The sequence below is a fragment of the Platalea leucorodia genome (assembly GCF_965183815.1).
Source record: "Platalea leucorodia genome assembly, contig: HAP1_HAP1_SCAFFOLD_24, whole genome shotgun sequence".
Lineage (NCBI taxonomy): Eukaryota > Metazoa > Chordata > Aves > Pelecaniformes > Threskiornithidae > Platalea > Platalea leucorodia.
In genome coordinates, this window is record NW_028121458.1 from 2,511,373 (window position 1) to 2,582,071 (window position 70,699).

Genomic DNA, 70,699 nt, shown 5'->3' on the forward strand with positions numbered 1-70,699 from the left:
CACGACAAAGACGTTTTGCTTGTTTCCACCACGACGGGGAGGTTCTAAAGCCGTGGGGCATGCGCCACAGGGACGTTCTGATGGGTTCCACCACCACGGGGAGGTTCGAAGGCGTGGGGCCACTAGCACGGGGACCTTCTGATGGGTTCCACCACAACGCAGAGGTTATAAGCCACGGGGCCACCACATGGGGACGTTCTGATGGGTTCCACCACCACGGGGAGGTTCGAAGGAATGGGACCACCACCACGGTGACATTCTGATGGGTTCCACCACCGCAGGGTCATTCTAAGGCATGGGGACACCGCCACGGGGACGTTCTGATGGCTTCCAGCACCACAGGGAGGTTCCAAGGCATGGGGCTACGATCGTGGAAATGTTCTGATGGGTTCCACCTCCACGGGGAGGTTCGAAAGCAGGGGTCAACCAGCATGGCGAGGTTCTGTAGTTTCCACCACCACGGGGAAGTTCTCAGGGCGCAGGGGAACCGCGACGGTGATACCCTGAGGGGTTCCACCACCACAGGGAGTTTCGAAAGCAGGGGTCCACCAGCATGGCGATGTTCTGATGGTTTCCACCACCACGGGGAAGTTCTCAGGGCGCAGGGGAACCGCGACGGTGATGTTCTGAGGGGTTCCACCACCACGGGGACGTTCTGATGGCTTCCACCGCCACACGCACCTTCCTAGGCATGGGGCTAGGATCGTGAAAATGTTCTGATGGGTTCCACCGCCACGGGGATGTTCGAAGGCATGCGGCCACCACCATGGGGACGTTCTCATAGGTTCCACCTTCTCGGGCAGTTTCTAAGGTGCAGGGGAACTGCGACAGTGACCTTCTGATGGGTTCCACCACCATAGGGAGGTTCTAAGGCAACGGGACACCACCACGGTGACGTTCTCATGGGTTCCACCGCAACAGGGAGGATCGAAGGCATGGGACCACCACCATGGACACGTTCTGATGGGTTCCACCACCACGCGGAGGTTGTAAGGCATGGGACCACCACCACGATGACGTTCTGATGAGTTCCACCGCAACCGGGAGGTTCTAAGTCACGCGGCCACCACCATGGTCACGTTCTGATGGGTTCCAACGCCACGGGGAAGTTCTAAGGCATGGGGCCGCCACCCTGGGGACGTTCTGAGGGGTTCCACGTTTTTCTGCAGGTTTTAAGGTGCAGGGGATCCACAACAGTGATGTTCTGATGGGTTCCAGCACCATAGGGAGGTTCTAAGGCAACGGGCCACCACGACGGAGACGTTCTGATGGGTTTCACTACCACCAGGAGGTTGTAAGACGCAGGGGAACCACCACGGGGACGTTCTGATGGGTTCCACCACCAAGGGGAGGTTCTAAGGCGTGGGGCCACTGCCACGGAGACGTTCCAATGTATTTCTCTGCCACGGGGAGGTTCGAAGGGAAGGGGCCACCACGACAAAGACATTTTGCTTGTTTCCACTACGACGGGGATGTTCTAAAGACGGGGGGCATGCGCCACGGGGACGTTCTGATGGGTTCCACCACCACGGGGAGGTTCGAAGGCGTGGGGCAACTAGCACGGGGACCTTCTGATGGGTTCTACCACAACGCAGAGGTTATAAGCCACGGGGCCACCACATGGGGACGTTCTGCTTGGTTCCACCACCACGGGGAGGTTCGAAGGAATGCGACCACCACCACGGTGACATTCTGATTGGTTCCACCACCGCAGGGTCATTCTAAGGCATGGGGATAACGCCACGGGGACGTTCTGATGGCTTCCACCTCCACGGGGAGGTTCCAAGGCATGGAGCTACGATCGTGGAAATGTTCTGATGGGTTCCACCTCCACGGGGAGGTTCGAAAGCAGGGGTCCACCAGCATGGCGATGTTCTGATGGGTTCCACCACCACGGGGACATTCTGATGGCTTCCAACGCCACACGCACCTTCCTAGGCATGGGGCTATGATCGTGAAAATGTTCTGATGGGTTCCACCGCCACGGGGATGTTCGAAGGCATGCGGCCACCACCATGGGGACGTTCTCATAGGTTCCACCTTCTTGGGCAGTTTCTAAGGCGCAGGGGAACCGCGACAGTGACGTTCTGATGGGTTCCACCAGCATAGGGAGGTTCTAAGGCAACGGGACACCACCACGGTGACGTTCTCATGGGTTCCACGGCAACAGGGAGGATCGAAGGCATGGGACCACCACCATGGTCACGTTCTGATGGGTTACACCAACATGCGGAGGTTGTAAGGCATGGGACCAACACGACGGTGACTTTCTGAGGGGTTCCACCGCAACCGGGAGGTTTTAAGTCACGCGGCCACCACCATGGTCACGTTCTGATGGGTTCCACCGCCACGGGGAAGTTCTAAGGCGTGGGGCCGCCACCCTGGGGACGTTCGGATGGGTTCCACGTTCTTCGGCAGGTTCTAAGGTGCAGGAGATCTGCGACAGTGATGTTCTGATGGGTTCCACCACCATAGGGAGGTTCAAAGGCAACGGGCCACCACCACAGGGACGTTCTGATGGGTTCCACCACCACGGGGAGATTCTAAAGGTGCAAGGGAACCACCACGGGGACGTTCTGATGGGTTCCACCACCAAGGGGAGGTTCGAAGGCTTGGGGCCACTGCCACGGAGACGTTCAGATGTATTTCTCTGCCACGGGGAGGTTCGAAGGGAAGGGGCCACCACGACAAAGATGTTTTGCTTGTTTCCACCACGACGGGGATGTTCTAAAGACGGGGGGCATGCACCACGGGGACGTTCTGATGGGTTCCACCACCACGGGGAGGTTAGACAGTGTGGGGCCACTAGCACGGGGACCTTCAGATGGGTTCCACCACAACGGAGAGGTTATAAGCCACGGGGCCACCACATGGGGACGTTCTGCTTGGTTCCACCACCACGGGGAGGTTCAAAGGAATGGGACCACCACCACGGTGACATTCTGATGGGTTCCACCACCGCAGGGTCATTCTGAGGCATGGGGACACCGCCACGGGGACGTTCTGATGGCTTCCACCTCCACGGGGAAGTTCCAAGGCATGGGGCTACGATCGTGGAAATGTTCTGATGGGTTCCACCTCCACGGGGAGGTTCGAAAGCAGGGGTCCACCAGCATGGCGATGTTCTGATGGTTTCCACCACCAGGGGGAAGTTCTCAGGGCGCAGGGGAACCGCGACGGTGATGTTCTGATGGGTTCCACCACCACGGGGACGTTCTGATGGCTTCCAGCGCCACACGCACCTTCCTAGGCATGGGGCTCTGATCGAGAAAATGTTCTGATGGGTTCCACCGCCACAGGCATTTTCGAAGGCGTGGGGCCACCACCATGGGGATGTTCTCATAGGTTCCACCTTCTCGGGCAGTTTCTAAGGCGCAGGGGAACCGCGACAGTGACCTTCTGATGGGTTCCACCACCATAGGGAGGTTCTAAGGCAACGGGACATCACCACGGTGACGTTCTCATGGGTTCCACCGCCACAGGGAGGATCGAAGGCATGGGACCACCACCATGGTCACGTTCTGAGGGGTTCCACCACCACGCGGAGGTTGTAAGGCATGGGACCACCACCACGGTGACGTTCTGAGGGGTTCCACCGTAACCGGGAGGTTTTAAGTCACGCGGCCACCACCATGGTCACGTTCTGATGGGTTCCACCACCACGGGGAAGTTCTAAGGCATGGGGCCGCCACCCTGGGGACGTTCTGAGGGGTTCCACGTTCTTCGGCAGGTTCTAAGGTGCAGGGGATCCGCGACAGTCATGTTCTGATGGGTTCCAGCACCATAGGGAGGTTCTAAGGCAACGGGCCACCACCACAGGGACGTTCTGATGGGTTCCACCGCCACACGCACCTTCCTAGGAATGGGGCTATGATCGTGAAAATGTTCTGATGTGTTCCACCGCCACAGGGAGGTTCGAAGGCGTGGGGCCACCACCATGGGGACGTTCTCATAGGTTCCACCTTCTCGGGCAGTTGCTAAGGCGCAGGGGAACCGCGACAGTGACCTTCTGATCTGTTCCAAACCACAGGGAGGTTCTAAGGCAACGGGACACTACCACGGTGACGTTCTCATGGGTTCCACCGCAACAGGGAGGATCGAAGGCATGGGACCACTACCATGGTCACGTTCTGATGGGTTCCACCACCACGCGAAGGTTCGAAGGCATGGGACCACCACCACGACGACGTTCTGATGGGTTCCACCGCCACACGCAGCTTCCTAGGCATGGGGCTATGATCGTGAAAATGTTCTGATGGGTTCCACCGCCACGGGGATGTTCGAAGGCGTGGGGCCACCACCATGGGGACGTTCTCATAGGTTCCACCTTCTCGGGCAGTTTCTAAGGCACAGGGGAACCGCGACAGTGACCTTCTGATGTGTTCCAAACCACAGGGAGGTTCTAAAGGCACGGGACACCACCACGGTGACGTTCTCATGGGTTCCACCGCCACAAGGAGGTTCGAAGGCATGGGACCACGACCATGGTCACGTTCTGATTGGTTCCATCGCCACGGGGAAGTTCTAATACATGGGACCGCCACCCTGTGGACGTTCTGATAGGTTCCATCTTCTCCAGGCAGAATCTAAGGTGCAGGGGAACCGCTACAGTGACGTTCCATGGGTTCCACAACCATAGGGCAATTGGGTAATCACCACGGTCACGTTCTGATGGGTTCCACCACCACGCGGAGGTTGTAAGGCATGGGACCACCACCGCGATGACGTTCTGATGGGTTCCAGCACCATAGGGAGGTTCTAAGGCAACGGGCCACGACCACAGGGACGTTCTGATGGGTTCCACCACCACGGGGAGATTCTAAAGGCGCAGGGGAACCACCATGGTGATATTCTGATGGGTTCTACCACCACGGGGAAGTTCTAAGGCATGGGAGCACCACGACGGGGACGTTCTGATGGGTTTCACTACCACCAGGAGGTTGTAAGACGCAGGGGAACCACCACGGGGACGTTCTGATGGGTTCCACAACCACGGGGAGGTTCTAAGGCATGGGGACACCGCCACGGAGACGTTCTGATGTATTTCTCTGCCACAGGGAGGTTCGAAGGGAAGGGGCCACCACGACAAAGAGGTTTTGCTTGTTTCCACCACGACGGGGATGTTCTAAAGACGGGGGGCATGCGCCACGGGGACGTTCTGATGGCTTCCACCTCCACGGGGAGGTTCCAAGGCATGGGGCTACTATTGTGGAAATGTTCTGATGGGTTCCACCTCCACGGGGAGGTTCGAAAGCAGGGGTCCACCAGCATGGCGAGGTTCTGATGGTTTCCACCACCACGGGGAAGTTCTCAGGGCGCAGGGGAACCGCTACGGTGATGTTCTGATGGGTTCCACCACCACGGGGACGTTCTGATGGCTTCCAACGCCACACGCACCTTCCTAGGCATGAGGCTATGATCGAGAAAATGTTCTGATGGGTTCCACCGCCACAGGCATTTTCGAAGGCGTGGGGCCACCACCATGGGGATGTTCTCATAGGTTCCACCTTCTCGGGCAGTTTCTAAGGCGCAGGGGAACCGCGACAGTGACCTTCTGATGGGTTCCACCACCATAGGGAGGTTGTAAGGCAACGGGACATCACCACGGTGACGTTCTCATGGGTTCCACCGCCACAGGGAGGATCGAAGGCATGGGACCACCACCATGGTCACGTTCTGATGGGTTCCACCACCACGCGGAGGTTGTAAGGCATGGGACCACCACCACGGTGACGTTCTGAGGGGTTCCACCGTAACCGGGAGGTTTTAAGTCACGCGGCCACCACCATGGTCAAGTTCTGATGGGTTCCACCGCCACGGGGAAGTTCTAAGGCATGGGGCCGCCACCCTGGGGACGTTCTGAGGGGTTCCACATTCTTCGGCAGGTTCTAAGGTGCAGGGGATCCGCGACAGTCATGTTCTGATGGGTTCCAGCACCATAGGGAGGTTCTAAGGCAACGGGCCACCACCACAGGGACGTTCTGATGGGTTCCACCGCCACACGCAGCTTCCTAGGCATGGGGCTCTGATCGAGAAAATGTTCTGATGGGTTCCACCGCCACGGGGAGGTTCTAAGGCGTGGGGCCACCGCCACGGAGACGTTCCGATGTATTTCTCTGCCACAGGGAGGTTCGAAGGGAAGGGCCCACCACGACAAAGACGTTTTGCTTGTTTCCACCACGACGGGGATGTTCTAAAGACGGGGGGCATGCACCACGGGGACGTTCTGATGGGTTCCACCACCACGGGGAGGTTAGACAGTGTGGGGCCACTAGCACGGGGACCTTCAGATGGGTTCTACTACAACGGAGAGGTTATAAGCCACGGGGCCACCACATGGGAAAGTTCTGATGGGCTCCACCACCACGGGGAGATTCTAAAGGCGCAGGGGAACCACCACGGTGATGTTCTGATGGGTTCCACCTCACGGGGAGGTTCCAAGGCATGGGGCTACGATCGTGGAAATGTTCTGATGGGTTCCACCTCCACGGGGAGGTTCGAAAGCAGGGGTCCACCAGCATGGCGATGTTCTGACGGTTTCCACCACAACGGGGAGGTTCTCAGGGCGCAGGGGAACCGCGTCGGTGATGCCCTGAGGGGTTCCACCACCACGGGGACGTTCTGATGGCTACCACCGCCACACGCACCTTCCTAGGCATGGGGCTACGATCGTGGAAATGTTCTGATGGGTTCCAACTCCACGGGGAGGTTCGAAAGCAGGGGTCCACAGGCATGGCGATGTTCTGATGGTTTCCACCACCACGGGGAAGTTCTCAGGGCACAGGGGAACCGCGACGGTGATGTTCTGATGGGTTCCACCAGCACGGTGACGTTCTGATGGCTACCACCGCCACACGCACCTTCCTAGGCATGGGGCTAGGATCGTGAAAATGTTCTGATGGGTTCCACCACCACGGGCATGTTTGAAGGCGTGGGGCCACCACCATGGGGACGTTCTCATAGGTTCCACCTTCTCGGGCAGTTTTTAAGGCGCAGGGGAACCGCGACAGTGACGTTCTGATGTGTTCCACCACCACAGGGAAGTTCTAAGGCGTGGGGCCGCCACCCTGGGGATGTTCTGATGGGTTCCATCTTCTCCAGGCAGATTCTAAGGAGCAGGAGAACTGCTACAGTGACGTTCCATGGGTTCCACAACCATAGGGAGGTTCTAAGGCATTGGGCCATCACCACGGTCACGTTTTGATGGGTTCCACCACCACGGGGAGTTTGTAAGGCATGGGACCACCACCACGGTGACGGTCTGAGGGGTTCCACCGCAACCGGGAGGTTTTAAGTCATGCGGCCACCACCATGGTCACGTTCTGATGGGTTCCACCGCCACGGGGAAGTTCTAAGGCGTGGGGCCGCCACCCTGGAGACGTTCGGATGGGTTCCACGTTCTTCGGCAGGTTCTAAGGTGCAGGGGATCCGCGACAGTGATGTTCTGATGGGTTCCACCACCATAGGGAGGTTCTAAGGCAACGGGACACCACCACGGTGACGTTCTCATGGGTTCCACCGCCACAGGGAGGATCGAAGGCATGGGACCACCACAACAGTCACGTTCTGATGGGTTCCACCACCACGCAGAGGTTGTAAGGCATGGGATCACCACGACGGTGACGTTCTGATGAGTTCCACCGCAAGCGGGAGGTTTTAAGTCATGCGGCCACCACCATGGTCACGTTCTGATGGGTTCCACCGCCACGGGGAAGTTCTAAGGCATGGGGCCGCCACCCTGGGGACGTTCGGATGGGTTCCACATTCTTCGGCAGGTTCTAAGGTGCAGGGGATCCGCGACAGTGATGTTCTGATGGGTTCCAGCACCATAGGGAGGTTCTAAGGCAACGGGCCACGACCACAGGGACGTTCTGATGGGTTCCACCACCACGGGGAGATTCTAAAGGCGCAGGGGAACCACCACGGTGATGTTCTGATGGGTTCTACCACCAAGGGGAGGTTCTAAGGCACGGGGCCACCACGATGGGGACGTTCTGATGGGTTTCACTACCACCAGGAGGTTGTAAGACGCAGGGGAACGACCACGGGGACGTTCTGATGGCTTCCACCACCAAGGGGAGGTTCGAAGGCGTGGGGCCACTGCCACGGAGACGTTCCGATGTATTTCTCTGCCACAGGGAGGTTCGAAGGGAAGGGGCCACCACGACAAAGACATTTTGCTTGTTTCCACCACGACGGGGATGTTCTAAAGCCGTGGGGCATGCGCCATGGGGACATTCTGATGGGTTCCACCAACACGGAGAGGTTCGAAGGCGTGGGGCCACTAGCACGGGGACCTTCTGATGGGTTCCACCACAACGCAGAGGTTATAAGCCACGGGGCCATCACATGGGGACGTTCTGCTTGGTTCCAGCACCACGGGGAGGTTCGAAGGAATGCGACCACCACCACGGTGACATTCTGATGGGTTCCACCACCGCAGGGTCATTCTAAGGCATGGGGACACCGCCACGGGGACGTTCTGATGGGTTCCACCTCCAAGGGGAGGTTCCAAGGCATGGGGCTACGATCGTGGAAATGTTCTGATGGGTTCCACCTCTACGGGGAGGTTCGAAAGCAGGGGTTTACCAGCATGGCGAGGTTCTGATGGTTTCCACCACCACGGGGAAGTTCTCAGGGCGCAGGGGAACCGTGACGGTGATGCCCTGATGGGTTCCACCACCACAGGGAGTTTCGAAAGCAGGGGTCCACCAGCATGGCGAGGCTCTGATGGTTTCCACCACCACGGGGAAGTTCTCAGGGCGCAGGGGAACCGCTACGGTGATGTTCTGATGGATTCCAGCACCACGGGGACGTTCTGATGGCTTCCACCGCCACACGCAGCTTCCTAGGCATGGGGCTAGGATCGTGAAAATGTTCTGATGGGTTCCACCACCACGGGCATGTTCGAAGGCATGGGGCCACCACCATGGGGACGTTCTCATAGGTTCCACCTTCTCGGGCAGTTTCTAAGGTGCAGGGGAACCGCGACAGTGACCTTCTGATGGGTTCCACCACCATAGGGAGGTTCTAAGGCAACGGGACATCACCACGGTGACGTTCTCATGGGTTCCACCGCCACAGGGAGGATCGAAGGCATGGGACCACCACCATGGTCACGTTCTGATGGGTTCCACCACCACGCGGAGGTTGTAAGGCATGGGACCACCACGACGGTGACGTTCTGATGGGTTCCACCAACCCCGGGAGGTTTTAAGTCACGCGGCCACCACCATGGTCACGTTCTGATGGGTTCCACTGCCACGGGGAAGTTCTAAGGCGTGGGGCCGCCACCCTGGGGACGTTCGGATGGGTTCCACGTTCTTCGGCAGGTTCTAAGGTGCAGGGGATCCGCGACAGTCATGTTCTGATGGGTTCCAGCACCATAGGGAGGTTCTAAGGCAACGGGCCACCACCACAGGGACGTTCTGATGGGTTCCACCGCCACACGCACCTTCCTAGGCATGGGGCTATGATCGTGAAAATGTTCTGATGGGTTCCACCGCCACGGGGAGGTTCGAAGGCGTGGGGCCACCACCATGGGGACGTTCTCATAGGTTCCACATTCTCGGGCAGTTTCTAAGGCGCAGGGGAAGCGCGACAGTGACCTTCTGATTTGTTCCAAACCACAGGGAAGTTCTAAGGCAACGGGACACTACCACGGTGATGTTCTCATGGGTTCCACCGCAACAGGGAGGATCGAAGGCATGGGACCACTACCATGGTCACGTTCTGATGGGATCCACCACCACACGGAGGTTCGAAGGCATGGGACCACCACCACGATGACGTTCTAATGGGTTCCACCGCCACGGGGAGGTTCGAAGGAATGGGACCACCACCACGGTGACATTCTGATTGGTTCCACCACCGCAGGGTCATTCTAAGGCATGGGGACACCGCCACGGGGACGTTCTGATGGCTTCCACCTCGACGGGGAGGTTCCAAGGCATGGGGCTACGATTGTGGAAATGTTCTGATGGGTTCCACCTCCACGGGAAGGTTCGAAAGCAGGGGTCCACCAGCATGGCGATGTTCTGATGGTTTCCACCACCACGGGGAAGTTCTCAGGGCGCAGGGGAACCGCGACGGTGATCTTCTGAGGGGTTCCACCACCACGGGGACGTTCTGATGGCTTCCACCGCCACACGCACCTTCCTAGGCATGGGGCTCTGATCGTGAAAATGTTCTGATGGGTTCCACCGCCACGGGGAGGTTCGAAGGCGTGGGGCCACCACCATGGGGACGTTCTCATAGGTTCCTTCTTCTCGGGCAGTTTCTAAGGCGCAGGGGAACCGCGACAGTGACCTTCTGATGTGTTCCAAACCACAGGGAAGTTCTAAGGCAACGGGACACTACCACGGTGACGTTCTCATGGGTTCCACCGCAACAGGGAGGATCGAAGGCATGGGACCACTACCATGGTCACGTTCTGATGGGTTCCACCACCACGCGGAGGTTCGAAGGCATGGGACCACCACCACGGGGACGTTCTGATGGGTTCCACCGCCACACGCAGCTTCCTAGGCATGGGGCTAGGATCGTGAAAATGTTCTGAGGGGTTCCACCGCCACGGGCATGTTCGAAGGCGTGGGGCCACCACCATGGGGACGTTCTCATAGGTTCCACCTTCTCGGGCAGTTTCTAAGGCACAGGGGAACCGCGACAGTGACCTTCTGATGTGTTCCAAACCACAGGGAGGTTCTAAAGGCACGGGACACCACCACGGTGACGTTCTCATGGGTTCCACCGCCACAAGGAGGTTCGAAGGCATGGGACCACGACCATGGTCACGTTCTGATTGGTTCCATCGCCACGGGGAAGTTCTAATACATGGGACCGCCACCCTGTGGACGTTCTGATAGGTTCCATCTTCTCCAGGCAGAATCTAAGGTGCAGGGGAACCGCTACAGTGACGTTCCATGGGTTCCACAACCATAGGGATGTTCTAAAGCATTGGGCAATCACCACGGTCACGTTCTGATGGGTTCCACCACCACGCGGAGGTTGTAAGGCATGGGACCACCACCACGATGACGTTCTGATGGGTTCCAGCACCATAGGGAGGTTCTAAGGCAACGGGCCACGACCACAGGGACGTTCTGATGGGTTCCACCACCATGGGGAAATTCTAAAGGCGCAGGGGAACCACCACGGTGATGTTCTGATGGGTTCTACCACCACGGGGAGGTTCTAAGGCATGGGAGCACCACGACGGGGACGTTCTGATGGGTTCCACAACCACGGGGAGGTTCTAAGGCGTGGGGACACCGCCACGGAGACGTTCCGATGTATTTCTCTGCCACAGGGAGGTTCGAAGGGAAGGGGCCACCACGACAAAGACGTTTTGCTTGTTTCCACCACGACGGGGATGTTCTAAAGACGTGGGGCATGCGCCATGGGGACGTTCTGATGGGTTCCACCACCACGGGGAAGTTCTCAGGGCTCAGGGGAACCGCGACGGTGATTTTCTGATGGGTTCCACCACCACGGGGACGTTCTGATGGCTTCCACCGCCACACGCACCTTCCTAGGCATGGGGCTCTGATCGTGAAAATGTTCTGATGGGTTCCACCGCCACGGGCATGTTTGAAGGCGTGGGGCCACCACCATGGGGACGTTCTCATAGGTTCCACCTTCTCGGGCAGTTTCTAAGGCGCAGGGGAACCGCGACAGTGACCTTCTGATGGGTTCCAGCACCATAGGGAGGTTCTAAGGCAACGGGACATCACCACGGTGACGTTCTCATGGGTTCCACCGCAACAAGGAGGATCGAAGGCATGGGACCACCACCATGGTAACGTTCTGATGGGTTCCACCACCACGCGGAGGTTGTAAGGCATGGGACCACCACGACGGTGACTTTCTGAGGGGTTCCACCGCAACCGGGAGGTTCTAAGTCACACGGACACCACCATGGTCACGCTCTCATGGGTTCCACCACCACGGGGAAGTTCTAAGGCGTGGGGCCGCCACCCTGGGGACGTTCGGATGGGTTCCACGTTCTTCGGCAGGTTCTAAGGTGCAGGGGATCCGCGACAGTCATGTTCTGATGGGTTCCAGCACCATAGGGAGGTTCTAAGGCAACGGGCCACCACCACAGGGACGTTCTGATGGGTTCCACCACAACGGCTACGTTATAAGCCACGGGGCCACCACATGGGGACGTTCTGATGGGTTCCACCACCACGGGGAGGTTCGAAGGAATGGGACCACCACCACGGTGACATTCTGATGGGTTCCACCACCGCAGGGTCATTCTAAGGCATGGGGACACCGCCACGGGGACGTTCTGATGGCTTCCACCACCACGGGGAGGTTCCAAGGCATGGGGCTACGATCGTGGAAATGTTCTGATGGGTTCCACCTCCACGGGGAGCTTCGAAAGCAGGGGTCCACCAGCATGGCGAGGTTCTGATGGTTTCCACCACCACGGGGAAGTTCTCAGGGCGCAGGGGAACCGCTACGGTGATGTTCTGAGGGGTTCCACCACCACGGGGACGTTCTGATGGCTTCCACCGCCACACGCACCTTCCTAGGCATGGGGCTCTGATCGTGACAATGTTCTGATGCGTTCCACCGCCACGGGCATGTTCGAAGGCATGGGGCCACCACCATGGGGACGTTCTCATAGGTTCCACCTTCTCGGGCAGTTTCTAAGGCGCAGGGGAACCGCGACAGTGACCTTCTGATGGGTTCCACCAGCATAGGGAGGTTCTAAGGCAACGGGACACCACCACGGTGACGTTCTCATGGGTTCCACCGCAACAGGGAGGATCGAAGGCATGGGACCACCACCATGGTCACGTTCTGATGGGTTCCACCACCGCAGGGTCATTCTAAGGCATGGGGACACTGCCACGGGGACGTTCTGATGGCTTCCATCTCCACGGGGAGGTTCCAAGGCATGGGGCTACGATCGTGGAAATGTTCTGATGGGTTCCACCTCCACGGGGAGGTTCGAAAGCAGGGGTCCACCAGCATGGTGATGTTCTGATGGTTTCCACCACCACGGGGAAGTTCTCAGGGCGCAGGGGAACCACGACGGTGATGTTCTGATGGGTTCCACCACCACAGGGAGTTTCGATGGAGGGGTGCACCAGCATGGCGATGTTCTGGTGGTTTCCACCACCACGGGGAAGTTCTCAGGGCGCAGGGGAACCGCGACGGTGATGTTCTGATGGGTTCTACCACCACGGGGACGTTCTGATGGCTTCCACCGCCACACGCACCTTCCTAGGCATGGGGCTCTGATCGTGAAAATGTTCTGATGGGTTCCACCGCCACGGGGAGGTTCGAAGGCATGCGGCCACCACCATGGGGACGTTCTCATAGGTTCCACCTTCTCGGGCAGTTTCTAAGGCGCAGGGGAACCGCGACAGTGACCTTCTGATGTGTTCCACCACCATAGGGAGGTTCTAAGGCAACGGGACACCACCAGGGTGACCTTCTCATGGGTTCCACCGCCACAGGGAGGATCGAAGGCATGGGACCACCACCATGGTCACGTTCTGATGGGTTGCACCACCACAAGGAGGTTGTAAGGCACGGGGCCACCACGACGGTGACGTTCTGATGGGTTCCACCGCAACCGGGAGGTTCTAAGTCACGCGGCCACCACCATGGTCACGTTCTGATGGGTTCCACCGCCACGAGGAAGTTCTAAGGCGTGGGGCCGCCACCCTGGGGACGTTCGGATGGGTTCCACGTTCTTCGGCAGGTTCTAAGGTGCAGGGGATCCGCGACAGTGATGTTCTGATTGGTTCCAGCACCATAGGGAGGTTCAAAGGCAACGAGCCACCACCACAGTGACGTTCTCAGGGGTTCCACCACCACGGGGAGATTCTAAAGGCGCAGGGGAAGCACCACGGAGATGTTCTGATGGGTTCCACCACCACGGGGAGGTTCTAAGGCACGGGGCCACCACGACGGCGACGTTCTGATGGGTTTCACTACCACCAGGAGGTTGTAAGACGCAGGGGAACCACCACGGGGACGTTCTGATGGGTTCCACCACCACGGGGAGGTTCTAAGGCGTCGGGCCACCGCCACGGAGACGTTCCGATGTATTTCTCTGCCACAGGGAGGTTCGAAGGGAAGGGGCCACCACGACAAAGACGTTTTGCTTGTTTCCACCACGACGGGGATGTTCTAAAGACGTGGGGCATGCGCCACGGGGACGTTCTGATGGGTTCCACTACAACGGAGAGGTTATAACCCATGGGGCCACCACATGGGGACGTTCTGCTTGGTTCCACCACCACGGGGAGGTTCTAAGGCGTGGGGCCGCCACCCTGGGGACGTTCGGATGGGTTCCACATTCTTCGGCAGGTTCTAAGGTGCAGGGGATCCGCAACAGTGATGTTCTGATGGGTTCCAGCACCATAGGGAGGTTCTAAGGCAACGGGCCACCACCACAGGGACGTTCTGATGGGTTCCACCACCACGGGGAGATTCTAAAGGTGCAGGGGAACCGCGACAGTGACGTTCTGATGTGTTCCACCACCACAGGGAAGTTCTAAGGGCACGGGACACCACCACGGTGACGTTCTAATGGGTTCCACCGCCACAGGGAGGTTGGCAGGCATGGGACCACCACCACGGTCACGTTTTGATGGGTTCCACCACCACGCGGAGGTTGTAAGGCATGGGACCACCACCACGGTGACGTTCTGATGGGTTCCACCACCACGGGGAGGTTCTAAGTCAACGCGGCCACCACCATGTTCACGTTCTCATGGGCTCCACCGCCACTGGGAAGTTCTAAGGCCTGGGGCCGCCACCCTGGGGACGTTCGGATGGGTTCCACGTTCTTTGGCAGGTTCTAAGGTGCAGGGGATCCGCGACAGTGACCTTCTGATGGGTTCCAGCACCATAGGGAGGTTCTAAGGCAACGGGCCACCACCACAGGGACGTTCTGATGGGTTCCACCACCACGGGGAGATTCTAAAGGCGCAGGGGAACCACTACGGTGATGTTCTGATTGGTTCCACCACCACGGGGACGTTCAAAGGCACGGGGCCACCAGCACGGAGACGTTCTGATGGGTTCTACCAGCATGGGGAGGTTCTAAGGCGTAGGGCCACCGCCATGGGGACGTTCTGCTGTGTTCCACCACCACGGGGATGTTCAAAGGCATGGGGTCACAACGACGGGGACGTTCTGATGGATTTCACCACCACCGGGAGGTTGTAAGACACAGGGGAACCACCACGGGGATGTTCTGATGGGTTCCACCACCAAGGGGAGGTTGTAAAACGTGGGGCCACCGCAATGGGTACATTCGTATGGGTTCTACCACAAGAGGGTGGTCCTAAGTCACGCGTCCACCACCATGGTCACGTTCTGATGGGGTCCACCGCCACGGGGAGCTTCTAAGGCATGGGGCCGCCACCCTGGGGACGCTCTGATGACTTCCAACTTCTCCGGCAGGTTCAAAGGTGCAGGAGAACCGCTACGGTGACGTTCTCATGGGTTCCAGCACCATAGGGAGGTTCTAAGGCAATGGGACATCACCACAGGGACGTTTTGATGGGTTTCACCACCACGGGGACGGTCTACGACATGGGGCCACTGCCACGGGGACGTTCTGATGTGTTTCTCTGCCACGGGGAGGTTCGAAAGGATGGGGACACCACGACAAAGACGTTTTGCTTGTTTGCACCACGACAAGGATGTTCTAAAAGCGTGGGGCATGCGCAATGGGGACATTCTGATGGGTTCCACCGCCACACGGACGTTCCAAGGCATGGTGCTACAATCGTGGAGATGTTCTGATAGGTTCCATTGCCACGGGGAGGTTCGAAGGCAAGGGGCCACTAGTATGGGGATATTCTGATGGGTTCCAACACCATGGGGAGGATAAAAGCCACGGGGCCACCACCATGGGGACGTTCTGCTTGTTTCCACAACCACGGGGACGTTCAAAGGTATGGGACCACCACCACGGTGATGTTCTGATGGGATCCACCACTACAGGGAGGTTCTCAAGGTGCAGGGAAACCGCGATCAGTTGACTTCCCCTGCCGCTGAGCATTTGGATTTGCCTTGCAGTCACGTGTTTGAGCTGCAAAGCGGTTTCCTATTCTTATGAGGCCTTCCTGGATATTCCTTTGGATATAAAAGTAAGAGGGTTTGTAACTGTGATTCAAGACATCCCAAGGCCACTGTAGCTGGTGTAAAAATAAATACTGCAACCCCAAGAGAAGAGAGCTTGGTGGTGGGTGGGAAGTGGAATGGACTGTGTCCTTCTGGGGAGGCCATGGCAGTGGTCTTCCTCTAGGTGCTGGCTTTAAGCTGGACAAGTACACATTATCCTCCCTGCACCCTTGAGGGACTCCCATCCTTCTTCCCTTTGCCCTCCCTCAACACCCGTCTGGCTCCCAGGCTGATGGGTTGTGTTGTTTTCATTACGATGAGCCTGCACCCCATCGGTAGCTGAACTGAGTGGTGCCACAGAGAGGGCACTCTTGATAGCCCTGGGCATTCCTGGGAAATGAGGGAAATGGTCAGCATAATACCCTCTTTCTGCCTCCTTCTGGACACTGCTTGTGGGTTCACAGTGGGTCTCCTCAGCCTCAGCTACCTGGGCCTTCTTGGCAGCTCTTAGCTAAGTGTTTGGGCAAGGGCGTTTCCCCAAGCTCAGTGCTCTCCTTTCTCCCTCCTCCAGGCAGCCTCATCTGTCACCGCAGCTCTGGAGGACTTTGTCAAACCCGAGCAGCTGGATGGTGAAAACTGCTTTAAATGCAGCAAGTAAGATGATTACTAACGACATATTGATGCTAGATCCTTCATGAAGGTGCTGCATGTCATCGTGCCTAAGTCATCTTTTCAAGGAGGTTTAATGCACAATAATGGGACGCAGCTGTTGTTTAATCTGGTACTTATGGTCCTGAATAGCCTTAAAACAGCGTCAGGATGTGTGAGACAGGAAAGCTTGTCTTGCCTTCTGGCGGGGAAAAAGGCTGCCCTTCAGCATCTGGCCCTGTGCTTGGTTTCAAGGTGTGACAAGATGGTTGCTGCCTCCAAGACGTTTACAATCCATCGCGTGCCCAAGGTTCTCACCGTGTGTCTGAAAAGGTTTGAACATTTCACCGGCACGAAGATCAGCAAGGTGCGTACGCAATTGGAGTGCAACTTTCTCTTCCTGGAGCGGGAGATTTCCCAAAGCAGTATGCTCTTTCACAAGCCGTTCATGTTGGGTTTTTCGTATTCCCTTCGGGGGAGACGAGAGTGCCCGTGGGAAGACAAGCATGGACTCTGCTCTGACGGAGCTGCTTTGGCCAAGAACAGTTTCCTGCCACCCAAACCATTACATGTTGCAGGCTATTCCATGTACTATCTCAGGATCATTTCTGAGCCCTCTTGGTCTCTCCGTAGGTGGTGGAGTATCCTGAGTACTTGGATCTTCGGCCATACACATCCCAGACAGCAGGAGAACCGCTCCTCTACGCCTTATATGCTGTCCTGGTACATCGCGGTGTTACCTGTCATGCAGGACACTATTTCTGCTACACCAAGGTCAAGAGCACCTTCCTTCCTACCAGGGGAAAAATGTGTGCTGGGGAAGACAAACTTTCACAGCAGGGTTACTGGCAGCCAAGGTTCTGGGGGAGAAGGTCTCCTTCCTGGCTGCGTTGGGTTTCTTCTGGCGTCCTCTTGGTTCTCTAGTTTTCTTCCTGGGTTATCCCTGAGAAACCAGGCAGTTCATCTCCAGCTATCGATGCCTTTCTTTGCAGGCCAGCGATGGACTGTGGTACAAGATGAACGATGCGTCTGTGGATGGTTCTGACATCAACACAGTTCTCAGGCAGCAAGCCTATCTACTGTTCTATGTCAGGTAATAACCAGTATTCAAATGGGTTCCAAATACGTTTCCTTCTCCTGGCTTTGCTCTTTTTCTTCTCATCCTCCTGAGTGTTTCTCTTTCGGTCCTAGGAGACACTTCCTACCTGCATCATTCAGTGCTGTCAAGTCTGAACTACCCCACCTCCGTCCTTACCTTTCCCTGCCGGGCTTTCGGCTCCTGCCCTGATGTAAACTGCTCCTTGTCTGCTCTCTGAAGCTGGCTAATGTAGAGAAGAGTACTTCAAGGGGGCCTGCAGGAAAGATGGGAAGGGACTCTTTATCAGGGAGTGTAGTGATAGGATGAGGGGTAATGGTTTTAAACTGAACGAGGGAAGATGTAAATTAGGTATTAGGGAGAAGTTTTTTACGGTGAGGGTGGTGAGACACTGGAAGAGGTTGCCCAGAGAAGCTGTGGATGCCCCCTCCCTGGAAGCATTCAAGGCCAGCTTGGATGGGACATGGAGCAACCTGATCGAGTGGAAGGTATCCCTGCCCATGGCAGGGGACTTGGAACTAGATGATCTTTAAGGTCCCTTCCAACCCAAACCGTTCTGTGATTCTGTGACTCTATGAAATGGAGGCTGCAGGGGGTATAAAGACAAGGACTTGCTCTGACAGGTGTACACCTGGTGGGAAGACCCCAATCGAATTTCTCATTTCTAGTCTCGGTTACGTCTTCTCTCTGTTGTGGAAACTGCTCCAAGAAAATGACTGAACTCCAGGGGAGGCTGCAAGAACAGACCTAAATGGAGATCACTCTTTGTTTCTCCAGGTGCTCTGATTTGAAAACTGGAGAAAGGGCTTCTTCCTCACCAGCACCATCATATGCCCGTCCCTTCCTCAGTCAGCGGAGGGCCGAAAGCAAACAGGCGTGCTCTGTGGGACTGCAGGGTCTGCCTCGTCGGACTAAGGTAACTGTGGGGAGGTGGGTCAGGGCAGCAGGTGGACAGTGGATTTCTTTCTGGGCTCTTGGCATTGCTCTCTTTTCCCTCCCACACTGCAGCTTTCTTCACAGCCCCAACACTGCTCCCTCTTAAAGCATCCCACCAAGATCCATCCCATTTGTCTGCCTTTGGCCCTTTGGCCTTTGCAGCCCTCCAGGAGAGCCTTTGGGAGGCCCTTAGCTGTCCCCTCCCACAGCTTCTGGGCTTTCCTCACTCTTCTGGTCCTTTCAGGAGGAAAGGGCAGGACCTTTTCACAGCTCTCTTTGCAGGACGTGGCGCTGGGCATGGAGGACTCTGCAGAGGACAGCAGCTCCTCTGCAACAGCCAGCAAGAGCCAGCTCACCTGGGCAGCTGCACGGGAGGCATCTGCAGGCTGGCCGCGCTTCATCTGGCCAGGCAGGCTCAGCATCGCCTCCTACGTTGGCTCCTGCCTGCATCGCTTCTTCAGTGGCTGTGTAAGGCTGGTGTCCAGAAGGAAAGCTGCGTGCCCGCTCTGCTCTCAACCATGTGAGTGTGTGCTGCACACCACGCGAGAAGACATCAGCAAAGAGGAGCATGGATTCAGCCCTTGTTCCCACTGCCAGAAGAGTGGTGCCAAGGAGAGAGCCCGGAGCAGATCCCCGCAGTGGGGAAAAGATCTCCGCAGCTGGTGCGTGGACACCACGGACTATGACCACTCAGCAGGGAGGAGGAGGAGGAGAACTGGTCCTCCGAGGCGTGATCACGCTCCCAGAGATGATGCAGCTGCAGGGCCCTCCAAAAGCAGCTCCCAGTTGGCTCCTGCACCCAGTGCTGCTCAGGAGCAAACCCTGCCAATACAGAGAGAGCAGAGCAGATCTCTGTGGCAGGGCTATGATCTCCGAAGCCAGTTTGTGGAGATCACGGACTACCCCTGCTCAGCAAGGGAGAGGATGAGGTGGAGAACAAGTCCTCCACATCGTGACCGAGCCCGGAGGGATGACACAGCTCCAGGGCCCTCCAAGGCCAGCTCCATATGGGCTCCCGCACGCCGGGCTGCTCAGGAGCAAACCCTGCCAATGCAGAGAGAGCGGAGCAGATCCCCGCAGCGGGGCTATGATCTCCGCAGCCGGTTTGTGGAGATCACGGACTACCCCTGCTCAGGAATTGGGAAGAGGCGGGTGAGAACAAGTCCTCCACATCATGACCGAGCCCTGAGGGATGACACAGCTCCAGGGCCCTCCAACGCCAGCTCCAAGTGGGCTCCCACACCCAGTGCTGCTCAGGAGCAGCTGAGGCAGAGAGAGCGGAGCAGATCCCTGCAGCAGGGCTATGATCTCCGCAGCCGGTTTGTGGAGATCACGGACTACCACCGCCCAGCAAGGGGGAGGATGAGGTGGAGAACAAGTCCTCCACGATGTGACCGAGCTCCAAGGGATGACACAGCTCCAGGGCCCTCCAATGTCAGCTCCAAGTGGGCTCCTGCACCCAGGGCTGCTCGGGAGCAAACCCTGCTGAGGCAGAGAGAGCGGAGCAGATCCCTGCAGCGGGGCTATGATGTCTGCAGCCGGTTTCTGGAAACCACAGACTATGACCCCTCAGCAGGGAAGAGCAGGAGGAGGCGGGTTTCAGTGCCTCAGAGACGCACGCCAGACAGAGGCTCGGGGCACTGCGGTGGTGACGGGGACAGATTGTGACCCTGGCTGAAGAAGGAGCACAGCATCTTTCTGCTGCTGTGCCAGAGAGGAGGAGCAGCAGAAGAAAAAGGAGGAAGAGAAAACGAGGAAGCACCAAAACTGCCCCCAGCAGGGACCAAGCTGCACAAAGGGCACCAGCAGCCCACCCTGTCCCCCCTCCCAGTGCTGCCTCTGGCCAGGAAGAGCTCAGAGAGACCTTCCACAGACTCGGACAGCTCTGCCGGCGAGCCCACCTGCCCACAGGTCCCGCGAGGAAAAGCTTTAAGCCCTGGTCAGCTCTTGGGATCGCCTTGCAAAAACAACACTCACTTGGTACCAACAGTCAGAAAAGCCAAAGCCAGAATTAAAAACACTCGTTGGCCTTGCATATGCAATTCCTGGGGTGTTTTCTTCTCTGTAGGTTCTGGGGCAATTGGAGGAAATGCCCAGTGTGGGAGGTTTATGTCTTGGGATTTTGAAAGCTGTGTGATTGCATGTGCCCATCTTGCAATCTCTTCTTGTCAAATATGGAGATCAAGTCACTCAAACAGAAATGGGCTGGCTGAGACGACAGCGAGTGGGACTGAAACGGGCTGAACGGCCGGGCCCTGAGGGTGCTGCTCAGTGGCACCAAGCCTCGTGCGAGGCCAGTAAGCAGGGGTGTCTCCCAGGGGTGAAGACTGGGTCTGATCCTGTTTATCATCTTCCTTAATTAATGTTCTGGAGGATGGGGCAGAGTGCACCCTCAGCAAGCTGGCCGATGACACCAGACTGGCAGCAGTGGCGCTTAGGCCAGGGGGTCGTGCTGCCGTCCCGAGGGACCTGGGCAGGCTGCAGAGATGGGCTGACAGGGCCCTCATGCCCAGACCAGAAAGGGGACGTGCAAAGGGTGCTGTGCGGGTGACGAGCAGCGGCACAGGCTGCCCAGGGAGACTGTGGAGTCTCCCTCCCTGGAGATGTTCCACAGCCCTCTGGACATGGTCATGGGCAAGCGGCTGCAGGAGGCCCTGCTTGAGCAGGGGGGTTGGACCAGGTGACTTTGTCCTCCAGCTGACCTCCCGGCCAGCCTCAAGCAGCCGCTGATTCTGGGAAATGGACGCCTGGAAGAGGACCCAGCCACCAACGCTGTCACCCTCAGGCGGCCATCGACAGCTCCACCAGCAAGCTGCAGCCGTGGAGAGGAGCCCAGGGCGGAGCAGGCTCCTGGCAGGACCTGCGGCCCCGGGAGAGGAGCCCAGGCAGCAGCAGGTTCTCTGGGCGGAGCACGCGGCCCGTGGGGCCCAGGCAGGAGCAGGGGAATGGCGTGAGGAGGAAGGGGCGGCAGAGCCGAGGCGCTGTGGGCTGCCCGCAGCCCCATTCCCCGTCCCCCTGCAGCGCTGGGAGGGCAGAGGGGGCCGAGGAGCCGGGAAGGAGGAGTGAGGCTGAGCCTGGGAAGGGCGGGGCTGGGGGAAGCCGTTTGGGGTGGGGTTTGGTGCTGCTCTCCTGCTCCCTTTTCCCTTGGCCCCAAACCGCATCAGCCTGGCCCCGCTCAGGCCCCGCTCGCCCCTGAGGGGGCGCAGGCGGCTCTGGGAGGAGAGGCCCGGGCTGCTCCCGCCCACCCAGCCAGAGCCACGCCATTGGCCACAGCTGAGCCAATCAGCAGAGCCGGTGTTGGCCTGTCAGTGCCAGGCGGCCTGGGGCGGGGCCGGAGGGGCCAGAGGCCCAGCGGCCTGAGGAGAATGGGGGCAGAGAGGGGCCGGGGGCAGGCGGGGGGGCCCCGCTCAGCAGCCGAAACCAGTTCCCACCAGTGCAGCCCTGGCTGAGGACAGCCCTGGGGAGAGCAGCACAAACCCATTTCCCTTTTCCCAGCCTCCCTGGCTGCCGGCTGCAGCCGAGGCAGAGGCCGCGCAGGGGAGGGCTCCTCCTGCCAGCACTGCTGATGGCGGCAGAGGAGAGAGCGGCCTGGTCCTGCTGAGCGCAGGGCCGCTCTCCCGCCTGGGCTGCCCCTCGGCCCGGCGCTGCATCTCAGCACCAAGGGTCTGTGTGGTTGGTGGTGGTGTTTTCCGGAAGGGTTGTTCCCCCATCCCATCCTCCCTTCCCCCTCCCTGCCCCGGCCAATATTCACCGGAACCGTGCTGGCAGAAGCTCCCGGTTCCTGTTAAGGTCATTTACAGGGAATAATTTAAAGGCAATTTCATGAGGCTGCAATTCAAACTGCTCCAGGCACACAGGAGCTTTAAATGGGCAGCTGCCTGCCGGTGACCTTTCATATGCCTTTCTTCCTAGGTTCATTCATTGCATTCCCACCAAAACCAAAGCCCCGGCTTACACATGGAAAGGGGCAAAACCCGCCGTGGGAGACAGCTGCTCTCCAGTCCTCATTGCTGTCTGGAGCCCTCCGTGACCAGGAATGGGCAGTAGGTGCCTGCAGTGTATCCCATCTCTGGATGTGCCAGGGCAAACACCAAGCTCACAGCTGGCCCAAGTGAGTAACAGTTCTCCAGCCGTTCGTGCAGACAAGACAAACAGCCTTTCTTTTTTGCCCCGTGTCAGTGCAGTACAAAACAATCAGCTCCTCGGACTGAGGAGCCTCGGGCTGAGGCAAAGGCGGCATTAAGTATCTCAGCCTTTTCCTTGTCCCTTGTCCCTGTTTCCCCCCACCTCCAATAAAGAATGGAGATTCTCCCTAGCCCTCCTTTTGCTGCTAATGCATTTCTAGAAACATTTCTCCCGTGATGTGCTCTGCTGTGCCGCGGGCACCGCTCTGGCAGTGCCAGCAGCAGCAGCAGCAGCAGCAGCATGGTGCAGGTGTGGGGGGCTGTGGCCCCCACCCGCCTCCTTCTTCTCCTCCTCCTGGTGGCCCTGCAAGCCCAGGATGCACGGGCTGCTCCGTGGCAAGCGCAGGGATTAGGTAGGCAGGCGGGCAAGGGACGGCACCCAGCCCTGGGCAGCGTGGAGCGGAGCCCACCGCACCTCGGGGTGACAGCAGGGCCAGGGTTGTAGTGGGGCAGGAACAGGAGAGCAGCAGGACTGGGCTGAGACGGGTGAGCTGTGGCAGCTCCTCGGGCCAGCGGGAGGCAGACGCCCTGCAGGGAGGCACAGGGGCCGCGGCCGCTGCAGGGGGCTTTTGCAGGTGAACGGTGGTGCCAGGAGTGGTGCCTGGCCCTGCCGTACAGCTCTGGCCCTGCCGTGCAGGCCGGGGGAAGGCTGCCCGAGCAGGGCGTCGCAGGGCCGGCTCTCGTGATGGTGCCAGGGGCAACAGACCACAGGAGCACTTCTCTCCCAGGCTGCTCACAGCTGTGCCTGGGGCCGTGGCTCTGCCGCTCCCCAGCTGGGTCCCAGCTTTCAGCCTCGGGGACGTCTGTCCTCAGGAGGTGTCCGCTCAGGAAGACGGCAGCATTCCTGCTCTAGCCCTGCAGTGCTCTCCTTGGGCAAACACAGGTCCCCGACACACAGCCCCAGCCCACAGCCCAGGGGAACAGACGGGGCAGCACTTGTGCAGCCTCTCGCTGCCCAGCGGGCTCTTCTCCATGAGACGTGTGAACGATCATTTTATTCCTCCCGTGCTTTCATGTGGGCTTCTTTTGTGTACAGCAGAGATCTCCCAGTAAGAAATCCCCGAGGGGCCGTATGTTTGTCCAGCCGCTCCTTGAGGGGAGTTGCACACGGCCTGGAAACGGTATTTTGAGAGCTGCCAGGTGCCAGCCAACAGGTCACCCGGGCCCCTCTGCAGCTTTGGAAATCTCCCCCCACCCACATCTGGATGCCACGTCATTCCCTGACTCCCCTCCAGTCACTGCAGGTCACTGGGAAAGAAGTAGCTCACAACATCTAAGGGAAACGTGCTTGATTACAGCTGTGCCTGTAGGCGACAGCCACCAGACTTCTCAGCCTGATCTTGTCCAGGAGCCTCAGGGCGATCCCACAGGTATGGCACTTGAATGCATCAGCATTTAGGGTTTCATAGTCTGTTCCTATGAAATTGTACTTAATAATTTCTTGGCCGATGCTCAGACATGCAGAAGAGCAGAGAGGGAAAGGGTCAGGCTGAGTGATGTCCCCTGGGGCACTCTGCCTTGCGAAGCTGTCTTTGCCAGCCTCTGCGAGCCTGCGCTGCTTCCAGTGCCTGCTGCAAAGCCAGCGGGCTTGTTGGGGTTGAGTTTAGAGCTGGTGGGAGCTCCAGGGAGTCCTTTCTCCCGACAGCTCCGTGCATGGGTTGTTTTGGATCAGCATGCTCCAGGCACCCAGGAACTGTCTGCACGATGCTCCGGAGTGGCAGGGAGAGCGGAGTGCCATGGAGCAATCCCGCGTTTGAACGGCATTCCCTGCCATTCAGCTCTGAGGAAGTATACGGAAATATTTCACGGAAGCTGCTCTCTTCTGTTTGTTTCCAGACGTGGCGGGAGGCGATGGATATCCAGCTTCCCGGCTGGGTCCCAGGGCTGACGCGCAGGGAGATCGCATGGGTACGTCATGGCTTTTTACTGCCTTTGCGAGCTGCCAGCTCCAAGCCCAAATGCGTGCGGGTGTGAGAATATAGACCTGCGCTGTGTGTGCCGTGACATTCCGTGATCCCCGTGTATGTTCTGCTGTTCGGTTATGATGGTGTATATCGCAGTGTATGATGGAAACGTGTCACGGGTGTTTGGTTGCAGATGTGGCTCCAGCTCCTCGGCTGGATCCTGCGCTGGAGCTCAGCTGGCATCCCAGGGGTGAGTAGTCAGTCTTGGCTGACTTCACAGGCTAAGCACTCCTTTTCAGTATTTTAGTAGTGAGAAATTTAACTGGATCCTTTCTGTTAAGGTCCTCAAAGAGCAAAGTATAATCCCGGACTAGGGCAATCTTCCCAGCAGCCATCAGAAGTCCTAAAGGAAATCCTGGGACAACTGGAGAAAGCGACACATGGTTGGTGGATAGCACTCTTAACCAGAAGGCTTGGGAAGCTGAGGTTTTAGACAGCTGTATGGACAAGCCATAGGCAGCCCAGGCAGAAAGGGCTCGAGGAGAGCCTCGCTGCACTGACACGTGATTGCACACCTCGCAGGTGCTGGTGAGCTGCAGAGATGGTGCAGAGTCTCTGCTGCCAGTTGTGGTTCCGGCTGAGTCCCAGGCACAGCTGCTGCCCCAGTTATCCCATTGCTGGCCAGAGCTGTTCTGGGCAGACGCTGGTATCCAGCTGGCAGGAACTGGTGGTGCTCACACCTTGCTGCCAGTGGCCGGAGGGGAGAGGGCCCTTGGGCGGCAGAGAGGATGCGCAGGCAGCTTGGGGTCGCTGAGAGCGGCAGACTTTACCGGGGCTGCAGGCATGCCTTAGTGTGTGATGGAGTTGGCATGATGGGACGTGCTTCTCCGAAGGGCTCTTTCCCCACCTGAGTTGGCTGCAGCATCCTCCTGTCCTCTCTGAGGGAAGTAATTTACCGTCATCTTGCAGTTTGCCCAAAATGAACTGAGTGGAATGTGAACAGGAAGATGACCTGCAATCTCCCAGTCTCTCAGCAGGTCAAGTTTTGCCATCTACTGGTAAACTGGAAAGTGTCCCATGCTTAATTTTTTTCCGTGACTGACACATTGTTTGGACCAGTGATGAGGTGCACCCCCAAACGCCCAGGCTTTGTTTCTGAGTGTTATTAATGTATTTTGCCTCCTGAAGATACCGTGTTCCTGAGGAGGAATGGTTACTTGTACTTAAACTGACCCACTTTCTTTCTAAAGAGATGGACCGTGAGACCGTGGAGAAGGAGGCGCTTGAGGAAGGAGGCAGTCCCTCATTGCCAGTCTCTGACGGAAAAACGGGGGCAATCCAACCAAGCGGCGTGCCAGGTAATTGCTGTCCCTCGGTCATCCAGTGTCATATCTCAAAATCCCTGGGTGTCTGCAGGCTCTTCCCCTGGTGCTGGCTACTGCACATGGTGTCAGCAGCCAAACTATTAGTACAGAGCCAGTGTTCTGCAGGGAGCCAGGAGTGGCTCTCTGAGGATGGCTGTTGTCTCGGGGGTGTGGAGGTTCTTGCCAGCAGTGTGCCAGAGAGACACCGGTAACCCTCTGTGGATGTGGTGAAGTGCTCGCCTCCCACCGCCCCCCTTTCCCAGGAATTTCAGAACTCTGCCATTTTGGGAATGAGGCCACCTGAACCTCGTTCAGTAGATGCAAGTGGTGCGCATGCTGGAGAAAAGGCAAAGGGCGAGAGCGATGTTGAGGTGTCTCGTGAGAGGGCCTGACTCTGTTCCCTCGGGGTGTGGGTGCTGGGCTGGGGAGGGAGAGCTGGGGGTGGCACTCCCTGATGCAGGGATGCAGAAAGAGAGGCTCCAGAGTGCATTGGTTGGCAATGGCTTTGGGAGTTTCCTTTGTTTCTACTGCAATGCTGCAGCCCCAGGATGGTCACTCCTTCGGAGATGCTAACAAAGTGAGAGAGACCATTTCCTGGCAATGTCAGACCTCCTGTGAGATTGCCAGTCGTGCGCAGGACACACTAACATGCAGAATTGTTCCTCCAGGTGTGGATGGCAGGAGAAACTCAAATGCTGTGGATCCCAATGATTTCCAGAAATACTGCATAGAAGGCGCCGTGGCAGTCTTGGGCTCCGTGCTGTTTGGGATGGCACTGTGTGGTGTGATCTGTCTGTGGAGGAGGAGGAAACAGTGAGTTGTTGGCAGGTTTTTTTGGCCAAACTTCTGTATGAGATGGCTGCTGTTGGTCATGAAGCATTTCGAGTATTCTGGAGTGCTGAGTTACTTATTGGCTAGACTCGACTGAGGTTTCTGCTGTAAGATGCTTTCACTGGCCTCTCCATTCATGGGCATTCTTTTCTGAAAGCCCTTCTTACTGTGGCAAGTGTTGGTTACAAGTGACCCTGCCTCGACAAGAGCAGACCCAGCGACAGACATAGGCAGAGCAAGGTCAGAAAGTAAAAACAACAAGGGATGACGTTGCCATAGAAAGTGAGAACTGCAATAGTGACATCTCCCTACCAGTGAACCCCGCAGCAGAAATCACTCCGATAGGTGATGCCATAAATCCCAGATGTTCACCGCAGCCAAGGTGTCCCAGCAACGCAGACCGTGGTGCCGAACCTTCCCAGCTCTGTGCCTTGCTTTGGAGAAAGAGTCAGTCTGTCCCACCTGCAGCCCAACACCGCCAGCGTGCGCGTTCTCAGCACAGGCAGGGCTTTTGTCTGTGCAGGGTACGTATCCCTTTGGGTAGGTCTTGTGAAGAGAGGATGGAGAGCACCTCAGCGAGCAGTGAGCCGAGGCTGTCCCCTTGCCTGGTCAGGGATGGGCATGGAGGCGAGCGCTGGTCCCTGCCAGGCACGCTGAGAAAGGCGACCAGGAGGCTCTGCTGGCCCTGCAGTGCCGTGCCCGGCTTTGGTCCCCTCGGCCTGCCGGGGTCAGGTCTCCTTCCCGGCACCTGCAGAGCAGGCAGGTCAGGATGGTCAGGGCCGAGAGGAGACGAGCCATGGGCAGGCGAGCAGAGCCCCAGCCGAGGGGTGCGGGGCGCCCCGTTTTCTGCACAAAGCTCTCCGTGCCCACAGCTGCCACGTGCAGCCAGGTGCCCAAACCCCACAGGGCGCCCAGCGCTGCCCCGCACCCTGGCACCCACGTGGCACCGCAGCTGCAGCGGGGCCTCAGCAGCCTCCTCTCTTCACAGGCGCCTCTCTGCAGCTTCGTGAGCCCAGCCTGACACCAGCAGCCGCCCCACGCGCCCAGACAGCTGTCCCGCATGCCCCAGAACCCCTGAGAGCCGGACCCGATGCCAGCAGCCACCGCCTGTGCCTGGAAATCCAGCCCACCTGCCACGGAGCAGCAAGGATCCAGCCCCTGCCATCCCCCACCAGTGTGTGTCCTGAACAAAGGCTATTGTTAATAAAAGACAGGTTTGGACCCTATAAATCAGGCCTGGGACTCTAAAAATGAGGCTTTGGACCTTCAAAATCAGAACTGGGGACTTAAAAATGACGCTCTGCGCCCTTTAAATTTGTCCATGAACCTTAAAAGCGAGGCTTGGAAATATTGCAAATGAGGGTGTGGACCCTGAAAATGAGGGTTTGGACCTGAAAAAGGAGCGTTTCAACCCGAGAATCAAAGCTTTGTACTCTAAAAATGAAGCTTTGGGCCCTAAAAATGAGGCTGTGAGCCCTAAAAGAGGGCTTTGGACCCTAAAAATGAGGGTTTGGACACTCAAGATGTGGCTTGGACCCTCAAAACGACTGGCTGGATCCTAAAAGTGCCATCTTGGAGCCTGAAATTGAGGCTTCAGAAAGTCAAAATGTGGCTTTGGATTCTAAAAAGAAGACTTTGCCTTTGGACCATCAACATGAGGCTTTGAAGTCTAAAATGATGCTTTGGAAGCAAAACTAAGACTTGAGAAAGTAAAAATGAGGCCTTGGACACTGCAACTGTATCTTTGGATCCTGAAAAGAGGCTTGGTGCCCTAAAAGTCAGAGTTTAAACCCTAAAAATGAAACTGTGGCCCCCAAAAAAGGCTATGGATAATAAAAGACAGGTTTGGAACAAAAAAAATGAGGATTTTGGCCCTCAAAGGGACTCTTTGGGCACTAAAAAGAATGGGCCGGATGCTACAAATGACACTCGGGAACCTGCAAACGAGGGGAACACGTTATGTTCCTCTCTGGCCCCAAGAGCTGAAGCTTTGATCCTGAATATAGGGCTTTGGGCACCCCAGTGAAGGCTTTGAGCTGCCAAAGAGGGCTTTGGAGCCTATAAAGGAGAGTTTGGACCCTCCAAAGGAGGATTTGGGCCTTCAAAATGGGGCTTGGGAAATGAAATGGAGGTTTTGAACCCTGAAATGAGGTTTGGTGCCCTAAAATGATGCTTTGGTACCAAAACCTATGGCTTTGCACCCTAAAAATGGGGTTTTGGAGGCTCAACATGAGGCTTTGGACATGAAACAAATGAGGCTTTGTAGCGTAAATGAGGAGTTTGGACTCTCAAATGAGGCTTTGGGCCCACCAAATGAGTATTTGGGCTGTCAAAATGAGGCTTTGGTCCGTCCAAATTGCAGACTGGATCCTACAAATGAGGCTATGGTTCCTGAAAAGGAGGCTTTAGAAGCTAAAACTGAGGGTTTGAGCCCAAAAATGAGCCTTTGGACCCTCTAAATAAGGGTTTGGACTCTAAGAATGAGGCTTTGGACCTTCAAAATCAGAACTGGGGACTTAAAAATGACACTGTGGGCCCTTGAAATGAGTCCTTGAATCTATAAAAGTGTGGCTTGGAAATTGTAAATGAGGGTTTGGACCCTGAAAATGAGGGTTTGGACCATCAAAAGGAGGCTTTCAAGCCTAGAATCAAAGCTTTGGACTCTAAAAATGAAGCTTTGACCTGAAGAGAGGGGTTTGAACCCTAAAAATGAGGGTTTGGGCACTCAAGATGCGACTTGGGCCCTCAAAACAGCTGGTGGCATCCTAAAACTGAGCCTTTGGAGCCTGAAATTGAGGCTTTGGAAAGTCAAAATGTGGCTTTGGAGTCTAAAAAGGAGACTTTGCAAACTGAAAGGGAGCCTTTGACCTATGAAAATGAAGCTTTGGAGCCTAAAAAAGAGACTTTGGACCCTAAAATGAGCCTTTGATCCCTAAAAGTGAGGCTTTGGGCCATAGAAATGAGGCTTTGGATTCTATGATGAGGGTTTGGACCTTAAAAATGTGGCTTTGGGCCTTAAAATGAGCATTTGGACCATAAATGAGTATTTGGATCCTGAAAAGGAGGCATTGGGCCCTGAAAAGAAGACTTTGGGCTCTGTAATCAGTTTTGGACCTTAAAACTGTCCCTGCTCATGAAGTTCAGGGCTGTTTATAGAGTTATTTATCTGAATGATTCGAGTCATGTGCCGTAGGGAGAACTCCGTCTCCCTCTTCTCCTCCTGCTGTGTTGACGAGATCTCCACTGACGTGGAGATATTGGCCGTGGCCTCATGTTCAGCCCCACGTTGCCTTGCAGCATTCAGGGAATCTGCTCACTTTCGTGTTCAAATCCAGGCCCACGGAGCTCCATGAGGTGCCAGGGCTACACGAGGTGCCAGGAAACAACGTTCTTTATCCTTTGTGCAGTCCAACAGAAACAACGTTCCCATGAGAACTTGTTGCTGCGCTGTTAGGGGCAGGCAAAGCCAGGCAGGTGGCCTGATGGCCAGTGGAGAGTGGGAGCTGGCTGCAGGCTCCTCGGTGGCAATGAGCTGCTGAGGTTGTCCTGCGGCGCAGGGACCTGTGCAGCACAGCACAGGCGTGAAGACCGCACTGTCCATGCAGCCCAGCCCAGCCCAGCAGGAACTGCTCAGGTTTCCCGTGAGAAGGCTGTCCTCCAGCCTGGTGCCCCAGCTGAGGTGCTGCGGCCCATGTGTGCACTGCCAGGAAGAGCTGTAGGCCCATGGCTTGTCACACAACTGCCACCTTTTTTGATTAAATGAGTAGAATGGCATAGCATAGCATAGCATAAACCAGAGCAGAACACAACAGAATAGTTTAGTTCGAGGGGACCTACAATGATCATCTAGTCTGACTGCCTGACCAATTCAGGGCTGACCAAGTTAGAGCAAGTTATTAAGGGCATTGTCCAAATGCCTCTTAAGCACTGACAGGCTTGGGGCATCGACCACCTCTCTAGGAAGCCTGTTGCAGGGTTTGACCACCCTCTCAGCAAAGACATGTTTCCTAATATCCAGTTTACATCTCCTGTGGTGCAGCTTTGAGCCATTCCCATTCATCCTATCACTGGATGCCAGGGAGAAGAGATCAGCACCTCCCTCTCCACGTCCCCTCCTCAGGCAGCTGGAGAGCGCCATGAGGTCGCCCCTCAGCCTCCTTCTCTCCAAACTAGACAAGCCCAAAGCCCTTAGCTGCTCCTCAGAGGACATGCCTTCCCGCCCTGTCACCAGCTTTGGTGCCCTGCTCTGGATGCATTCCAGGACCTGAACATCCTTCTCCAATGGTGGGGCCCAGCACCACACACAGTATTCCAGGTGAGGCCGCACCAACGCTGAATACAGCGGGATAATCCCCTCTCCGGACCGGCTGGTTTTGCTGTGTTTGATGCACCCCAGAACACGGTTTGCCCTCCTGGCTGCCAGGGCACACTGCTGACTGCTGTTGAGCCTGCTGTCCACCAGCACCCCCAGATCCCTTTCTGCAGGGCTGCTCTCCAGCCACTCCTCTCCCAATTTATACTCGTGCCCGCTGTTACTCCATCCTGGGTGCAGAATCTGGCATTTTGACTTGTCGAATTTCATCCCATTAATCATAGCCCAATGCTCCAATCTCTCTAGATCCCTCTGCAAGGCCTCTTGTCCCTCGAGAGAGTCGACAGCACCTCCCAGTTTGGTATCATCAGCAAACTTGCTAATGGTGCATTCAACTCCTACATGCAGATCATCGATAAGCATATTGAACAGAACTGGCCCTAGAATCCTAGGGATTCTTCCCCAGAGCCCTGAGGAAGACGGCTGGGGACCGGTCGCCAGCCAGATGCAGCCCCATTCACTATGACCCTTTGAGCTCTGCCCTTCAGCCAGTTCTTCACCCAGCGCACCCTGAACCCGCTCATCCCACAGTTGGGTAACTTGTCCAGAAGGATGCTGTGAGGGACAGTACCAAAAGCCTTACTAAAATGCAGGAAAACTACACCCACCACCTTCCCTTCATCCACTGGGATGGTGACCTTATCCCAGAAAGGTATCAAATGAGTTAAGCAGGACTTGTATTTAACATGGGTTCACAAAGGGGAAGGGAAAGTCCAGAGGTCCCTTCCAACCTCAACATTTCTGTGATTCTGTGAGTAGAAAGGAGAAAAGTTCTGTGGGTTTGTGGCAGGCATGGGAGGGAGCTGAGGTCCCTTCCAGCCCCACCACTACAAATCCAGCATGAGATGCCTCCACTGACTCAGCTGATTGCCTTCCCTCAGCATGGCTAAAGGAGATGCCTCCCTGGCAGTGTCCGGGTGTCCTGTCTCATGATGGGCCAAGGAAGGGGGATTCTCAGACCTAACTGTGTCTCGGAGAGCAGCAAGGCCACTGCTGCAAAGAAACATCTCTGCAGAGGTGAGACAGGCAACAGCGGTGATTCCTTCAGTCTCTTCCCAAGCAGGTTCCTGGAGAGCCCCAGGGACACCTGGAGGGAGCGCCGAGTGGGGTGGGGGCAGAGAAAGTGACGTCTTGGGCAGGTCCCCTCCTCCGGGGCTGAGACAGGCTCCTGGGGTGGAGGGAGCTCCTGGTAAGCAGGCAGCAGGGCAGAGAGACAGCTCTGCCAAGGAGCAACTCCTCTGCCAAGCGCAGCAGGGCTCTGGGCAAAGGAGTAGGGCAGGGCGCGATTAAAGGCAGGCTGGAGTGGGAGGAGAGAGGGGAGCTGCAAGGGAAGAAACCTTTGCAGCCCTTGACACGGTAAGTCTCTTGGTGCAGGGCAATGCAGCTGCCGTTGCGGGAAGGGTCTCCGAAAGCGTTCATAGGCTCCAGCCTGCAGGGTCTGTGAGGAGGCCTCCCAGCCCAGGGGCTCATGTTAGACCAGGGGGAAGGGGTGAAGGCAGGGTGTGCAGCCAGAGCTGCCCAGGGCATTTCAGAGGGGACTTCTGCAGAGGAAGAGCAAGGCAGGGGATCCCTTACAGCTAAAGAGCTTTCCTGAGGCTCTGCTTTCAGTTTCCTGCTGTTTCAGGAAAAGGGAAAAGGCGCTGCTGCGTTTGGCGAGGGAGCCTGAGAGTCCTGAGGTGCCACCCTGAGAGATCAGGAGGTCTGGTAGGAGGCAAGGCAACTGCTTCCATCCACTCCTCTCCCTCCAGAGAGCACCAGCACCACCTTTGCTGTCCTCAGCAGGGTTTGTCTGACCTGCTCCTTCCTGCCTGCAAGCGGGGAGTACCTCTAGAGAGTGCCTGGAGCTGGGAGGTTTCTTGAGGTCAGAGCTGAGCAGACAGGAGTGGGTGATGGGGTCTGTGATCCCTGACAGGGAAAAACTGGAGAGCAGAGCAACAGTTCCCGGCAGGGATAGCTCCAGGCAGCAGAGACATGGGCAGAGAGCTCTAGGAACCTCCAACCCCAAATGGCATGGGAGGGAGAAGTTGGGAAGCTCCCTGCCATCCCCTCCAATGCAGACACCTGCCTCTGCACAAGACCCCTGCTCTCGTCTCCCACCCAGCACAGCCTCTGCCCTCAAGGCCGTGTGGTCCAGGGCAGGAGTTGCCTCCTGTGCAGCCAGAGCTCTGGCACAGCAGAGGGGCATCTCTCCTGACACGTGGCCGCTTCCCTCTGCAGGGCAAAGGGGCTGAGAGCGACTGCCCGGGGCTTTTGCTAACTGGCAGGTGCTGTGCTCTGCTGGGTAAGGAGAAGGCTTTCCTGAGTGCCCAGCCGCCTCTCCTCTCCTTGCTTCCCTTAGGAGGAGAGTCACAGAGTTCTGCTTTGGTCCTCCACCTGCTTGTGCTGCTCTTCTTCCTGCTCGTGGGGTCCCTGGCAGGAACGGTGGTGGTGTGGGGCAAGGGGTGGGGGTGTGGAGTGCCTGCTCTGGCCCTGGCCTGGAGGGCGCTGCCCTGGAGGTGTTTCCAGGGGACCAAGGTGCCCACGCCCTCTCTTCATTTGCCAGGCTCGAGACACTGCACTCAGTGCTTGGGCAATGAGGCACTGCGTCCCTTAGCAGACAGCACCTTAAGACACCGGATTCTGCTGGACAGGGAGTCCTGCGGGGCTGTGAGCATCCCTCCAGAAGGGCACAGCCCTCCTGTAGGACCCTGGAGATGTCTGAGAGCACCCGATCTGCCCATGCCAATCAGCATCCTTGCCCTGTCCTCTTCCTCATACTCTGCAGAGCTGTGCTGGAAAGGAGAGGTGTTTTGAACTCTGCACCTGGCACAGCACCCCTCTGCTCCCAGGACAGGCCAGTGTCTTTTGCAGAGCAACCTCTGGGTGCAGCCCTCCTCCAGCTGAGAGCGGTGCAAGCCCAGAGCAGCTGGGCACCAGGCTGATGGACAGAGCAGCCCTCCTGGATGGGAGCACTGATGGAGGTTTGCACTGAGAGCAATGGGGCAACGGGGGAATGTGACCCTTTCCAAGACCATTTCCCAAGTGGGATGGGGGGTGTCTGAATACTAAAACACAGTGTAACGGGACCCATTTGCTGCACCTCATCTCCCACCTTCCTCTGGGGAAGAAAGCGTCCTTCTGGGCTTTTTGCCCTCCGCTCTAGTGCAGCACAGGGAACTCCTCCCCAGGAAGCCTCCCTCCAAACACCCTGGGCTGTTGCTGCCTGCATGGGTCATTGCTGGAAAGCAGGGCTGACCCTTCAGGAGCCCCTGGGGAGAGGGCACGGCTCTGCACAGCACACTCAGCCAGCACAAACCACAGCTGAAGCCTCCGAGCTGCGTAACAGCCCCCCAGGAAAGAAAAGGACCCTTAGGTATTGCACAATGAATGAATGAAATTTCGCTCAGAGAAGCTTCTCTGAATTTTTCTCTTTTATCTCCTTTGGCAGTTTCTATGCCAAGAAGCAGCAAATGTCCAATGGCAACTCCACAAACGAGTTCCTCCTCCTGGCATTTGCAGACACATGGGAGCTACAGCTCTTGCACTTCTGGCTCTTCCTGGGCATCTACCTGGCTGCCCTCCTGGGCAACGGCCTCATCATCACTGCCGTAGCCTGCGACCGCTGCCTCCACACCCCCATGTACTTCTTCCTCCTCAACCTCTCCCTCCTTGACCAGGGCTTAATCTCCACCACTGTCCCCAAGTCCATGGCCAATTCCCTGTGGGACACCAGGGCCATCTCCTACTTGGGATGTGCTGCACAGGTCTTTTTTTTCTTTTTCTGTGTTACAGCAGAGTTTTATCTTCTAACCACCATGGCCTATGACCGCTATGTGGCCATCTGCAGACCCCTGCACTACAGGACCCTCCTGGGCAGCAGAGCTTGTGTCCACATGGCAGCAGCTGCCTGGGGCACTGGGTTTCTCAATGCTCTCTTGCACACTGCCAATACATTTTTGCTACCCCTCTGCTGAGGCAATGTCCTGGAGCAGTTCTTCTGTGAAATCCCCCAGATCCTCAAGCTCTCCTGCTCACATGCCTACCTCAGGGAAGTTGAGCTAATTGTGGTTAGTGCCTCTTTATTCTTTGGGTGTTTTGTTTTCCTTGTGGTGTCCTATGTGCAGATCTTCAGGGCCGTGCTGAGGATCCCCTCTGAGCAGGGACGGCACAAATCCCTTTCCACGTGCCTCCCTCACCTGGCCGTGGTCTCCCTGTTTATCAGCACCTCGTTTTTTGCCTACCTGAAGCCCCCCTCCATTTCGTCCCCATGTCTGGACCTAATGGTTGCAGTGCTGTACTCAGTGGTGCCTCCAGTGTTGAACCCCGTCATCTACAGCATGAGGAACAAGGAGCTCAAGGATGCCCTATGGAAAGTGGGTCAACGGACACTTTTTCACCGACAATAACCTGCCTTCCCTTCTCATCACATTTCCCAGAGTTTAGCATCTTAGGCCCTGCGTCTGCTTTATTCTCTTGTTATAATCCTGCTCATAGATTATTTGCTGGGCTTCTACTACTTCTCTTGAGGTTTCATCCTGTTGTCTCTGACTCTTGCACAACACTGTGCCAGATGTGGCATGCCCAATAGCAGCTCTTCAATAAAACAGAATCTCCCAGGTCCAGTTCCTGAAGGCTGGGCTCTTCCTCCCAAGCTGCTGCCAAGAAAATGACCAAGGAATTGGTGTTTTCAAGAGTCTGTTCTCCTTGTGTTCTCAATGTTTTCAGAGTTAAGCTCATGGTACTCTTCAGTTCCACTGAACAAAATGCTCTTGATTTAAGAGCTCTCTTGGTGTCCAGTGTCAGGGGAGATGGTCCATGAGCTCCCCATTCTCTCCTCAGGTTTCTTCATGTATGAGAGGAGTGATGGCATATACCAGACTCTCTGCAAATGAATTTGGAGGGGTGAGGAGAGGGGAGGATGGGGACTCACCACGTGCCCTGGGGCTGGAATGAATGGAGGCTCAGAAGGTGAAACACCCTCAATGGTGATGTCCCCCAAAAGCAAAGCAGTAAATCAGCGTATCCACGAACAAGGACTCTGCAGTGCCATGGGAGTCAGTGGGGACCCAGCAGGAACAGGGAGGGGAGACTGGAGAGGTGCAGGAGTTGCCTGAGGCCAGGACTGTGATGTTGTCGTGGGCAGTGGGGCTGGTGGGAGCAGAGGAGGGGACAAATTCAGTCAGCATTAGGCATCACCTACAATATGAATTCAGCAGAGCCAGAGAGTGCCTTGCCTCGCCTCATGCCCTTGGGGCCAGCACCATCCCTGGGGCTCATGGGGAGCCTGAACCCCCTCCACTCTGCCCCCAGGAGCTGCTGTGCCCTTCAGAGGGGCTGGGGCTGTGGGGTGAGTGCCCAGAGCTCTGCAGCACCCTGTGGTGGGCGCTGCCGTGGGACCAGCCCAGACTGGCCTGCTCTGCTGGGCTGGGGAGAGGGCAGAGGAGGTGGGGAGAGCTGGGGAGGGGCTGGGCTGGGCTGGGAAGTGCCTGGGAGAGGAAAGCCCCAGTGTAGAGCTAAGCCGTGTGAGTGTGCAAGGTGGGGGCACCCAGCAGGGTGCTCTCAGTGCAGAGTCAGGCATCATGGTGAAGGAGGCAAGGCACCAAAGGTGCAGAAGAGAGCGGCCCAGTCTGTGTCATGTTCCCTGGACATCCTGGGGAAGCTTTCCTGGGACAACTGTCCCAGATCCGTCCCCCACACTGGCTATTTCCATGTCTGGTCGTAAACCCCAGCCCTGACAAGGGACCTTTGCTACATGGTCAGCCCCATCCTCCTCCGGGGCTCTGTGATACCCAACCCCACCACCAGTATTAAGAAAAAGGGAACCAGTTTCCTACTGACCCTTATAGTCCCATAGCTCTTGCTATAGCTGGTCCCTCAGCCAAGCCACTTCTCAGACAGCTCCAGCTAGATCAGGTGCCCATGACCTTGTCTCAACAAATGTTGAAAAATCCATTGATTGACATCCCACCAACTGGCCTGCATCCTTGCTCCAGTGTTTCGCTCTGAGGGATTTCACTAAAACCCAGCTCTCTCAGCCTCTCCTTCTCCATAATGTGCTCCAGGCCCCAACCAGTCTATCCCAGGTGCAGGATCTGGCCTTTGTCCTCCTTCTATTTCATGAAGGTCCCCACAGGACAGTCCTCCCACCTCTCAGGTTTCCCCTGAAAGGCATCCCTAAGGCACAGGAATGGTCCTCCCAAGTTAGTAACATTGAAAAATGTGGTGAGAGTTGCCTCCTCCGGGTCATGGATACAGGTGTTAAACTGCACAGGGCTCAGGAGAGTCCCCCGTGCCACCTCACCAAACCCCAGTATCTCCCCTGGCCTCCAGGTAGAGTCTGGCCCCTTCACCACTGCTCTCTCAGCCTCGTCATCCAAGCGGCGTTTTGCCCATCTGTTTGTCTGTCCATCCAGACTGTAATGGCCTAACTTGGGTACAAGAACATTGAGGGAGACCTTGCCAAAAGGCTTGCTGAAGTGGAGGTAAATGACATCCATTGTTGTCCCCTCATGCACAAAGGAAGCTACTTCCTCATGAAGGCAACCAGGTTGGTGAGGCATGATTTACCCTTGGGAAGTCCGTGACCATGCTCTTCTCTTTTAGATGTCCAGGAATGTCACCCAAGAGCACCCATTCAATGGCCCAGTCCTCACCAAAGTGAGCTTGTACAGCCTGGGGTTCCCTGGCTTGAACTTCTGGCCTCTTTCAAAGATGGGTGCACCATTTGCTTGTCCTCACTCACAAGAGACCTCTGCCAATCCCATGACCTTTCAAAAGGGATATTCAAAAGAAATATTGATCTTCACCTGTACCTTCTTCATCACTCCTCTGCCTGTTAGATGGTGTCTTTAGTTTCTCTAATCTCTCAAACAGTTTCACCTGTCCCCATACAATGACCATTTCTAATGCCATCTTTGCAGATGCAGACTCTCTAGGCAAAGGCCAGTTCCATTAGTCTCTTAGTTTCTCCTCCCATTATTCTTTGTTCATTCAGATAATTCTCACCTACCCAGCTGCTGCTTTGTGCTTCACAGAGTTCAAAGCTTGCCTGTCTTTCAGTAGTCTAATCGTCTCTTTAGCCGACACTTGAGTTGTTTTCAAATCTATTTGTTTGTACCTATCTATCTAAAACATTTCTCATAAGATTATCCCTTGTAGAAAGGCAACCTCATTAGAGACAGCTTGTACTTAGCCTGTGGTTACAGAGTGTGTTTTATTGTTTGTGAAAACTGATCATGCTTTGCTTTGCTTTGCTTGCAAATAGGAAAAATCCTTATGTGGCCTGTGTGCAGCCAGTTGCGATGGATGCCCTCGACCTCTTAACCAAACGAGCAGTAGTTTGGTACAGGCTTCAGAAGAGGTAAAGGCGTGAGCCGTAGCCAGGCCATGAACTCCTCTAGTTTCTATCTGTTCTCTGAAAACCCACAAAGGAGCCGAGGGGTTCATGATGTCTGTGAGCTTGGAACACCAATCATGCGACTGACACGGGAATAGTGGGTGGCTATTCCAAGACTCAATTATCAAGGAACAAAGAAACTCGGGGGTACAAGGAGCCTCCTGCATACCTTTCCTATCGCATGTAATTTGACTGCAAGCCAACCACTTTATCCTATAAATACGACAGCCTCAGTGAGCCTTCTTTGAGCTCTCCCTGCTAGGCAGCGTGGGTGCCTGGCAGTGATCCCCCCTTGAGCTGGGACACCTCTCAAGGCTGCTCCTCGAGGCAGAGAGACCTTTTACCAGCGACAGATCTTTGGCAGGAGACTGATACCGTGCATAACCTTGTAGCATGGTAACTTTGATTTTTGTCTTGGCAACTTTGGTTGCATGCTGAATTGACAAATTTTGCCAACATAATCTCTTAGACATAAATCGTTGTCCAAGTCTGAGACTAAGATTGGACCTAGCTGCACCTAAGCTCCATCAGGAGTTTAGAAAGCAAGGAGGTCTACTCTGAACCTCGTGACTCAATGGGACGGTGCTCCTTACCCTTTTGTATCCCTGGTCTCCCCGTGAATCATGTGAACTTGAGTGCAACTCAATTTTCCTTTGTATGTTTCTTCCATGCAGTAATTAATAGAATAAACCTCATCATCAAACTTATTGAATGTTGAGCAACCACTCTTAAACTTTGTTAAATTCCATCGAATTCATTGAACTCTGTCAAAATTATTATTCTACCTGAATAAAACATGCCACAGGAGCCAGTGGGGTTCCCATTTTGAAAGGAGGATGGAGAAACCGGAGAAGGTCCAGAGGAAGTCGGTCATGATGGGCTTCGGGGCCTAAAGCACATGAGCTGTGTGGAGAGGTGGAGGCACCTGGGCCTCTTTAGTCTGCTGAAGGAGAGGCACAGGGCAGTCTAGAAGCAGGTGACACCGACCTGGAGAGGTGGTGGAGCCAAACTCTTCTGCGGTGTCAGATGGTATGGCAGAGGCAACAGCCACCAAGTTCCTCCCGGGAGCTCCACACTGGGCCTTAGGAAACCCTGACAAGGCAGGTGGTGCTGCCCTGCAGCAGGACATCCAGAGAGGATCTTTCATTTCCATGTTTGGAGGGTTTCAGGTTTCAGCTCCACAAAGCCACAGCCAGCTTGACCCTGGGGTTGGTGATACCCCACCCTTTGGTGGGAGGCCACCATTGCAGACATGGAGACAAGGCACCTGACCAGCTCCTTGAACCCAGGAATCGGTATGCCATGCCACCTGAGACTCCTGGGAACAGCTACGCTTTTGTCCACAGAAACGTGATTCCTCTTCATGTGTCCTGGCCAATCTCCTGACCCATGCGGTGCTTTAGGCTCTGAAGACAATCAAAACCAACTTGATGACTAGGTTAGTCTCCTTTTACATGCTGACATGCAGGGCAGATGCAGGGAGCTCAGAGCTTCCAGGCTCCCTGCTGCACACTTAGGACTTCAGAGACTGGAAAGGCAGGTAACGGTGTCGTGGCGGTGTGCTCCACATCAAGGTTTTGCCTTCCTTTGTGCCTTTTCACTAACCTGGGATCTGTCCCTTGGCCGCCTTTGGCTAAAAACAGAACAACTCCCCTATTCCACCTCCCTGTCCTGATGAAAACTGTGAGAAACAGATGGAGCAGAGATGATTTAAGGGCAATTCTGTCTAAGAGCTGTAAGCATTAAATAATAACAGAGAGTTGGCAGTGAGAGAAAAAGCACTGTTCTAAGAATTGCATGCCAGAGGCTAATCACGGAGAACTTGTAGCTATTTTGTCAAGTAAAGATGAAATGGAAGAGCTTCAGTTCATCATCATGAATACGAAGGAGTTCCCTTACAGCACTGTCCTGTTACTGCTATTAGGGACAGTACCACTAATTCCAAAACATCCTTGAGAGCTTCTTTATTTTTCCTCGTCTCCAAAGCTCAGGCTGCTCAGACCTGGAAAGTACTACCTCAACTCTCTGCAAACCAAGTCTCTCCAGCCTTCTCTCCTCCACACTCTTTTACCCCAGGACACTTCTCCCCATCATGTCAGCATGCTGCCTGGTCTCTATTTTTTGATCTGGGTGAAGCCAGGGTACTGCCTTGGTAAGCCTTCCCTACAGAAGTCCTCTCTCCCTGCTGATCCCACTTGTGTCACCGGACGCTAGGTACAGCTCCATTTTCCTTCTGCAGAGCTCCATGGCATGGACAGTTTTCCTGTTTCTTTCATGAGAAAAGGTGACAAGCAGGAGAGACTCCGTGCCAGGGAGTCCCAGCCTTGGGTGTTGCTCACCTGGTTCTTACTGGCATCTCTGTTGGTGTACCTGGTACTTTTCTGTGGCTACTCTTTCTGCACAGAAGATCTTAAAAAGACAAAGATTTCATAGCAGACGGTCGTAAAAGCCCTGTTATAGACAACAAAGTTTGCCATGGGCTCTGGAGGGAGCCAGGAAGATAGTTAACAAGCACCAGGAAGATCCAGGAAGCTTAAGGCCACTTCTGAAGAGTGAGTGGCTGTAAGCAACACTGACTGGCTGTGCGTAGGTCTCAGAGAGAGGGTCGAGGGTCGTCAGTAGGAAACAAGGAGGTGGCTGATGGCTTTAGCAAATCCTTAAGCATATCTGAGCCCAGAAATGGAAAGCAACTGATGTGTGTGGATGGGGAAGAGGAGGAGGTTTGTCCTGGGAAGATGTCAGGAGGGAAGACCCCTCTTCTGCAAATCAGGGATGACAGACATTTCCATGTGATGTGCATCCCCTAGGAGAAGGGGAACGCCCGCTGCTGAGGATGGCTGTGCTCAGTCATGCACCGTGAGCTGACCATGCTCCCTTTACCTCCTTCACTTCCCACACTTGGATGGACCTCAGGAAACATCGATGAGCGTGGAGGATGCACAGACCTCCTGCGCTGAGGTCCTGCCACTGCAGGGGAAGAGGGAAGGGTTTGTGAGACACATGGTAGTGCAGGGAGAGAGCAGAGCACGTGAGGATTCAAGCAAGTCTGGGGCTAGGACATCTTGGGTGCTAGAGGAACGTGAACAGGGCTTTGAAAGAAGCCAGATGGGTTGTGGGGAACTCAGAGACATTGGCAAATCCTCAGAAAACCACACCTTTGTGTTTGAAGAACAGTGAGGACACAGAGTTATCAGTAAGCCTTGGGATATCATGGGGGCAGAGTGAGCTGGGGAAGCAGGGGTGGTGGTTAAAATCTGCAGAGAAACGGGCACAGGCAGAGGACAGTGTAGGACAGCCTGTGGTGGGGAAAGCCAAGGGCTTTGGTAGGGCTGGGACCCAGAACTGAGGTCCTTGTTCTCTTGGCTAGGGCTGCTGACTCTTGGGCTGAGGCCCATGTGAGGACACCAGTTCCTTGCAGCCCCCATACTTTGTTGCCTCCTCACCCCTGAGAGAGCCTGGGAGGTGTCTTAGCACTGACCTGCACTCAGCATCACAAACCCTCACATCTCTCTGCCCCTAGCAAGAGCCCTGAGACACCCAGGAAGGAAAGGATCCCCATTCCTAGGGTCCTGGGGTCAGGGCTTGGCCATCCTCCTTAATGAAACACGTCAAGGGCTTTCACAGCCCCCTCCACTTGGCTTTCTGCATGTGCCACTCTCACTAGTTACCATGCTGTCATGCGCAGGTGTTGCAGGCTGTGAGGAGGGTCCAGTCTGAACATGACGTCATTCACAATTGAACTTGGAACCTAGCATGTTTCAGGCCTAAGAGGCAATATCACACCACGAGGAGAGGCTGGCTCTGGGGATGCCATGCCTGGTGCTAACCCGCATGCAGAGAGGGAATTCATGACTGCAAGAATCGCGGTAGCTATCATCAGAGACAACAGAATCACCGAACCATTCAGGTTGGAAGGGACCTTGGGAGGTCTTTAGACTAACCTCCTGCTCACATTGGGATGAGCAATGAATTCCCATTAACTTCCTAAGGGCTTTTGTCCAAGAGTGTCCTGAAAATGACTAAGATCTTTGGTGGACTCGTAGAGACCCTCTGAGGAAGCTGAGGGTGCCTTTTGCTGCCAGGTAAGGATGGCTACAGGATTCCTTGACTCCAACAAGCTGCTACTAACCTCGAGCATCTTCTAACGAACCCTGTCCACTGTCCTTGATCAAAAGGTGCAGTGTTGAGAGGCTGCTAAAGTTTTTCCAAACCTTGGACTGTTACCCCGTGCTGCTCTTCCCTGTAGGCACCAGTGACACAGCCAAACCTGCAAAGGACTGAGTGTGACTGCATGGCTCTGGGGATGATGGGCATGGTGGCACAGGCAGTGTTCTCCTCAGTCCTGCTGGTGAGGGGGAGAGGCCTGGGGACTGGACAGATCCTGTGGGTCAGCAATTGGTTGCACAGCTAGTACCAGCAACAGGGGTTTAGTTTCTATGACCAGGAGACCCTCTCTGAGGACCACTGACTGCTGTCAGTGGTGTCTACGCTGTTCCTGAGGCTGTTTGGCAGAGGTGAAGCTGATCTCCAGCAAGAACAAGGTGCTGCTGACAGGCACACTGTGAACATTGCTGCTCTGTTCCTTGCCTGTATCATCAAGGGGGTGAGTAAAGGGTGGCGGAGAGAAAAACCAGCAGCTTGAGAGTGTAGGCACACGAGTGCAGACCCCAGTGTGATGTGCTTCCTATTCCTGCACTGTCCTGCATCTACTGGCTAGAGCAGGGACGGACCTTGCTGCAGGGCAGTGGTGGCAATCGGTGGCTTGCACAAAGGCAGTGCTGTCTGGGCTGTGTGTCACACACAGGCTTTGAAGGGGGGCAGCTTTCCTGTGCAGGACCAGTGCTGTCCCTGCCAGCTGCACGTAGCTGTCTGTGAAAGCCTTGGCACCTCACATAACACTACAGGCCTTTCTTTGGCCATTACATTGAGTAACTGTCCTGAAATCTGTTAGGCAATGTGGGGATGAAACGAGACAGCTCTCATGATAGTCAGGAGAGATCTGGGAAGTACAGCTGATGGAGATCAGAAAGCGAGAGACTTAGCTCTCCCTGTGGTCCATGAGTCCATTTGATCAGCTGAATCCCTGTGTAGGCTGCCCAGAAAATAACAACTAGAGAAAGATTCTCTTGTCCTAAACGTGTGCATCTGCTGTCATCTCAGTTGTCCAAAGGAAATCATCCTCCTGCTCAGAAATGATGCCCCAGATACCACCCTGTCTCTCAGAGCAGATACATTAGAACATGTAGTTACCTCCATGTCTCTTGGACCAGCTCTGGCACCTCAACTGTCACCAGGTGTTTGCATCTGAACACCTCACTCCTGGGCTTCATCTCCAGTAATTAGCATGGGAGCTGCCTGCAGGCAGCGAGGGGAGAGGAGCCAGGCAGAGAGAGGTGTTAAAGGCAGTCAGCAGTGGGAGGATGCTGAGAGCTCACTAAGGGAGAAATCCTCACAGCCCTTGACACGGTAAGTCTCTGGCTGCAGGAATCTCCTGAAGCTGGTACATCCCACAGTTGACAGGATCTGTCAGGGTGACTCTCACAGTATCCCTGTTGGAGAGGAGAGGAACATGCTCCAGAGCAGGGCTTCCCTGCTGCACGGTCAGAGGGACAGGGCACGATCGCTGCCTTCTCCTGGGGACAACTGCAGGGGTGTGAAGGTGGGTGTGCAGCCAGGGGTGCCCAGGGCCGTCCTTCCGAGCAGGGTCCCTGAACACCCCAGGGGCTGTGTGCTGGGGCAGGGACTCTGCTGCCTGCCAGGGTCAGCACTCAGCCTGTCCGGGGAGCTGCCCACGATGCCGCAGGGAGAAGCTGTGAGTGGAAGGCAACCTCTGGCAGGGCAGGACAGGATCCTTCTTCTGCAGAGAGGCTGCTGCGTGGGTCAGGGCCGCTCACAGCTCCAGATCACCACTACGAAACTTCCAAGGGGATGTTTCAAGGGAAAGTTCAAGGCAGGGTTTACAATAAAGATAAGGAGATTTCCCAAGTCTGTGTTTTCAGTTTCGTACTGTGAGGGCAGGGGAGAGAAGAGGGGCAGTGGGGGAGGGAAAGAGAAAGAGAAAAGGACCTGTCAAGTTTGAGCAAGTCATTGAGACTCCTGAGCTGCAACTTGGAGTGGCCAGTAGGTCTGCTAATAGCCTCCTAAAGTGCCTTCAACTGCTCTTCTGCCTATGGACAGCACCAGCATCACCTCTGCTGGACCCATCAGGGTTGCTCTGAACTTTTGCCACTCCCAACAGGAACATGTGCCCAGCCAGTCCCTGCAAACAGAAGGGTTTCTGTAGGGCCAAGGTGAGTGCCCAGAGGTTCACATGGGATTTGTTAGCAGGGAAAAGACATGGAACAGGGAAACACCTCCCAGGGAAAAAAAAAATCTCTAGGCAGCAGATATATGATCAGGAAATGAGAGGAAACTAAAACCAGAAATGTTGTGGGAGGGAGAATGAGCAAGCCTCCTCTCCCACCCAGCAAACCCCATGCCCTCAGGGCCGCGGGGTCCAAGGCGTGAACCACCTCCTCTGCAGCCAGAGCTCCAGCAGAGCCGTGGTGCAGCTCTGCAGCCACGGGCCCTTCTCCCTCTGCAGAGCACAGGGGCTGAGAGCAGCTGCCCGGCAATGTTGGTGTCCGGGAGGTGGTGTGCACAGCTGGGTAAGGGTAACGCTGTCCTGAGTCAGTGCCTGAGTGCTTCTAACCTGGCGTCTCTCAGCCAGACCCTCACCTTATTTTAACTTGTTTCTCCACTGGTCTAGGTTATTCTTATTTTATTTTGTTCTTGCTGTCAGGCTCTCTGGGGATGGGAGTTTCAGCTGCAGAGTCACACTCTGATCTTGTGTGTCATCCCATGCAGGTGTGTCCATGGGAACAGGTGTCCCAGCTTTCCTCTCACCTGTGGAGATCTCATCCATACAGTCTGTGGGGCTGGGGAATGAGCTGACTCTTACTGAGATGCCATCTTTAGGGCACCTGGCTGTCTATTTGAGTTGTTCTTCCAAGCCTTGAACTGCCCTCAAGGATGCAAAGCTGTCCCATAGCACCTCTCTTTTCTCTGAAAGCCCCACGGAGAACACAGAGACTCTACGACCGAGGAAATGCTGTCGGGTTGGTGAAATGAGGCATGTGTGTCCTTGGCTAGAAGTGGGGTTCTGAGACCTTGAGAACGAGTGAGACATTTAGTGGTCTGCAGTGAATCCCTCTGCTCTCAGCAGTGTCTGGTGGTCTTCAGGGCACCATGGGAGTGTGATCACCCTCCATCTCAGAAAGGTGCAAGCCCAGGGCAGCTGGGAACAAGGCGGAGGGACAGACCAGCTCCCTTCACTCTGCTCTAAGCCACAGGCAATCCTCCTGCCTCTCAGGACTCCCTCTGTTCTCCCTGAGGACAGCAGAAATTCTGAGGTTTCTGACATCCAAGAACACTCCCCAGGGGAAACGGAGGGAAACTTTAAGAATAAACTCTGAAATTGCCCTCTGCCATTCTGCTTCCTCACCACAGGGAGTGCAGGTGCTGACCGGCCCTTCTGCGTTAGGAGCAGTTTCATCTGACAAAGTCCAACAGCAGGACTGGGTCCTTCCCCCACCTTTGCCATGAACCCACTCCTGCAGAGTAGGGCTGACTCCTCGGCAGGCAGCAGGCAGAGCCCGTATTTCTCATGGCACATTCAGCCAGCACCAAGCAGAGTTTCAGAAATGGAGCTGAAGGAAGTTCTCATAGAAAAGTAAAAAGGGGGTGGGTGTAGAAAGGGGAGCATCTAGGAGAAATGGCTTTTGTTTTGTTTAGAGAAGTCTCCCCTAACTTCTCACTGCATTTTCCTCCTTGGACAGTCACTCATGACCAGAGGCAGCAGATGTCCAACATAAGCTTCATTACTGAGTTCCTCCTCCTGGCATTCGCAGACACGCAGGAGCTGCAGCTCTTGCACTTCTGCCTCTTCCTGGCCATCTACCTGGCTGCCCTCCTGGGCAACGGCCTCATCATCACCGCCATCGCCTGTGACCACCGCCTCCACACCCCCATGTACTTCTTCCTGCTCAACCTCTCCCTCACAGACCTTGGTTTCATCTCCACCACTCTCCCCAAAGCCATGGCCAATTCCCTGTGGGACACCAGGGCCATCTCCTACTTGGGATGTGCTGCACAGGTCTTTTTTTTCTTTTTCTGTGCTACAGCAGAGTTTTATCTCCTCACTGTCATGGCCTATGACCGCTACGTGGCCATCTGCAAACCCCTGCACTACGGGACCCTCCTGGGCAGCAGAGCTTGTGTCCACATGGCAGCAGCTGCCTGGGGCACTGGGTTTCTGCATGCTGTGCTGCATACTGCCAATACATATTCACTACCCCTCTGCCAAGGCAAAGTCCTGGACCAGTTCTTCTGTGAAATCCCCCAGATCCTCAAGCTCTCCTGCTCAGATGCCTACCTCAGGGAAGTGGGACTTCTTCTGGTTAGTGCCTGTGTAGCATTTGGGTGTTTTGTTTTCCTTGTGGTGTCCTATGTGCAGATCTTCAGGGCCGTGCTGAGGATCCCCTCTGAGCAGGGACGGCACAAAGCCTTTTCCACGTGCCTCCCTCACCTGGCCGTGGTCTCCCTGTTTGTCAGCACCTCGTTTTTTGCCTACCTGAAGCCCCCTTCCACCTCCTCCCCATCCCTGGATCTGGTGGTGGCAGTTCTGTACTCAGTGGTGCCTCCAGAAGTGAACCCCCTCATCTACAGCCTGAGGAACCAGGAGCTCAAAGACCCACTGAAGAAGCTGAAGAAACTATGTAGCTGCTGCTTCCAGCTTCAGGGAGTTAAAAACTTTCCTATCTTCCAGGAGTATGTCTCAATAGCTCTTTAGCCAACTCTTCAATTGTGTTTATGTCTATTCTTTTTTATCTCTAGGTCTCAAGGAGCTCTTGTATGAATGGTCCTTGAGAAAGGCAGACTGCGTCAGATGCAGTTTGCACTTAGCGTAACGTTGACGAGAGTAGTTTATGGTTTCCTGAATTACATTATGTTTAAATTTGTTTGTTAGCAAGGAAGTTAAACATGCTGTGTCCGCGTGCAGCCAGTTCACTGAGGAACTCAATGAACTGAGAAAATGAACTGAGTTCATTGAGTCAGTGCCGCTCAGTTGGCGGCCAGTCACAAGTGGTGTTCCCCAGGGCTCAGTACTGGGGCCCGTTCTGTTTAATATCTTTATCAATGATTTGGAGGAGGGGATCCATTGCACCCTCAGTAAGTTTGGAGACGACACTAAGCTGGGCAGCAGTATTGATCTGCTGGAGGGTAGGAAGGCTCTACAGAGGGATCTGGACAGGCTGGATTGATGGGCCAAGGCCAATTGTATGAGGGTCAAGAAGGCCAAGTGCTGGGTCCTGCACTTGGGTCAAGCCCACACACCACTACAGGCACGCAGGGAAGAGTGATTGGAAAGCCGCCTGGTGGAAAAGAACGTGGGGATGTTGGTGGACAGCCAGCTGAATGAGCTGGCAGTGTGACCTGGTGGGCAAGAATAGCATCTTGCCTTGCATCAGGAATAGCGTGGCCAGCAGGACCAGGGAAGTGATCGTGCCCCTGTACTCGGCCCTGCTGAGGCTGCACCTCAAATACTGTGTTCAGTTTTGGGCCTCTCATTACAAGAATGACACTGAGGTGCTGAGAGTGTCCAAAGAAGGGCAACGAAACTGGTGAAGGGTCTAGAGCACAAGTCTTATAAGGAGCGGCTGAGGGAGCTGGGGTTGTTTAGCATGGAGAAGAGGAGGCTGAGGGGAGACCTTCTCACTCTCTACAACTACCTGAAAGGAGGGTGTAGCGAGGTGGGGGTCGGCCTCTTTTCCCAAGTAACAAGTGATAGGACAAGAGGAAACAGCCTCAAGTTGTGCCAGGGGAGCTTTCGATTGCATATTAAGAAAAATTTCTTCACTGAATGCATTATCAAGCATTGGCACAGGCTGCCCAGGGAAGTGGTTGAGTCCCCATCCTGGAGGTATTTAAAAGACGGGTAGATGTAGTGCTTAGGGACATGGTTCAGTGGTGGACTTGGCAGTGTTAGGTTTATGGGTGGACTTGATGATTTTAGAGGTCTTTTCCAACCTCAGTGCTTCTATGCTTCTACGATTCTATCATCTTCCTGACAAGGGTGACTGAGCAGGCAGTGAGGTGAGGCACCCTGTAGGACTTCCTACTTACAAACAATGAAGAGCTAGTCAGGGATGAGAAGGTAGAATTGAGGCTCCTGAGAGAGGGGACCAAGGCAAAGAGCAGGACTTGAGGAGAGCAGGCTTTGGCCTGACCTGCTTGGAAGACTCCCATGGGATACAGCCCTGCAGAGAAGAGGGGTGCAGAGAGCTGTTTGATGGTCAAGGGTCTCTTCTTTCAGCTCCAAAATGGTCCACCCTGGCAGGCAGGAGGTCCTGCAGAGGTGGCAGGAGGAAGGCCTGGATGAGAAAGGAGCTCCTGACTGGAACCAAGCATGAAGAGGAAACACAGAAAAGGTGGAAGCTGGATGGCTCAATAGTTCTGTGGTTGTGTGCTGGAGAGAACTCTTTGCATGTGTGTGTTCTTGTCTGGGCATAGGGGGACGAGGGGATCCCAGGGCCAGGTTCTGGAGAGACAGAGTGTCTAAGACAGCTTCCTGGACTTCATTGTTTTTAGGAAGGCAAAGCTCTGGCAAAGCTCAAGCTGTCGCTGGCAGAGGTCCCACAAAGTCAATCTGCACTTGTGCCCGTGGGCCTTCAATATGTTGTTGCTGGACTGGGGCTTTTACTCCAGTGTAATCTGCATTGGTCATGTCACGAGACAGACAGTTCCTACACTAACAAGAATTTTGCTGCTCCAACTGGCTAATAAAGAGTTTTAAATGTGTTTTCTGTAAGCAGCAATTCCAGATTTACTTTTCTTCAGAGCTCTTTTGCTTCTGAGCATCCAGAGAGCCAGACCAAAAGATGTATCGCTCGTCATTTCAGTTACCACCCTCACCCATGAACCTTCCACTTTTGCTGCAGGGCTTGTCCCTCAGTTTACAGAATGAAGTTGGCATGAGGCTGCTTCTTAGGATAGCTTCCCAGACAAAATGCTCTTTGAGTCCAGCCAAGGGTGTGTTGGGGACAATACCTGAAGTCAGCCAACCCAATATTAAATGAACAAAGAGTTATTTGTTGAGGGAATTCTGTGTGCAGGAGTAAGGCCTGCCTTCCGTCCAAGAGTGCAGGTTTTTTATACTATATGGGTAGGGCACCTTAAAAGGGGAATGCCACATTGCTGATTTGCTGCAATCCATCTGGGAGCTAAAAAACAGCCAATGACCCAGACCCTTGGCCCGGGATTTCCAAAGGCCAGCCAATGCAGTTTGGAATGGGTCCTGAGGACACCAGAAGGGGAAGGGTTAAGACAAATACTCAAAAACACAGACCTAGCACAGTAATGGCCAGTTTTCCTGGTGCATAAATATTGTCTGAGACATATATCCAACACTCTGGCCAACCCTGATCAATCTAGACCAACGTACAAGAAGAAAACATTTTCTATCTATCTGTCAAGCAAGTGGCAGTATGAAAGTTCTCAATAAAGGCAAAGAGAATTTTGACTCCAGCACTGCTAGACTGTACGCAGGTGTGGTGGGCTGACCCCAGGCAGCAGCTAAGAACCCACCTATTGCAAGCTCACACTTCACCAGCAGAATGGGAAAGAGAAGCAGAAGAGCAAATGTGGGAGAACTTGTGGTTCAAGATAAAAAAACTATTTATTGGTCTATTAAGTGAAGCAAAGCTGCGCACGCAACCAAAGCAAAATAAGGAATTCATTCACTACTTCCCATCAGCACACAGATGTTTAGCCATTTCCAGGAAACCGGGGCCTCAGCTCACGTAACAGTTACTTGGGAAGACAAATGACATAAGCACCCACATCCTCCCCTTCTTCATCCTTTTCCTCATTTTTTATTGCTAAACATGACATCATATGGTATGCAATATCCCCTTGGTCAGCTCAGGTCAGCTGTCCTGGCTGTGTCCCCTCCCAGCCTCTTGCTCATCCCCAGCCTACTGGCTGTGGGGACAGAGTAGGAAAAGGAAAAAACCTTGCTGATGTGTGAGCAATATTCAGCAACAGTCAAAATACTGGATTGTTATCAACACTGGTTTGGTTACAAGGCCAACGCACAGCACTGCACTGGCTGCTGTGAAGGAAATTAATGCCATCCCAGCCAGCCCCAGTACAATCTCCACCACTTATTCCTGCTATTTGCGTTATGCTCAGGACCTGTGCTATCCAAGACATCCTTATTAACACCCGCTGCCCTCCTGTCCTTTGATATGCACACAGGCATCTGGAAGCCCCATGGTCACAAGTCTTGCTTCTCATGGTGTAGTTTAATAAGCCCCAAATCACTGGACGGCCAGTAGGGCTGGGCACCAGCAGCCCAGGAGCATCCCAGAGGATGCTGAAGAGAATCTGTTGTCACAGACATTAATGAGCTGACTTGGGCTGGACTCTGTTACTCATAACAAAGGCAAAACTGGATGGGTGTATCAGTGCTGAGGATAGCCACAGCTGCAATGACCGTGAGCTGGTGGAGAAGTAAGAGAAAGAGCAGAATCATTGCCCAGAATTGCCCAAAAGCAGATTCCAGCTGGTTCAGGAGCAGATTGATCTGACCTACGTAAACTGAGTGGCTCTTCAGAACAAAGTTTCTCCGCTAGCAGTGTTGGTGGGAAATGTGGTTTTATGAATGACTACACATAAATATGTTCCTAGAGTGAGAGAGCAACAACTGTGGTGTGCACGTGCACACTTGGCGCTGTCAGTAAAATGAAAGAAGAAAATCATTGGAATTGATACCAAAACATCATTAGACCTGGCAAAAAATTTTAAAGTTTAGAGAAAGATGACTTTTCTTCAGTTATTGCCTAGATTTATTTTTTAGCTAGGTTTCAACTCATGGCAAAATCCACATTTGGGTCTTGAATAATTTGGCCACGTAGAGAGTCTGTTGCTGCCTGGGATTCCCTGGGGTAGCTTGGAAACATGACACAGGACCTCCAGGGTCCCTTCTGGAGCATTAGCTGGTAAGCACCAGAAAAGCACCTCTGGACATATCAGTTGAAATAGCTTCTTGCTCTCCACTGACTACAGAGGGAAGTCTAGACAACCTGATTAGTCATAGACATCTGCGCTGAATTGTTTAATACCGAGTGAGACCACTCTCATCTATTTCTTCACCTAAAACAGTGTCACGCATCACATACCTTGTAGGGGATGAAAAGGAAACGTGGTTTGATGTCTAAGAACTCCTTTAGGAAGCCACTGTAACAGATACGTAAGACGAGCGCAAATGTAGTCATGCAAACCCAAGGTGTTTCAATGCTACTGGTCACTCTGCTCCCCTGTAGCAGGTGAGAAAGCTGGGCACCTGAATGTGACTTGCTGTGTGCAAAGAGTGAGGAGGGATATGCACAGTCCTGGGCAGGGACTCTTTTGAGGGGGGCACTGGGCTTTCTGCAAGACAGAAAATGATCTCTTTGAATGCTGTAGGCCTGACTAGCATCAGAAAATGTAAAAAAAACAAAAAACAAAAAACAAACAAAAAACCAAACTAAAACAAAAAACCACCCCACACAAAACCAAAAAATAAAACCAACAGAGAAAATAAGAAAATGATCTAGAATGAAGAAAATGCTAAGCCTCTCAGATTCTTTGTGTTCCTATCCTCCTGGATTTGGTTTGGTTTGTAGCAATCTACTCGTCTTTGGTGACTTCATGTGCTGGGGAGGATGCAGTTCCAGGGACACAGATGCCTGGTGCCAGTGTCGATGCCCTGGCATCCTCTGCCCAGGCTCCATCTGCAGCTCCCGAGGGGCTCTGGTCTCTGATAACTGCCAGTCCCAGGCAAGCACCTCAGATGCACTGGGGCCTCTAGAGGTGGCACTGGGTGCTTATGGTCAGACAGAGGAACTCAGCCTGAAAACCTAAGAAAATTTTTCAATATTAAAAAAAAAAAAAAAAGAGCACCTTTTAATCAGCTGAAATGGTTCAATACTTTCAATAAAATGTCAGTGTAATTTCTCTCATGCCAAAATGTGAATTTTCAGGATGTGTCTTAATCGTGTGAGAAGACACATAGCTTTCACCCTGTACTTGCCTTGCTACTACTCTCTGTATTATATTCTGCATTTCATCTCACTAATCTTTCCGGTATTTCCACCTGGCCTGACTAAACCGATCATGTCTGAAGTCACCTTTCCAGCAGACTAACTGGACTCATGCACTTTCCATTGTTCTCCAGATTCCCCTTCCTCTGCCTCTGTGACCATTCAGATACCTCTCACCATTCCAGCTGCTACTTTGAACTTTTCTTTCAGTAGTCTGCCTAGCTGTCTCTATAGCTAGCTCTTGAATTCTATTTATCATTTCCTGTCTGTCTAAAACATCTCTTGTCTGGTTACCCCTTGTGAAAAGCAAACCTCTTTGGAGGCAGCTTGGATGTACCACACAGTGAAGGTGTGATTTATTGTTTATCATGTTGTACTTTTGGTTGTTTGGGGTTTTTTTAACAATTAGGAAAAACCCTTCTGTGCCTGTTTGCAGCCAGTTCTCTTCTGGACAAGTCTGATGTAAGGAAAAGTGACCTAAGTCCCAGGCGGTGAAGGAGAGAAACGGTGGGGTTGGGGAGATGAGGAGCACAGAGGCCCATACAGTGTTGGACCTCAAGGGACTGCTTTTCGTCCTGGTCGAGACCTCCTTAGGAGACCCTGGATCAATATCAACTGGAGAATGCTGCTATCACGTCTTCAAAGTTGTCATTGAAATCTTTCTCTTTAACTCCACTCCTGAAACCCCTCTAATTAGCTGGAGAAGACTTGATGAAGATGATGGAAGAGACATGACTCCTTAGGCCTTTCTTCATTTTAATGAGCCCCATGGTGTATTTGGTGCTCTGAGTCCATGAACGTCCTCCACTGAGAGAAGACAGAAGTAATCTCTCAAGAAGTCAAAGTCAGAAGCAAAACCCAAGGTGTCTTGAAGCATTAATGGGCCCCACTGAGGGCCATTACTGACAAAGCCTCCTCATGGACTTGTCAGAGCAGATAACTGGAGGCTGTGATTGCAGGTAGGCAAAGGCACTGTGCAGGTGGCTCTGATGTGAGTCAAGCCTTGGCTGACTTTATGAAGCAGAAAGGCCAAGTGCTGACCTGCAGCCTGTGGGAAGGGAGATCCTGTCCCTCACAGAGCTCAGGGCTCTTCCTGGGGCACGGTGATGTGGGATGTGCAATGCTTAGTGAAGGACAAGAGTATGGCAGTGGCCGGCCTTCCCAGGGGCTGCAAGGAGACAATAAGGCCCCGGTGCCATGAGAGCAACCTGTCTCCTCATAGACGTCGGTACCACAAACAGCTGCCATGGCCAAGGGGACAAAGACCTCAAGCACATGCAGGCAGGATCCAAGCTTTTTGGGAAGGAAAGGAGAGGGAGCTGCCCTTTATCGGAGAGGTCAGCAGGAACGCATGGAGTTCTGCCTTGGGATGGGTAATGAGCTAGCTGGGAGCTTATGGGTCAGGATTAGCAGGCAGACCAGCATCACTGATGTTGTAGAGGGTGCCCGGTACAGAGCACCTGAGCAGGAAGCACCAGAGGAGGCCTTCTTCAGGCAACAGGCAGAAACCCCACATTCACAGGCCCTGGTCCTCATGAGGACTTGAACCACCCTGATATTTGCTGGAAGGACAACAAGGCAGGACACATGCAATCCAGGCAGTTTCTGGAGACCATCAACGATAACTTCCCAAGAATTCAGAGAATGGGCTTGGAAAGCCAAAGCGCACCTGAAGTTGCATCTGTGGAGGGATTTGAAGAACAAGAGCAGCTTCTACAGTGACATCAGCAGCAAAAGGAAGGCTGGGACAAAACACGGGCCTGCTGCTAAATGGGGCTGGGGCTGTAATGACAGAGGATGCAGAAAGGGCCAAGGCATCCAGTGCCTTCTTGGTGAGACCGGCCTTCAGGAATCCCAGGCCCCTGAGACCAGAGGGCAAGTCTGGTGGAGGAGGATCAGGTTAGGGAACCTTTAGACAAACCAGATATAAACAAGGCCATGGGAGCTGACAAGATGTGCTCGTGAGGGCTGAGGGACCTGGCCAATGTCATTGTGAAGCCACTCTTGGTCACCTCTGAAAGGTCCCATGGCTTTTGGGTGAGACTTCTGAGGACTGGAAGAAAGCGTATGTCAGTCCTGTCTTCAAGGAGGACGAGCAAGAGGAGCTGTGGAGCTGCTCAGCCAGGCTCCCATAACACCCTCCTAGACCAAGAATGGACTAGAGAAGGGGAAAGTGAGGGCAATGGCAAACTGGCTGACTTGCTGGGCTCACAGCTTTTGTGACCTGCAACACAAACTCCAGCGGGAGGCAAGTCACTAATGGTGTTCCCCTGGGTCCAATATTAGGGCTAATACTGTTTAATCTCTTACTGGTCTGGAGGATGAGAGCAAGGGCACCCTCAGGGAGTTAACAGATGACAGGATACTGGGAGGAGTGGCTGATAAACCAGAGGGTTGCACTGGGATTCCGAGGGACCTCAACAGGCTGGAGAAGTGGTTCAGAGGAGATCCTCATGAAGTTCCACAAAGGGAAATGCAAGGTCCTTTACGGAATAGGACCTGCAGGTCCCGGTGGACAAGAAGTGCGACATCAGCCAGCAATGTGCCCTCATGGTATAGAAGGCAATCAGCATCCTTGGCTGTGTTAGGAAGGGCAGCAGGCAGAGGCAGGTGATCCTTCCCCCTCTCCTCAGCACTGGTGAGGCAATACCTGGAGTGCTGGGTCCAGTTCTGGGCTCCTCAGTGCAATGACATTGAGAAGTTGCAGACACGAGGCTGGCTCTGGGCCATGAAGATGACTGAGGACCAGAGCATCTTTCACATGAAGAGAGGCTGAGAGAGCTGGGAGCGTTCAGCCTAGAGAAGAGAAGGCTTGGGGGGAATCTCATTAAAGTGTAAAAAACCCTGATGGGAGGGAGTGAAGAAGAGGGATCCAGACTCTTCTCAGTGGTACCCAGTGACAGAAAAAAAGATTAAACCCCATGAAATTCCATCTGAACACAAGACAACGCTTGTTAAATGTGAGGGAGGTCAAACACTGGGTCAGGTTTCCCAGAGAGTCTCCATCCTTGGAAATACTCACAACCCAGCTGGACCCAATGGCTTTTGGCAACATGCCCTAGCTGCCCCTGCTTTGAGCAAGGGCGCTGGACTAGGTGACCTCCAGAGATCCTTTCCAACCCCAACTCTTTTGTGATTCTCTGGGTCTGTAATGCCTGGCAGGGTTTCTGAGAACTTTTCTGTAGGATCTCCACACCAGCAGGACTCCTGGTGTCCCTTGAAGCACAGCCTCCTCCTGAGGATGATCTCCCTCACCTTGTAACCCTGAGGACAGAGTGAAACAGTGATTATAAATGGCAGCAATACCTCAACATGCAGCAGTGTCCCCTCCTCATGAGTCCATGTCCAGCCCCTTCTTCCTTCAGGATTTGAGTCAGAAGGGACATCTGAAGGTCTGCTCTGAGCAGGGAGAAGTTTATGGTTAGATCAGGGACATCAGTGCTTTCTCCAGACGAGTTTTGAAAACCTCTGTACCCCTGACCCACTGCTTATCAACTATCGTGGTGATATATGTGTATATAGGTGTTTAAAAAACTCTCTCTCTCTGTGTGTGTATGAGTATATATATATATGTTTTGGTTTTTTTCTTCTTCACTTAACCTGATAAGAAATTCCCCTTACTGCTGCTTATCTTTACGGTCTCTTGTCCCTTCCTTCCCTTCATGATCCCTAGCCAGATCATCGCACCTACTCAGACCAAGGAGAATCACAACCTCCTCTCCAAGCACAGCCTCGCTGAGACCCTCTGGAACCATGCAGGCAGGCTGGGGTGGCCAGATCCAAGCAGAGACAAGCCCTACAGAAGGACTGTGGTAGTGAATGGGAGCTGGTGCTGGGGCAGAGCAAGGGGCCATGGAGGACATCAGAGACGACCTCCAGCAGCTCCCCTTCAACCAAGGCAGGGAGTAATGCACCCAGTGGTGCTCCTGAGAGAGGATGGTGACGCAGGAGAGGGGGCACCAGGGGCTGCGGTGCAGGGAACCGATGCTTGCCTCTGTGTCTTGGGCCTCCTGGAAGTGGTGCCAGGGGCTGCACCCCCAAGGCACCCCCAAGCCTGCGAGCAGCCGTGAGTCCTCTCCTGACTGTGGGGAGCTGCTCTGGCTTCAGAGAGTCTGCTGGCAGAGCTGGAGCTGTTGGAGCTCAGCCTGCCCCTCCAGTACTATGACTGGGGTGACAGCCCTGCCTGTTTGAGGGTCATTTTGAGGGTCATTTGGGGTCCTGGCAGTGTGGGAGCTTCCTGGAGCATCATGGCTCTTGTTCTCATTCCCATCCCTGCAGCAGCACAGCTCTGCTGCCACACAGCCCAGCTGTGCAGGCATCAATGGGGCAGGCTGCATTTGGGGGAGGGAAAACATCCCCCTGGGACGGTCTGCCCAATAGACCTCAGTGCCACATCCCTCTGCAGCCCTCCTGCTTTGGCAGCCCTCCCCAGCACCAGTCCCTGCCCAGACTTGGCTGTGTCCCGGGCAGGGGTTCGTAGACAGGGGACTGCCAGGGTCTGGGCATGTGGGAGTTGGGGAAGGGCTGGATGTTCTCCCAGTGTAGGTGGAGCTGGTCACATTTAAATGATCAGCCCACACCTGGACCATGGTGAATGGCCAGGGCTGGAAAACACAAAGGGTCAGGATTGGGGGTGACTTTGGGGCCAGCATATGGGCTGGGGGAGACTGTCTCTAGGGCATGTGCTGGGCACAGGGACTGAGGGACAACAGCAAACTCACGGGGTCATGCTTCCTTCAGCACAAGCCCCGGCAAAGGTTCCCAACCTCCCTTTCAATGCCACGCTTCAGGAGGAACCATGGCACTAAGGGGTGGGGAGTGAGGGATGCCAATTCTGCTTCATCCACTTCCCAGACCTCAGGGAGCACCAGGACAGAAAGGACTTCTGGCTCTGCACCGTGAGCATGCTTTAGGGTAGCCACAGTCTGGGCACTACTGCTGACGAGCGCAATGCCAGAATTTGTCTCCCCCAGGCAATTTCCAGCCCACATCAGCTGCCACCTGAATTTTCCCCACCCCTCCTCTGATGCAGCTGGACGTTTCCTGGCCCCCTCCCCATGCTCCCTGCAGGGCCTTGACCTGGATGGGGATCATAACCGCTAATCCGCCTCCCTGGGGGTCTCTGGATGTGGCAGGTGCTTGAAAGGACTGTGGTGCTTTCCCAAGGACGGTAGGTGTCTTCATTTGGGCCTGAGGGTGACAAGAATCACTCTCCAGTCTTCCTTTTTTGTACCTGCTTGGTGCCCACTGCCTCCCCTGGGATGGCAGAGTCCTCGTTTCCCTACAGATCCCTGCGTTTAGCACTTTCCCTTTGGGTGACTCTATTGTGGGGGACCTCTCACTTTGTGGGGCTCGTGTCACTGCCCACCCCAAGCACACGCTGTCCATGGGGATGCCCCAGGCTCCCCAGGCAACTCCAGACTCCCATCCTTAAGGACATCACCTGCCATATCTGGAAGCCCTGGGATGTGTCCCCCATGTGGGACAGCCCTGCATATGTGTCTCAGTGACCATTCACCATCTCCACTGTAACTAGAAACTTGAATCCAAACCTTGCTCTCTAACAGGTCACAACATGACATTGAGCTCTTTGCTCCTGAGTCCAGGGAGCAACAGGCCCTTTTGGGGTGCAGCTGCTCATGACCACGCTTGGCAACAGCTTTGGAAGACAAGTCGAGGCTTCGGGCACTGCACTGGGGAGAAGCCATTTATTAAAGATCTGCTATGAGAGAGTCAGCACTGACCCAGTGTCAGACAGACATAAATACGTGCTACAGGCAAGACAGAGAAAGCTCAATGAAGCCATAATGATAGTGATAATAATAATGATGATAATGATAATTATAAACATAGTGATGCTAATGATGATAGAACACCTCACAAAGTAAAGTCCTGGAATGGTTTACCGTGGGAGTTATTTGTGGATACAGATAGGAAGTTTATGCCTCCTGAAAGAAGCCCTTGAAATCACTTTCCTCAAGATGCCTTTGAGCTCCTGGTTCCTCATGCTGTAGATGAGGGGGTTCACTGCTGGAGACACCACTGAGTACAGAACTGCCATCAACAGATCCAGGGATGAGGAGGAGATGGAGGGGGGCTTCAAGTAGGCAAACATTACAGTGCTGACAAACAGGGAGACCACGGCCAGGTGAGGGAGGCACATGGAAAAGGCTTTGTGCCGTCCCTGCTCAGAGGGGATCCTCAGCACGGCCCTGAAGATCTGCACATAGGACACCACAAGGAAAACAAAACACCCAAAGATTAAAGAGGCACTAACCACAAGAAGGCCCATTTCCCTGAGGTAGGAGTCTCAGCAGGAGAGCCTGAGGATCTGAGCGATCTCACAAAAGAAAAGGTCCAGTACATTGCCTTGGCAGAGGGGTAGTGAAAATGTATTGAATGTGTTCAAGAGAGCATTGAGAAACCCAGTGCCCCAGGCAGCTGCTGCCATGTGGACACAAGCTCTGCTGCCCAGCAGGGTCCCGTAGTGCAGGGGTTTGCAGATGGCCACGTAGCGGTCATAAGACATGACAGTTAGGAGACAATACTCTGCTGAGATAAAGAAGATTAAAAAAAAGAGCTGTGCAGCACATCCCAAGTAGGAGATTTCCCTGTTGTCCCACAGGGAATTGGCCATGACTTTGGGGAGAGTAGTGGAGATGGAGGCCAGGTCAAGGAGGGAGAGGTTGAGGAGGAAGAAGTACATGGGGGTGTGGAGGCGGTGGTCACAGGCTATGGCGGTGATGATGAGGCCGTTGCCCAGGAGGGCAGCCAGGTAGATGGCCAGGAAGAGGCAGAAGTGCAAGAGCTGCAATTCCCGTTTGTCTGCCAATGCCAGGAGGAGGAACTGGGTGATGGAGCTGCCATTGGACATTTGCTTCCTCTGGGCATTGGGCACTGTCCAAAAAGGAATAGACAGCAACAAGTTAGGAGAACCTTCTCTCGAAAATCCTCTGCCATTTCTCATTGAAATCCCCCCTCCCTGAGCTGAATGAGGAACGCGTCAGCTCAGTCCCCAACCCTGTCAACTGAATGACATGGCACCTCACAGTTGTAAATACAGCTTGGGCACCTAGTTCCCATGAGGACACCTCCATTGAAGGATCCCCAGTCATAGTTAAAAGAGAAGCTGACCTGCACCACCACCCCAACCCCAGAGAGCAAGAGCATCACTGACAGGGAGGGAATCAAGAAAGGATACTGCTATGCTCAAAAAAAAAAACAACCAAAAACGAAGCAAGGAGAGGAAGGCAGAGAGGCATGCAGGGAAGCCTTCTCCATACCCAGCTGTGCTCTCCACCTCACAGACACAAGCACACATAAATATTAATTGTAGGACCCATGTGCTTCTTTTCTGGAGGTCCAGCTGTGCAGGAGGTAACTCATGCCCTCGACCCTGGGGCCATGGGGACAGAGGCTCTTCTGGGTGGGAGAGGAGAGCAGGGAGTTGCTCCAGGGAAGGCGTCTGCAGTGCAGGGGATGGCAGAGAGGTGCCTGAATCCCCACCTTCCCATGGCTCTTCTGGGAGCAGATCCCTTTCACTCCCTGCCCACGTCTCTGGTGCCTGGAGCTGCCTCTGCCAGGGGCTGGTTCTCTGTTCCCAGGTCTCCTCCCTGTCCCTGCTCAAACAGTCAGTCCCCCCCACTGTGTGCTCAGCTCTGCCCTGCAGACCCCTCCTGGCAGCAGGGCACTGCCCGCGGATATTTCTGTGTCTGCAGGGGCTGAGGAGCAGCTCAGACAAGTGCTAATGAGAACTGGGGTCTCTGTGCCTTTTCCACAAGGCAGAAGGAAATTCCCATCTCCCACTGCCCACCCAGCCATCTTCTCCTTCGGGTAAATGCTGCCTTGCTGTCCTTCTTCAAAAGGACCCTCTGCAAATATCCTGGGGATGATCTGGAGCTGTGAGCAGCCCTGGCCCATGCAGCACCCTCTCAAAAGCAGAACCTGACGAGGGTTGCTGCTTCCACCCACAGCTTCTCCCTAGATTGCTGTGGGGAGCTCCCTGGGCAGGCTGAGAGCTGACCCTGGCAGGCAGCAGGGTCCCTGCCCCAGCACAGAACCACTGCTCTGGAGCACGCCCCTCTCCACTGCACCAACCATGGGATGTGCCAGCTCTAGGAGATCCCTCCAGAATACTCAAGTGCATTGCCCTGCAGCCAGAGCCTTACCGTGTCAAGGGCTGTGAAGATGTCTGCTCCAGTGAGCTCTATGCACCTTCCCACTCACGTCTGCCTTTAACCTCTCTCTGCCTTGCTCCTCTCCCCTCGGTGCCTGCAGGCAGTGCCCTCAGCCCTGCTGCACTTTGCAGAGGAGCTGCTCCTGGGCACAGCTGTCTCTCTGCAGGGCTGCCCGCTTGCCAGGAGCTCCCCTCCATCCCAGGAGCCCAGCCCAGCTCAGCAGCAGAGGCCCAGCCCAAGGCAGCACTTTCTCTGCCCCTCTGGGCTCCCTCCAGGTGTCCCTGGGGCTCCAGGGGAACCTGCTGTGAAACAGGCTGGAGCAATCACTGATGTTCCCTCCCTCAGCTGCGGAGAGACACTTCTTTCCAGCTGTGTCATTTCTGTCAGAGTTAGGTCTAGGAATTGCCTTTTTTTGTTCTGGTATGAGACCAGTCACCCAGACAGGGACAGGGCAGCTGCTCAATTTAATGGCCAAATACCGGCCTGTAGTGCTAGCTCAGATGCCAAAGCTGCCCAGCACAAGGGCATCTGATGGGGGCGTCTTAGGACCTATCGCACAGCAATCCGCATTCAGAGCTGGTCACTAACAGACACCTCTAATGGCATCTCAGACAGGTTTGGGGCTTAGGCGCAAGTTACTGAATGCCACCACTGCAGGGAGGCAGTGTCTGTCCCACGTTTAGCCATTAGATGCATGGGGCAGTGCATGAGTACGAGGCACACCACAGCAGGGTCTCCACTCATGTGCCAACACTTTCAAAGGATTCTTCTTCCCCCCATCCTTTATTCACCTCCTTGATGATACAATCAAGGAAGAAGTGAATGATTTTCACAGCGTGCCTGGATAACAGGATGTCCATAGTCAAGGATATTTTCAGCAGCAACCTGTCCTGCTTGGAGATCAGCTTCACCTCCACCACCGCCTCTCTGGGCTGCAGTGACATTGCAGACAGCAAAGCCCTCTCCTGCCAGGGCCGCACAGTCCAAACCTGTTTCTCTCTGGCATTGGGAAGCACAGGGTTTGCTCACCTTGTGGGCCCCTCATTTCATCCTCACATTGCCATCTGCCATCCACGCCAGCATGTCTCCGCTCTGAAGCAAAGCCTTGGCTTGCACAGGATCTTGGGTGCAAGAGCTGTGACAAGTCTGAGGTTGGCCCTGGTGGCACCAAGCTGAGGGGCTGCAGCCCAAATGGGCACCAATGGCCTCAGCCTGGGGCACAGACAGGAGGAGCTGGAGCCCTGTGTGCTGTCACAGAGCTGTGACATTGATGTAAATACCTGCTGAGGTGTGGTGGGACAGGTCAGAAACCTTAAGGTTCTGTGATGCATGGATACAGGCTGTTCAGAGGAGAGAGGTGGGGAACATCAGGAGGGGGATGCCCTCAGGGGGAGGGAGCTGCCTGGATGTATGGAGGTCCTCTATGGGATGGGCAGCAGATTGGGTGAGCTCTTGTGGGTGGGGGTCACAGGAGAGACCAGTTAGGGAGACATTGTGGTAGGAGCTAAATACCTGGAAGCAGGTGAGGAAGAGGACACAGTCTTATTTAAGCAATGGGAGGAAGTCCATTGACCCCACATCACCCCTGGGGACTCTAATCACACTGATGCTCACGAGAAGGGGAAACGACAGGGTGCAAACAGCCCCAGAGGTTTCTTCTGGTTCCTGGGGCCAGCTTCTTAGCCCAGCTGCCAGATGTGCCAACAGAGGTGATGCTCACCTGGATCTGGTACTTGCAAACAGGGAAAAGTGGATCAGGGATGTGAAATCCAGTGTCAGTCTGACCTGAGCTACGCTGTGGGCATACTGCTCGCCAGCCACAGCCATGGGCACAGCCATGCCTGGCCATGGACCTCGTTGGGTCTGACTCGCAGACTCACTTCCCAGCTTGAGCCGTTATGGATGCCCAATGGCACAACACCCTGTCCCTCCAAGTGCCAGGCTCCGGCCGATACACAAAGGCCCAGCACAGCCATGGCACTGCAGCGCTTGTAGAACCAGGCCCTGGAGGTGCTCACCAGGCCAGGGCCAAAGGTGGGCGGCTGGAGGGGAGTCCCTTGAACGCTTTCAAACTCTCAAGGTTTGTACCAAAATTAACCTGAATTATACCTTTGAAATTCAGCTGTATACAGACTGAAAAAGACCTCCTCCCTCCTTCTTCTTCCTTTCTTCCCATCACTTGGCCGTATTTCAGAGGAGAGCAAATTGAAGATGGTGATGCTTCTGGGTGCCAATGAGTGAAAGCGGGGAAGTGAGGCAACACATGCAAAATGATGGAAAAGCTTTGCTAGTTCAAAGCTCTTCTCTTCAGATCCTATCTCTGAAGCCTGAAATCTGCAGCAGAGAACCTTCCTTTCAGTAATTAATTGGAGATTCCCCCAGCAGTCTTGGCTGTGTCCCCTCCCAACTTCTTGCCCACTCGCAGCCTACTCACTGGCAGGGCAGCCTGGGAAACAGAAAAGGCCTTGACCCTGTGTCAGCACAGTTCAGCAATCGCTAAAACATCGTTGTGTTATCATGGCTGTTTTCATCACAGATCCAAAACATAAAACCATATGAGCTACTATGATTGAAATCAACTCTATCCCAACCAAAACCAGTAGAGGACCAAAAGGTGAGGTGTTCCCAATACCTGTCTCCAGGGAGCTGGTCAAATGCCTTGTCTCTGGTTCTCTAACCGTGACTTAGATGCCTGGCTCCTCTTTAGAGCCTTTTCATGAATACCAACATTTCGGGAGCAACCTGGTCTGACCTCAGAGCTGGCCTTGCTTTGAGCTGCACAATGGACTAGAGATCGCTTGAGCTGCTTTCTTCTCTGAATCTTCCCATGAGCCTGATAGAGACACCCTCACCTTCAACTGAGTCCCTTCTTCTAGGGCATACTGCAAGACACAGGCTGCTGGTGGAAGCGTGGGTGGGAAGGGGACTGCTGGGGGTCTCCAGCCTGGCCTCCTGCCCAAACGGTAACTACCACCAACCCCGTGGTCAGGCTGGTGGCACTTTTGGGAGCTGAGACCTGAAAACCTCCCAGGGTGGGGATCACAGAGACACTCTGGGTGTCCTGCTGCAGTGCAGCACCACACTCCTAGGGTTTTTGTTACTTTTCCTGTTGCCCTGTGTGAATCTCCCAAGAGGCAGTTTGGGGCTGTTGCCCATGCCATACCATTTCTGGCAGCAGAAGAGAGGGTTTTTCCATCATCTCTCCAGGCAGACGTAGGATGGTGCTGGGTGTTCCTCAGCACGCCCTTCAGCAGCAGGCTAAAGAGGCTCCGTTCCCTCACTGTCTGCACACAGCTCATGTAATCAGGCCCTAACACCATCCCTGTTGCCCTTGTCTCGATCCTCTCCAGCTTCTGCCCATTCCTCCAGAACTGGGAGACCACTGGCTTGTATGGCATCCATGCTCATGCCCAGGCCCTTTCGCTCAGGGCCACTCCTCACCCAGTCAGGTTGCAGCCCACACTGCTGCAGGGTTATTCTGTCCCTGGTGCAGGGCTTGTCCCTTCTCCTTGTGGATCTTTGGGAGGGTTTTGGGGTTTTTTTTGGCCAAATCCCCAAGTGTGCCTGGGTCCCTCTGGACTGGAGCCCTCTTGTGCCAGCATTTATGGTATGTTTGCAGATGGCTCATCCTCATTTGTGCTTCTACCAGGATAACAGCACGAGGCATTGCAGGACACTACAGGTAAAGAAAAAGCAGTACTTGTTTGCTGGAATTGCTGCCCAAGGTAGAAAGCCTCACAAAACCCACATCAGAAACAACAAAGGAAGGCACAAACCCAGAAGAGGCTAGCCAGTGCAGAAAGGGCTAACAGGGTAGGCGGTTCTTTACAGGGAGTATGAGGATGGTAAAAAAGATGACCTTGAGAGGAGGGCAAGAGGGAACCAGGACATGAAAGGTGAAGCAAAGGATGGGATCAGGGCTGTCTGGGGGTACCTGGGAGGCAGCCCTGTCCCGGATGGGAATGACTTCCACAGTCAGGGAGACCCTGAGTGCAGTCCTTAACATTGACAACATGAAGGAGAAGGAAAAACAGCATCGTTCAGGCTGGAAGGGAAGTTGGGTGGTGTCTAGACTAACTTGCTGCTCCAAGCAGGGTCACACCAGGTTACTGAGGGGTTTGGTCCATTTGGGTGTTGAGAAGTTGCAGGGATGGAGCCAGAGCACAGCCTGGGAAACAACTCCCAGTGCTTGACTGTCCGCCTGTTGGAAAAGTTTCTCCCCAGAGCTAACCTGACTCTCTCTTGTCTCAGCCCATTGCCTCTTGTCCTCCTGTCTTGCACCCCAGTGATGAGCCTGACTGTCTTCTTGGAAACATCCCTGGATCACCATAGGCAGTGCCTCTCTTGCATTGTGTGGGGTCAAACCCTGAGAAAGTATTCTGCATGTGGCCTAACAAGTGCTGAGCAGAGGTGGAGAACCACTTCCCCTGCCTGTGCTCCTGCTCATACAGCCCAGGAGGCTCTTGGCCTTCCTTGCCGATAGCTCTTCTTTGGCCTAATGTAACCCAAGGACCACCAGAGCATTGAACACAGAGCTGCAACCCAGCCAGCAGCCCCTCACCTGTGCCACTGCAGGGGCTTAGTCCACTCCAGGACAGGCCTTTGGATCTGTCCTTGCTGGACCTCATGAGGTTCCTGTTGGTCCATCCCTCCCACCTGTCTGTATCCTTTGGGATGGCAGCCCTGCCCTCCAGTGTCTCAGCTACTCCCCTTGCTTTGGTGTCATCTGCAAACTCTATGAGAAAGCATTCTTTCATCTCCTCCAGACCAGGAAAACCATGTGAAAGAGGGCAGGTTGCAGGACAGACCCCTGCAGGACTCTGCAGTGAGAGGCCTTCAGGCAGAGTAGCACCCATTTACCGCGTCCCTCTGAGCCCAAACAGGCAATCAGTTTGTGATCCATCTACTTACCCACCCAGACTGACCATAATATCATAACACAGATGAAAGCATATCGTGGGGCAGAGTGTTAAAAACCTTGCTTAAGTCCAGGTAAACGACATGCACTGCTCTCCCCTCACCCAGAAGTACAACCCTTTCATCTCAGAGAGCAGCGCAGATGGTCAGGCATGATCTACCTGAGTAAATCCAGTCACCTTCTCTTTCAGAAACCCAGAAATGGGATCCAAGAGGACATGCTTTGGGACACACGCCTCAACCAAAAGGAGGGTGAACAGCCTGGAGTTCCCCAGCTCATCCTTGGGGCCTTTTTGAAAGATGCATGCAATGTTTGCTTTTTGCAAGTCCTCAGGAGTTCCCCTGATGACCTGCCCAAAGTGACACAGAGCAGTGTCACTGTGACTTTCTGCCTGCTCTCTCAGCACCCTTGGATGGAGTCCCTCAGGTCCCATGGACTGGTAAAGAGTTGAGTTTGCTCAGGTGACCCCTGATTTGATCCCCACCCACTGCTGCTTGTTCTCCATGGGCCCTGCCTCAAGGCAAAAAAGGCCTGGGAGACCTTGCTGACGAAGACTGAGCCAAAGGCCACATATTGTATCTCAGACCTGTCTACACCTGCTCTTGCTAAATTCTGCAGTGGCCCCACAGAGTCTGGTTTTCCCTCTTTAACTGTAACTTCAGCAGTAACAGCTCATCTTGGTGCCACTGAAGTCCCTTATGAGAGTCCACTGAATATCCGCATGGACCACTGCTGTGCTTGCAGGAGGTTGTCCTTAAAGACCAGCTGTGCTGAGCTCTGCTGCCTATCCGTCCTCCTGCTCATGAGATCCCTCCTGAAGGTCCCCAGGACAGGCCACAGTCTGCCCCTCTGAGGTCCCAAGAGCCCATATACGCGATGGCTTTTCTTCACAGCAGAGATGTGCTTGGAGTATATGCTAGATGGATCATATGGGAAATAATGATAGGAGATGCAGATGCAGATGCTGAGGTAGCTGACATGAGGTGCCTGCAGAGTGAGCAAAGCCTGCTCTCACCAGCGCCAGAGATAAGCAGAGCAGGGCTGTGCAGCTCTGAAAGGAGACCACAAGGCATTACAGTCAGTGTAGATCTAGGAAATACAGCTGAGGGAGAAGAGAAGGAGAGAGACTTAGCCTTGGCTGTGGCAGATGCCTCAATTTGGTCAGAGGAATATCTCTGTGGGCTGCCCTGAACATACTGATCATGGACAGGATTCTTTGTACTAAATGTCAGCATCTGCTGCCATTTGAGTTGGCCAAAGGAATTCCCCAACGGCCTCCAAGATGATGCCCCCAAGACACCAACCTGTCACTCACAATTGTTCCATTACAGCTTGCAGTCACCTGCACATGCCTTGGACCACCTGTGGCACCCCAAATGGCACCAGGTGTCTCCACCTGAGCAGCCCACTCCTGGCCCCCATCTCCATTAACTAGCATGGCAGCTTAAACAAAGAGCCACACCTATTTTGTCCATTCTGAGCTGAGCCAAGAGGAATCCCAGCTCATGTGGGTCTGTGGGGTGCATGGGACAAGCTGAATGCCCCTCCAGCTTCAGGGCTACTGCTGAGAGCCGAGATGCCTGCACTGACTCAGTGTCGTGGTTTAACCCCAGGCAGCAACTAAGCACCACACAGCCGCTCGCTCACTCCCCCCCAGCAGGATGGGGGAGAGAATTGGAAGAGCAAAAATGAGAAAACTCATGGGTTGAGATAAAGACAGTTGAATAGGGAAAGCAAGAGCTGTGCATGCAAGCAAAGCAAAGCAAGGAATTCATTCACTCCTTCCAATCAGCAAGCAGGTGTTCAGCCATCTCCAGGAAAGCAGGGCTCCATCACATGTAACCATTATTTGGGAAGACAAACACCATCACTCCATACATCCCCCCATTTCTTCTTCTTCCCCCAGCTTTATAGGCTGAGCACGATGTCATATGGTGTGGAATAGCCCTTTGGCCAGTTGGGGTCAGCTGTCCTGGCTGTGTCCCCTCCCAGATTCTTGTGCAACCCCAGCCTACTGACTGGTGGGGTGGGCTGAGAAGCAGAAAAGGCCTTGACTCTGTGTAAGCACTGCTCAGCAGTAACGAAAACATCCCTGTATTATCAACACTGCTGCCAGCACAAACCCAAAACATTGCCCCATCCCAGCTACTCTGAAAAAAACTAACTCTGCCCCAGTCAAAACCAGCACACTGAGCTGAATCCCTGCTCCACACAGGTGGAAATGATCCCCTGCCGTCACTGCCAGCCTCTCCTGCCTGACAATGGGACAGGGATGTAAGTGTCCAGAGGGGAACATTGACACCTCCCATAGAACCGTGCACCCCGGTAGAGCAATTCCCACTGCAGGAATCGATCTGCCCAGTGTTTAGAGAGGGACAGCTGGCGATTACTTCAGTCTGCTTCAAATTGTGTTCCCCATGCAGGACCCTGCTGCCTTTCAGGAGCTGTCAGCCCTGGAGCCCCAGGGACACCTGGAGGGAGCCCAGAGGGGCAGAGAAAGTGCTGCCTTGGGCTGGGCCTCTGCTGCTGAGCTGGGCTGGGCTCCTGGGATGGAGGGAGCTCCTGGCAAGTGGGCAGCCCTGCAGAGAGACAGCTGTGCCCAGGAGCAGCTCCTCTGCAAAGGGCAGCAGGGCTGAGGGCACTGCCTGCAGGCACCGAGGGGAGAGGAGTGAGACAGAGAGAGGTTACAGAGAGCCAGGAGTGGGAAATTGCGTAGAGTGAAGGAGGAGAAATCTTCCCAGCCCTTAACACGGTAAGTCTTTGGCTGCAGGGCCCATCCTGGCGGGATCTCCTAGAACTGGCACATCAACATGGCAGGAATGGAGGAGAAGGATGTGCTCCAGAGCAGGGCTTCCTTGCTACACCATCAGAGGGACAGGGCATGATGGCTGCCTTCTCCCAGGGACAACTGCAGGGTGTGAAGGTGGGTGTGCAGCCAGGGCTGCCCAGGGCCATCCTTCAGACCAGGGTCCCTGCACCCTGGGGGCTGTGTGCTGGGGCAGGGACTCTGCCACGTGCCAGGGTCTGCACGCAGCCTGCCCAGGGAGCTGCGCACAGTGATGTGGGGAGAAGCTGTGGGTGGAAGGAGCAGCCATTGGCAAGGTAGGTCAGGATCTTCCTGCTGTCAACAGGTTGCTGTGTGGCTGAGGGCTGCTCACAGCTCCAGATCACCCCCAGCACATTTGCAGAGGGTCCTTTTGAAGAAGAACATTGAGACAACATTTACTTGAATGGGAAGGAGTCTGTGCTTTGAGTTTTCTCCTCATGGTTGACTGGGTGGGCTGTGGGAGATGGGAATTTCTGTCTCCCTTGTGGAAAAGGCACGGAGACTCCAGTTCTCCTTAGCACTTGTCTGAGCTGCTCCTTAGCTGCTGCACACACAGAGATGGCCCTGGGCAGTGCCCTGCTGCCAGGAGGGCTCTGCAGGTCAGAGCTGAGCACACAGCGGGTGGGATGGGGTCTGTGAGTGATTACATGAAAGAGACCTGGGGACAGAGAACCAGCTCCTGGCAGGGACAGCTTCTGGCAGCAGAGACAGAGGCTTGGGCAGGGAGTGAGCAGGAGCTGCTCCCAGAAATGCCATGGGAGGGGGGATTTGGGCACCTCCCTGCCACCCCCTGCAGTGCAGACACCTTCTCTGGAGCAACCCCCCTGGTCTCCTCTCCCACCCAGCAAAGCCTGTTCCCCCAAGGCCATGGGATCCAGGGCATGAGTCACATCCTTGGCAGCTGGACCTCCAGTCTGGGAGAAGTGCATGTGTCCTACAATTAACACAGAACAACACAGACAAATGCCCTACAGTGTCACTGTCAGTGAGGTGGAGAGCAAAGCTGGGTAAGGAGAAGGCTCCACAGCATGCCCATCTGCCTTTCTCTTCTTGCTTCATTTTTTTGGAGCATTGCAGTTTTCTTCCCTGTTTCCCCACATTTCTGTTGTGCTCTTCCTCTGTGGGGTTGAGGTGGGGCTGCACATCAGCTTCTGTTCTGACACCAGCTCTGAGGGTCCTGCCCTGGAGGTGTCTTCATGGGAACTAGGTGCCCAAGCTGTCAGGCACCATGTCATTCAGTTGGTAGCATTGAAAAATTTCCTGAAACATGCCTCGTTCAGCTCAGGGAGGGGGATTGCGATGAGAAATGGCGTGGGCTTTACCTCTGAGAAGTCTCCCCTAATTTGTCATTGTGTTTTCCTTCTTGGACAGGTTCCCATTCCAAAAGGGAAAAATGTCCAAAGATAGCTCCATCACCGAGTTCCTCCTCCTGGCATTGGCAGACACGCGGGAGCTGCAGCTCTTGCACTTCTGCCTCTTCCTGGCCATCTACCTGGCTGCCCTCCTGGGCAACGGCCTCATCATCACCGCCATAGCCTGCGACCACTGCCTCCACACCCCCATGTACTTCTTCCTCCTCAACCTCTCCCTCACAGACCTTGGTTTCATCTCCACCACTCTCCCCAAAGCCATGGCCAATTCCTTTTGGGAAACCAGGGCCATCTCTTTCTTGGGATGTGCTGCCCAAGTCTTTGTCTTTTTCATTTCAGCAGAATATTCTCTCCTAACCGTCATGGCCTACGACCGCTACATGGCCATCTGCAAACCCCTGCAATATGGGACCCTGCTGGGCAGCAGAGCTTGTGTCCACATGGCAGCAGCTGCCTGGGGCACTGGGTTTCTGCAT

General features: G+C 54.6%; 2 protein-coding genes and 2 pseudogenes across 4 annotated transcripts in view; 3 read left to right on the top strand and 1 right to left on the bottom strand.

Annotated features, from left to right (window-relative positions):
• The first annotated feature begins 30,243 nt into the window (after window positions 1–30,243).
• LOC309603237 (olfactory receptor 14C36-like) lies at window positions 30,244–35,818 on the top strand (annotated as a pseudogene). Its single transcript has 2 exons — window positions 30,244–30,334; window positions 35,025–35,818. The product of its transcript is annotated as an olfactory receptor 14C36-like (transcript).
• Window positions 35,819–46,648: 10,830 nt separating this feature from the next.
• On the top strand, window positions 46,649–47,638 carry LOC309603238 (olfactory receptor 14A16-like; the record flags this gene model as incomplete). The annotated part of the gene is made up of 1 exon (XM_082338129.1): window positions 46,649–47,638. One exon carries the CDS (start codon window positions 46,649–46,651, stop codon window positions 47,636–47,638), a length of 990 nt encoding a protein of 329 aa, XP_082194255.1.
• Window positions 47,639–58,845: 11,207 nt separating this feature from the next.
• Window positions 58,846–59,805, bottom strand: LOC309603239 (olfactory receptor 14J1-like; annotated as a pseudogene). The gene has a single exon. The product of its transcript is annotated as an olfactory receptor 14J1-like (transcript).
• Window positions 59,806–70,246: 10,441 nt separating this feature from the next.
• Window positions 70,247–70,699, top strand: part of LOC309603240 (olfactory receptor 14A16-like) — a gene marked incomplete at both ends in the record, with an annotated part of 918 nt that continues 465 nt past the window's right edge. Inside the window, one exon of the mRNA XM_082338130.1 lies at window positions 70,247–70,699. This exon is cut by the window's right edge and continues 465 nt beyond it. Coding sequence (XP_082194256.1) covers window positions 70,247–70,699 — 453 coding nt within the window.